At 37.8% G+C, this 72,089-nt stretch overlaps 2 protein-coding genes across 2 annotated transcripts in view; one reads left to right on the top strand and one right to left on the bottom strand.

The window, feature by feature from the left end:
- Positions 1–18,960: 18,960 nt before the first annotated feature.
- Positions 18,961–57,365, bottom strand: CUNH14orf39 (chromosome unknown C14orf39 homolog). The gene is made up of 18 exons (XM_023759907.1): positions 57,197–57,365; positions 56,368–56,424; positions 56,213–56,269; positions 54,875–55,001; positions 48,893–48,982; positions 45,206–45,393; positions 45,073–45,115; positions 43,009–43,129; positions 41,809–41,888; positions 39,202–39,335; positions 38,412–38,488; positions 33,121–33,206; positions 32,972–33,030; positions 29,962–30,023; positions 28,215–28,390; positions 25,478–25,622; positions 21,056–21,113; positions 18,961–19,157 (listed from the first exon to the last, which is right to left on the bottom strand). The coding sequence occupies exons 2-18, from the start codon at positions 56,414–56,416 to the stop codon at positions 18,961–18,963; spliced, it is 1,749 nt and encodes a 582-aa protein (XP_023615675.1). The 5' UTR covers positions 56,417–56,424; positions 57,197–57,365.
- A 14,012-nt stretch (positions 57,366–71,377) lies between these two features.
- Positions 71,378–72,089, top strand: part of SIX6 (SIX homeobox 6) — a 1,944-nt gene continuing 1,232 nt past the window's right edge. Inside the window, exon 1 of the mRNA XM_006096043.3 lies at positions 71,378–72,025. Coding sequence (XP_006096105.1) covers positions 71,454–72,025 — 572 coding nt within the window. The 5' untranslated portion in view covers positions 71,378–71,453. The remainder of the gene's footprint in view (positions 72,026–72,089) is intronic.

Below are 72,089 nucleotides of genomic sequence, written 5' to 3'. Positions count from 1 at the left end.
TACCAAGGACTACCTTGCTCTGCCCTGAAAACTAAAGTATTATTTTTCACCTTCAATCATTCAATAAAACCAACCATCCTCGTTCCCCATCAGAGCTTCCAGCAAAATCTCATCTTGTCATCTAATTTAAGTGGTAACTTATAATGGGGAACTTGCATTTCCTTATTACTTGGGGGCTTTCCTCAGGAAAAGGAAATAAATATCACCTGTTAATGTCACTGCAAACCTAATCATCCCTAAGATCTATCAATATTTCCTCACCCCCTTCAAGAAAAGTCCTTAGCCCAGCACACAAGGGTACGCATGACCTGGTCCTGGAATTCCTCTAGACCTCCCGCCACATGGAACTCATCTCAGTCACTCAAAGCTCTTTCTCTTAGTTAAAATCTTTATACAGTGTTTTCTCTGCCAAGAACTTGGAGAATCTCTAACCACACATCCTTAAGGAATTAGCTCTGGTGTCATCTCCCCCCAAAATTCTTATGTGTGGACAACCACTCTCCCTACATTTTGGGCCCTATATCATTCTAGTTGTTCTCTTATGACCCTGTGCCAAACTCAATCCCAACACCCTTCACACAATGCTTTAATTGTATGATACTCCTCGGTTCCTCTTGAGGGCTAGGACTCTTTTTAAAAAAAATCTCTGAAACCACAGCCTTGGCAACAGTGCCTGGCACAGGTAGGTGCCTTGTAAATATTTATTGAATCATACTCTTCCAGTAACAGTATCTTGTTAATGTGTGGGAAATCACTTATCTATAATAATAAAAGGTTAATATTCTAATTAGTCCAAACATCTTCCGGACATCATTCCGGATGTCCTTGCTGAGGAAGCTGGGGCCGGAGGGAAGCCAGCCTGGGTCCTGGGTGCCTATCGGTTGCTGGAGGAGGGAAGCCGGGGTGCCAGAGGGAAGCTGGTGCCAGCAGCCGGGGGAAGGAAGGCCTACTCTTGCACGAATTTTCATGCATCGGGCCTCTAGTTTTTTATAAAATCCTTGAAACATAGAAACCTAGACACGTATATTAATGTTTGCTAATCTATCTAAAAATAATTTCAGTACCATTTCCAAAGTAATAATCTGATTTTAAAACAATTGTGACTCTGCTGCTTCAGTCTTTACGAAGATCCCACTGTAACCTTTTTATAGGAGATCAAATGAAGGCCAAACACAGGCCACCTTAATAGTGTCCTCTAGGTTAAGATGAGCTATTCTGCCAACTCCTTGTCTCTGCCCCTTCCTCCAAGGCAGGTTAAAGTTTCAATGGGTGTTTCTACCTGCATATTTGCAATGGTGGCTGTGTTTTGACCAGCCACTTATGGTCTCTTCACAGAGGGTACAATCAAGAAATCAAAATTCTCTAGTTGTTGTGCAGATGAATAAGCATGCCCCGCCTGTATGCCTTCAGCAAAGCAAGCGTTTGTGACAGCAACTCTGAATAGAAGTTTTCCTGTTTACCTTCTTACCACTTGTTTAAGTTCTAAGGAGAGAGACCTGGCCATTTCGTTATAGAATGGGTGTTTTCAATGCAAAGGGGAAAAAAAAATCACAGTTTTGAGTTTTTACAATGTTTGCCCCTTTTCCCAGCGGGGATGTGTTTTGAGTGCCCGGAGACAAAAAGTGTGGCCTCAACAAGCAGAATTTTAAAAAGAACATCATTTTCATTATGTAGTCAATCTCAATTACAAGCAAATGTTTTCTCTGTGGAGGCTCTTCTCCTTTCAGGGCATTATGTGAGCCTCCTTTGTGGACTGAGAGAAAGGATCAGTGGTCAATAGGGAGCAGAGTGCTGTACACAGTGGATTTTTGTAGCCCTCAGTCTCCTACATAATGCGTTTTGTCAGGAGAACAGCCTGCCATCCTGAGCAGATTTGCTGAATTAGAGAGCACAGCGGGGATAGGAAACTTGTTGCTAGGTGACTGACCGCTCCTGCTTGGCGGGTCTGGGCCGAAGGTGACTCTCTGCTTTTCTTCCACTACTTAATCTTGCCTTTTAATCTGCATCTATAATTAACTCTGTTAATGCCACACATCCATTTGTTTCTTTTTTTACTGCACTTCAGGCAACCAATTTATCATTATTTAGTCTTTACACGCAAACAACAAACTCTTTTTTTCTCCATTAGCGTCCTCTGAGGTGAAACATTCTACAGTGCAAAGAAAGATGTAGACTCCGTAGATACTGCTGTGACTGACTCCTCACTTCCTCTGCGGATTTTCGGAGATACCTTTTGCTAATCTGAATGGAAAATATATCCGTGAGGAAGCACTCCTGTTTTCCATGATCTCTACAGCTTGATGGTGCCTAATTAATGGAAATGTTCTTGGTGACTTTAAATTCTTCTCAGTGGCAACACATCTCAACAGTTAAAAATTGCTTTCTTTCTCAAAGGTTTACATCATTGTTTCACCTGAAACAAATGTGTGGCCCCCAACGTCTTTGCAGGACATTTTCTCTGTGGTCAGTGTCAGCCACAGAGGCTGGACTTGGAGGCAAGACCAAGGGATGCAAAGAAGTAGAGACTTGGCAGAATCAGTTCTGGTGAGGGGGTGGTAACACCCAGTGTCGGCTGCTGAGGTAGATTCTAGCAGCAGCATCCAGGATGGAGCTTTGCTGATAGCGGTTCAAGTGTGATGTCGTACCCAGAGGGAAAACTAAGGTGGCTTTAAGGAACCAGATCTGTGGCACGAGTTTCAATACCGTTTCTGTGCGGATGGCCCCATGCCTGGCTCTCTGACCTTCCTGGACATTCTGTGAGCTACGATACATTCTAAGAATCCTTAATGATACAACAGGGTTCTTAGTGTAGAAGAGCCTTGACTTGCACTTCTACCCATACAGGTAGCCTGGTGTGGTAATGAAAAGATCTGACCTGAGACAGACTGACTGCGGGGTTCAAATGCCAGGTCTACCCTTTACCTGTTGTGTGGTCTGAGGTAACCTCTCTGATGCTTTGGATTCCTCATCTCTAAAATAGTGTTAATAGTACCTTCTGATTAGAGTTATTTTAGAATTTAATAAGTCAACCTAATGTAAAGCAATTAATGCTTATTACCTATTATTAATCCTATATAATAAAAGCCTAATATGCCAAGTGTCCAGTCATCCGTTCAACCAATCAAAGCATAATATGCTAATGATATGCTAAGGCTGCTCAACCGCTCACTATGATGTGCACTGACCACCAGGGGGCAGATGCTCTGACCGGTAGGTTAGCTTGCTGCTGGGGTCGGGCTAATTGGGACTGAGCGAGAAGGGCCAGACATGCCCTGGAGCCATCCTGCGGTCCCTCACCAGCTGGCCAACCTCCTGCATCCCTCCCCAGCCCTGATCGTGCATGGGTGGGGTCCCTTGGCCTGGCCTGCACTCTCTTGCAATCCGAGACCCCTCAGGGGATGTCAGAGAGCTGGTTTCGGCCCAATCCCACAGGCCAGACTGAGGGACCCCACTGGTACATGAATTCATGCACTGGGCCTCTAGTATACTGATAATATGAGGAAACAATTATCTGACTAATTTTTCCATGTCTTCCTAAGACAAAACTGCATGGCCAAAGTGAATAAAAAGTTAGGATATGGAGATTAAATGATACCTTTTACTTAGAGCAGGGGTAGGGGACGTCCGACCTGTGGACTGTATAAGGCCCATGAAATCATTTGGTCTGGCCCTGCCAAGGCATTAGGGGTGAGTTAATTAAATGTGTGACCAACTATAGCAGAGTAATTTTTAAGTTGATAATTTTGTATGGCCTGCGAATGATGTTATAAATATCCAAATGGCCCTTGGCAGAAAAAAAGAGTTTAAAGTTTAGAGTTTTTACAGCAGTTTAATTGTATGGCCTCATTAATCCTCATACTCCTCCTAGTTTCATAAATTCTCAATCTATGTACAGAGACAGGTTACCATACCAAAGATAGCTTAAATGCACACTTTCCTTAAGAACGTATATTTTGTGTGTACTATAAGTTTATACACTATGGTTCAGATTTTTAAAAATTGCTCAATCTGACCCATCTAAATTAAGGAAAGGAAGTTATGCAGGCTTTTATGCCAGCCATATTTGGGGAGCATTAGGCTGTAATTAGACTAACTGGAGCTAGTTGGAGGTTGTGATGGCTCTACTTCCATGGTGCATAAAAGCATCTTGTGCACAGAGAATTAGGAAGCCAGAATAGGACCATTAGGATGTCACTTACTACATTTTCATTTTATCAATTTGTACTCCTTAATGTGATGGCCTGGTTTGCATCCTTTATGCAGGTGTTAATACTTTGCCTTTGACTTTCTTTAACACGTGTCTATGCAAGATGGCTGCCTGCAGGTCTGTGCAGGGGTAATAATAGAGATGAGACACTGTTGGGGAAAGTGGGCCCAGGCCAGCACTCCTTATTACCACCAAACACAATGGGGCGGGTAGGAAACTTTTATTTCTAATAGTCTGAGAGTAAGCAAAACCCCAGTCTCTTATGAGCACCAGATTTTACACAATACATTGAACTTGATTTTATGTCAGCATATTGCTTCCTTATCTTTCCTATTGACATCAATGATAAATTAATGTACAATAATATTTTGAAGTGGCTGGCTCATGTGAGCACTCATATGTAGTCCCACTAGCTTAAAAGTCTTTATAAATAATTCCATTTTATAAATGATAAAATGTAAGCCCAGCTGTTGACTTAGCTGCTCAAATAGATTCAGCGAGTCTGTAGCAGGAATGCAATAAAGCTCCATGTTGCCTCTCTGATAGTTCTTGCTGATTCAAGTACGGTAGAAGTAGAACAATAGGTTGTTTCTCTTCTTGTTTTTCACAAAGGCTGATTATTTTTTAAAAATATATATTTTATTGATTTTTTTTACAGAGAGGAAGGGAGAGGGATAGAGAGTTAGAAACATCGATCAGCTGGAAAGGCTGATTATTTTATTTAACTTATTTTTTTACAGAGCGTGGAAAGGAGGGGGAGAGAGAGAGACATGGATGTGAGAGAGACACATCAATTGGTTGCCTCTTGTTCGTGCCCTGACCAGGGCTGGGCATCGAGCCTGCAACCAAAGTATGTGCCCTTGACCAGAATTGAATTCAGGATTCCTCAGTCTGCAGGCCAACGCTCTATTTACGGAGCCAAACCAGCTAGGGAAGTGATCATTTTAATTGAACTTATAGAGTTATTTTACATTTTGAAACTTTTATAAGATTTTCCCTCCAAAACCAAATAAAACTTTTTAAAAAACTATAATTGATTTGTGAGGCTCCGTAGCATGTTCCTTTGTTTTCCAGAGAAAGCATCCTGAGGCTGAAGCTCCTTTAGGGCAGGGATCACGTCTCTGGGCTCTCCACTATATCCCAAGAATTTAGCACAGTGCTTGGTACACTGTGGGTGTTCGATCATATCTGTTGAACAATAAGTTGGCAAGTAAATGAATAAATTAATATACTTAAAAGAAGCTGGTGTCTATCATTATTTTTCTAGAATTCATTCCTTTCCAGTAGTATTCTTGAAGTGATTAAAATTTAACTCTTTAAAATGAATTTATCCCTGCCCCGTGTTTCCTAGTGGTTAGAGCATCAGCCCATACACCAAAGGGTTGCAGGTGCAATTCCAGGTCAAGGGCATGTACCTGGGTTGCAGGGTTGCAGGTTCGATCCCAGCCTGGTCGGGGGCATGTGGGAGGCAACCAATGTGCCTCTCTCACATCGATGTTTCCTTCTCTCTCCCTCCCTCCCCCATTCTTTCCACTCTCTCTAAAAATCAATGGAAAACTATCCTCAGGTGAAGATTAACAAAAGAAAAGAGGATTTAAAAGGTTACTCAACATTTTACTTTTAAGTTTCTCATTTTTATTCCTTTTCTCCTCCTTTTAATAAATCCTCAGTTTTTCAGTGGACTGTAGAGATTTGATTGGTCAATGGTTTAACATCATGGAATAAAGTGAGTTCAGCCTATCAGTTTAATTTCTCTATATCCTTAATAGGATGGAACAAAATTAAAAAGGTAATTTTAGAGCCTTTCTATCCTTTGGAGAAGTAACTAAAATTTTGAAATGTTTAAAATAAAAAAGATTAGTCTTACTTTCTAATATTTAGGTGGTTGTGACAATTAAAAAATGGATAAAATGCTCACATTTTAAAGTTAAACTTGAAAGTATGGAAATTATATATATTTTTCTTTTCAGCCTACTGATTTTTTAAAAAATGTAACAAATAGTTATATTAATGTACCAGGAGTCATCCTACTAATATAATTAGAGAAAATTATAATCAAATAAAGTTCATTAATAAACTTTGATATTTGTTGGATGATTATTTTTTATTTTGCATCAGAGTCTGTTTTTCAGTTAGTGGTAAAAATACACCTTTTAGTTAATAAGTTCTGCTAATTGGTATAAGTATGCATAATGAAAGCTATGCTCTAATAGGATTATGTTAATACTAGAGGCTCGGTGCATGAAAATTCATGCACTGGAGGGGGTCCCTCAGCCTGGCCTGCCCCTTCTCACCGTTCAGGAGCCCTCAGGGGCAGGAGGCCACCTGGCGATCAGGGGAAGGTGATGCCCCATCACACCTCTGCTGCTGCCACTGCCAGCAGTGCAATCCTCGGCCGGCCCTGGTTACCTGAGCCTCAGGTGGCCCTCCGAGGCTGGGGGGCTGAGGGGGGGGGGTCTCCGGAGGCAGGCACGCATAGGCTTGCCATGTGTCTGCCACCCTGGCGGGGCTGAGAGGACTGGGCACCACCATCTTGTGGCTGTGGGCTTCACCATCATTGAGGGCTGGGCAATTAGCATATTCCCTCTTTATTAGATAGAATTCCCTTTGCATCTGTAAAAAACCTACCACCACTAATTATTAATCATTTTTATGCAATAATCTTTTGCAATTTTTTCAGAAATTTATGGATATTTTGTTTGGATGAAGTCTTCTATTTTGCTCTTTTCCCCATATTTTTTGTTTTGTTTTTTTACATTCAGTATGATTACATGTCTAATAGGTAATGATTCTATAGTTACAAAAACTGCAACAACAGGGAGAATGTTTAATAATGGTTTTCATTTTAAAAAGAAATATATCTTGAGAAACCAAGATGGTGGCATAGGTAAACACCTGAAATTGCTGCCTCACACAACCACTTCAAAACTACAACTAAAAGACAAAACAGACATCATCCAGGACCACAGGAAGGGTGGCTGAGTGGAAATTCTACAACTAGAAGGAAAGAGAAAAGCACACTGAGACTCAGAGAAGGTGCGGAAGTAAAGTGCAGAGGTATGGAGGCGCGTGAGGAAAGGGCTGGCAACGGAGGACACGGTTGTCTTTTTCAATAGGGAGGGAGTATCAAGCTCCTGAGGGCTCTGAACTGCAGTTCAGCGAGTCCCTGGGGATCCAGACTCATACAGGGAGAAACTGGACTGTCTGGCATCGGGCGGAACTCGAGGGCGGCTTTCTCTCAGAGGTGCTTGCAGTGATTACCGTGGGACATTGAGACCCGGGGGCCTCTTAGGGTAGGACTGAGGAGCAGCCATAGCTGTTTGCTATGCCCTGTTGATTCCCTGAGACCCTGCCCCACCCAAGCTGTGAGCAGAGGCTTTTGCATATGAATGGGCTGGCCCTTTGAGATCTAAAATTACCTAACAAACTGCAGCTGGGTCAGAGAGACCCAGAACATCCAAAAGAAGGCCCAAGGCCCCACAGCAGCTTGCATTACTTCACAGCTGGGCCTCATCTGGGCACCTCCAAAGCCCAAACAAGGAAGAGGAATCTGCAGATCTCTCCATAGCTCCTGCTGAGTAGCCTCAGGTAGAGGCTAAATTAGCACCTCCTTAGAGATCCAAGAGCCAGTGTACCCAGTGGTCAGATTGGGACCATCCAGATTACAACTCCTCAGAACCATAAGGGACACACTCAGGGGGCAGACTCAGTGAGCACCAAAGCCCCACTGAAGCAAGTCTTGCCCCAGAAGGGTGTCTCCAGCACAGAAGTTCTCCCACTGTAGACACAGCTGATTCTCACAGACAATTGGCCTGGAGATCAATTCCTCCCAGTGATACCAACAACAATCAAGGCTTAACTACAACAAGATTGTGCACACAGCCCACAAAGGGGTGTACCAAGAGTGTCCACCTCAGGTAATTGGGGAGGCTGAGCCACTGGGCCCTATAGGACACCTAGCACAGAAAGCCACTCTATCAACACAGGGAAGCAGCCAAAATGCAGAGACAAAGAAACAGATCACAAATGACAGAAATGGAGGAAAGCAAACTACTGGATATAGAGTTCAGAACCACACTTATAAGGTTTTTCAAGAATTTTCTAGAAACCGCCGATAAATTTAGTGAGACCCTCGAGGATATGAAAAAGGACCAACTAGAAATTAAGCATACACTGACTGAAATAAAGAATAATATACAGAGATCCAACAGCAGACAAGAGGATCCCAAGAATCAAGTCAAAGATTTGAAATACGAAGAAGCAAAAAACACCCAACCAGAAAAGCAAAAAGAAAAAAGAATCCAAAAATATCAAGATAGTGTAAGGAGCCTCTGGGACAGCTTCAAGCATACCAACATCCGAATTATGGGGGTGCCAGAAGAAGAGAGAGAGCAAGATATTGAAAACCTATTTGAAGAAATAATGACAGAAAACTTCCCCTACATGGTGAAAGAAATAGACTTCCAAGTCCAGGAAGCGCAGAGAACCCCAAACAAAAGGAATCCAAAGAGGACCACACCAAGACACATCATAATTAAAATGCCAAGAGCAAAAGACAAAGAGAGAATCTTAAAAGCAGCAAGAGAAAAAAAGTCAGTTACCTACAAGGGAATACCCATATGACTGTCAGCTGATTTCTCAACAGAAACTATGCAGGCCAGAAGGGAGTGGCAAGAAATATTCAAAATGATAACTACTAGCAAGAACCTACAACCAAGATTACTTTACCCAGCAAAGCTATCATTCAGAATTGAAGGTCAGATAAAGAGCTTCACAGATAAGAAAAAGCTAAAGGAGTTCATCACCACCAAACCAGTATTATATGAAATGCTGAAAGGTATCCCTTAAGAAGAGGAAGAAGAAGAAAAAGGTAAAGATACAAATTATGAACAACAAATACACATCTATCAACAAGTGAATCTAAAAATCAAGTGAATAGATAATATGATGAACAGAATAAACTGGTGAATATAATAGAATCAGGGGCATAGAAAGGGAGTGGACTGACTATTCTCAGGGGGTTAAAGGGGTGTGGGGGGTGCGGGAAGAGACTGGACAAAAATCGTACACCTATGGATGAGGACAGTGGGGGTGGGGGGTAAGGACAGAGGGTGGGGTGGGAACCAGGTGGAGGGGAGTTATGGGGGGAAAAAGAGGAACAACTGTAATAATGTGAACAACAAAGATTTATTTAAAAAAATAAAAAATAAAAAGAAATATATCTTATAATTTGATTCATCTAATTTTATAGTACTATCAACTTCGGTCACTAGGATCTTGTAAGCAAAATCAATGTAATTCTAAAAGTACTTGGAGCTTATGCTTATCACTTAGCAAATTGGATTAAGCAAGTGGTAGGCCAATTCAAAAGAGTATCTGCAGCAGTAAGGGACCTCACTCAGCTTCATCATAAGGAGAATGATATGCCTAAGTATACATAATGCTGGCATCTAATCAAATCAAGAGTTTCACTGCCCTTGCTAAATATGTCTCTTTTGAAAAGTTATTTTTAAAAGATATAATTCTGCTTGTTTTCCTTGTGTTTATGTAATGCTATTTTATAGCTAAGAGACTTTACTAATGTTTCAAAAATTACTTCTCTTAGAAAACCTTGCATGTTGACCATTAGATTCAAACAAATAAATTAATCCTTTTAATTTTATTTTTTGTTCTTTCCTCAAAGTGCTGTGATATTTTCAACAAAGTGTAGTGATAATGAGACGTCTACTTTGATGCAAAACAGATTGTGGTCCTGTGTACGCTATGTACAACTCATTCATTCTTCCCCTCCCTTCCTCCCTCCCTCACAAATCTTAATGAGAATCTACTATATGCCAGACATATTAAATGCTGATATCTGAGCATCTTTAAAAAATAAATTTATTGTTTTCATAACATTTCTTCTAAAACATTAATAAAGCTTAAGTGATCATTCCATTGTTAACATAATATATTAATGAAATTCCTTTGAAAAGTTTCAATTTTTTAACTTTTTTAAAGTAAAAAATGAATATTTATTTAGAATGAGAAAGTAAATAATAAAGTACAGACATAGACTACAAACATCACAAAATCTAGAAAATATAATCTTTTAATTAATTGTCTGAAATGCCTCTGTAATATATTTCCTCAATATTTTCATAGGAAAATTATTGCATATTCCCATCAAGTTTCTTTCTAATCCTATATAATAAAAGCCTAATATGCTAAGTGTCCGGTTGGCTGGTCATCTGTTCAACCAATCAAAGCATAATATGCTAATGATATGCTGAGGCCGCTCAACCGCTCGCTATGATGTGCACTGACCACCAGGGGGCAGACACTCCAACTGGTAGGTTAGCTTGCTGCTGGGGTCTGGCTGATCGGGACTGAGCGAGATGGGCCAGACATACCCTGGAGCCCTCCTGCAGTCCCTCCCCAGCCAGCCAACGTCCCATGTCCCTCCCCAGCCTAGATTGTGCACCAGTGGGGTCCCTTGGCCTGGCCTGCACCCTCTCGCAGTCTGGGACCCCTCAGAGGATGTTGGAGAGCTGGTTTCAGCCCGATCCCGTAGGCCAGGCCAAGGGACCCCACTGGTGCACGAATTTGTGTATCTGGCCTCTAGTCTTCATATAATGCTATGGACTCTGGCTGAGGTGGCACAGTGGGCCATGGAAATATGTTGAAAGCTATTCCAACACCACTTTTTAAAAAAATATGTTTTTATTGATTTCAGAGAGAAGGGAGAAGGAGGGAGAGATAGAAACATCAATGATGAGAGAGAATCATCGATTGGCTGTCTCCTGCACGCCCGCTACTGGGGACTGAGCATGAAACCCGGGTATGTGCCCTGAGTGGGAATTGAACCATGACCTCCTGGTTCATGGATCAACACTCAACCACTGAGCCACCCTGGCCGGACTCCATCACCATTCTGACATGTAATAATAGTAACACTATAGTAATGTCAATCTTCCTAATCTTAGGCAGTCTAATGGGTATGAAATAATATCTCCTTGTGGTTTTGTTTTCATCCTCCTAACAACCAATGAAGTTGAGCATCTTTAGGTGTATTGGTCATCTACATATCTTCTTTTGAGAAAGTTTTGTTCATATCTTTTGCCCATGTTTTACTGAATTGTCTTTTTTGTTATTGATTTGTAGGAATTCTTTATATATTCTGGATACCAGTCATTTGTCAGATATATGTCAGATATAATTATTTTTTCTTGTTTGTATCCATCAGGATAGAGAAGCCATATAGTAATTTGAACAGGAAAAGTTTAAAATAGTTAAGAATACTTACATATACCAGGGGATTGAAGTAACCAAAGATTGGTTAGTAAGAAATAAAGAGAGCTCTAAAAATAAATATAGTAGATAGAATGAGTAGCTACTATCCCTAGGACTTGGATGCACAATACCCAAGGATTGAGCCTACAACCTGGGCATGTGCCCTGACCAAAAACTGAACCCATGACCTTCTGGTTCATAAGTCGATGCTCAACCACTGAGCCACTCTGGCAGTGTTTTTATTTTTATTTTTTTATTTTTTTTAATTTTTTTTTATTTTTTATAAATTTATTTATTGATTTCAGAGAGAAAGGGGGGAGAGAGAGGGAGAGATAGAAACATCCATGATGAGAGAGAACCATGGATCGGCCGCCTCCTGCACGCCCCCTACTGGGGATGGAGCCAGCAACCCGGGCATGTGCCCTTGACCGGGAATCGAACCCGGGACCCTTCAGTCCGCAGGCCGACGCTCTATCCACTGAGCCACACCAGCCAGGGCTGTTTTTATTTTCTTAACTGTGTCTTTTGCTGAGCAGTTTTAAATTTTGATCAAGTTCAACTTATCAAAAATTTTTTCTTTTAAAATTAATGATTTTTGTGTCCTCTAATAAATCTTTATCTATCTTAAGTTGTCAGAGCTATTCTCTTATGTTTCTTCTAGAAGTTATAGCTTTAGATTTTATATTTAGGTCAATGATACATCTCTAATTTTTGCGAAGTGTAGCAGATAGGATTTGAAGTTCATTTTTCCACATATTTATTCCCTTGTCATAGTACCATCTGTTGAAAAGACTTTCTTTTCCCTGTTAGATGGCTTTGGCATCTTTGGGGAAAAAAGCAAGTGACTACATATGAGAGGGTCTATTTTTGGACTTTCTGTTCTGGTCCACTGATCTGTTTATCTGTCTTTATGACATGACCACATTGTTTCGATTATTGTAATTTTGTAGTAAATTCTGAAATCAGATACTGTAAATCCATACTGAGCCACCCTGGCCAGACTCCATCACCATTCTGACATGTAATAATAGTAACACTATAGTAATGTCAATCTTCCTATGTTTTATATTTTTCCAAGATTGGGTTTTGTTTTTCCATATAAATTTTAGAATCAACTTGTGAACTTTAAAAGAAAAATCCTGTTAGGATTTTGTTTGGGATTGAATTGAATCTAAACATAAACTTTGAAAGAATTCAGTTTTTAAATCTTTAAACATGTTACCTCTCTAATTATTTTGGTCAAAAATTTCCTGTGAAATGTTTCTTGGTTTTCTGTATGAATAAATTCAGGTTCTTACAGAGATGCTACTATTGCTGTAAAGGATTAATACACTGTATTTTCCTTCTTATTCACTATGCTCCAGCCTGGTGAATGAGAAGGAAAATATAGTGTATTAATCCTTTACTTCTTAAAGAAGCCAAGTTCCTGCCTCAAAATCTATGCCAATTTTATGTTCATTTTAAATATTTATGCAATTTTTGTGCACTGCTTATCATTCCCATTTAGATCTTACCAAATATTTCTTGAATTATTAGATTTGCCACATTTTCCCTTTTGAGGCCCTTTAATTTTCAACACATCAAGTACAGAAAGTAAGAAAAAGACATACTAATCAAATATATGTAGAATATTAATTTAAAACCTTAACACACAATTCAAATATTTTTATAGTACCAGAAGGTATCAATTGGTAAAATAATAAAAATAAAATTAGGACCTGGGCCGGGGAGGATCCTGCAACCCGGGTACATGCCCTTGACGGGAATCAAACCGAGGACCATTTGATCCACAGTTTGACGCTCTATCCACTGAGCCAAACCAGCTAGGATGGGAGTAAATAATTTAATGTTACTGTTTTATGATATGTAAAGAAATCCTTTCTTTGGAAGAAAGAATTATTTCCTTGCCTGGAACAAAACACACGTAACTTTTGCAAGCAGTTATTTTTCAGACCCATTCGGACTATAGAATAACTGAATATAAAATACCTTCCTATTGAATACCTGCTTTGCCATTGGACAGGTTCTAAAAGTTACTTTAAAATATCTTGTGTCTCTATCATTTGATGTGCTTCGTATTTCTTAATGTTTTAAAAATTTGAACATCAAATTATCTTGTTTTGCATGAAAATCTCTATCTGTAAAACAAATTAGACCACAATTCATCAAGCACTTACCATGAGCTAAGCACCAAGTCAAACACTATCATATTCCTAACAACCCTATTTGATAGGTAGGATCATCAACCCCATTTTGAAAATGAAGAAACTGAAGCAAAGAGGATAAGCAGTTGGCACACAGTCAGACCTGAGCAAGAATCTCTCCGTGTTTAAACCCAGACAGTACTCCAGGGCCCACACTATGGAATATTCTTCCTATCATTCCTCTGCTGTACTTAACACTTCATCAGTCTGGAGCTACAAATACTTCATTAAAATACACTTCCTAAAACACATCAAAAATAAAATAAAAATAAAAATGTGAGCTGATTCTTTAGAAAAACTACCTTCAAAAAAATAAGTTAACTTAAGTTCTAAAAAGTATCATATTCATATCAAAACAAAAAAGGTACACTATTAAAGAAATGGTGTTTTAAGAGACAAATTCTCAGCTAGATGTTAACATCAGAATACAAAGTAATATATTTAGAAGAACTGCTGAGCTGCAAATAACCTGGGTGTGAGTCAGAAAATATTAGGACAGGCCTATCCACCAGGGATATAGATTTGATTACATGTGACTTGTGTCAACTTTAGAGAAATCAAGAGCAAAATATAAAAGCAAAGCAATGGGAATGCTTCTAAATGAGCCATTCAGCCTCCAAGGCAAGTTACATGGCAGCAATTGAAATTCAAAGGGAAAGCATCAACATGCCAGCCAGGTTTATATATTGCTTGCTCATTCATTCTTTCAAAAGATCAGAAAAACTTTGCTTTTTAAATTAAAAGTGGTAATAATACCACTTCAAAATTACTAACACTCTCTGGTCAGCTGTCTGTTTAGGCCCCTGAAATTCTAATACCTACTCAGTCACAATAAATAAAAATTAATATTTATATTTTCTATTACCCAAAAAGGATTTACAACCCTGCAATCAACAAGATAATAAAAAGCTTAAGTAAGGTTGTGTGTGTGCGTGTGCATGTGCGTGTGTGTGTGTGCGTGTGCATGTGTGTGTGTGAGAAGGGGGTGGTGGTGTCCAAATTGCCTTTCATTTGTTTTTTAAAATAGATTTTATTTTTTTATTTTTTATTTTTTTGTTTCTTAATTTTGTTTTATTGCTTAAAATATTACAAAGATTGGTACATATGTCTCTCTCTTTTGATTTTATTTTTTAGAGAGGTTTTAGATTCACAGCAAAACTGAACAGATGGTTCAGAGATTTCCCATATACTCTCTACCTACTTCCACACATGCATAGTCCTCCCCATTAACATTCACCACCACAGTGGTACATTTGTTATAATCAATGAAGCTACATCAGCACATTATCACCCAAGGTCCATAGCTTACATTAGGGTTCACTCTTTGTGTTGTACATACTATGGGCTTGCACTAATTAATAATTACATGTATCCATCATTGTATTATCACAGAGTATTTTCACTACCTAAAAATCCTCTTATAACAACTTATCTTTTTTCTGTCTCAATAGTTTTTGCCTTTTCTGGAATGTTGTATAGTTGGAATCATACAGTATGTATGCTTTTCAGACGGGCTTCTTCCACTTACTAATATGCACTTAAGTTTTCTATCTTTTCATAGCTTGAAGTTCATTTCTTTTTAACATGGAATAATATTCCATTATCTTGTTATACCACAGTTTGTTTATCCATTCATCTACTAAAAAACATCTTAGTTGCTTCCAAGTTTTGGCAATTATGAGTAAAGATGCTTTAAACATCCATGTTCAGGTTTTTGTGTAGACATTAAGTTTTTGCCTTTGTTAGGTATACACCAGGAAGCGCTATTGCTGGGTTATATACTAGTAGTAAGAGTATGCTTAGCTTTGTAAAAAACTGCCAAGCTGTCTTTCAAATTAGCAATACCATTTTGCATTCCCACAGCAATGAATGGAAATTCCTGTTGCTCCATTCCTTGTCAGCATTTGGTATTGTCAACATGCTGGATTTTGACCATTCTGATAGGAGTGAAGTAGCATCTCAGTGTTATTTTAACTTGCATTTCTCTGATGACATGTTGTAGAACATCATTTCACATGCTCATTTGCATACCTAGACCATTGCAATTACCTCCTAATTTAATTTTTCCTCTGACTATTGTCAGTTTAATCTTTCTTAGCCAAACTTTTTCTCTTGCAACTGTGGCATTTAGGATATAAGTTCCTTATTTGCCTCAGAAATCAAATCAAAACACTTGAAGATCCTCTATAAATCAGTCCTATCATATGTAATAGACTCATTTCCCTACTCTCTACTCCAATTAGGCCTATTCTAAATTTCCTCCACACATACTATATTTGTGATTGTATATTTCTTTTGTTCATATTGTTCCCCTTACCTCGAAAGTCCTCCCTGCTTCCTTTACCAATACAGTCAATTCTATTAATTCAATAAGCATTTAATGAAATCCTACTAAACACTTTCCCATAGAGTTAGGCAGAAAAAATGCAAAGCTAAAAAAAGGCATCAACCTTACACTGAATAATTTTACAATCTACGTGCCTTTAAAGTCCTAATTTAAATGCTATCTCCTCAATGAATCCTCCCAGGCTTTCCATTCCATGATGGCCTTTTTTCCTGACTCTTAAAATACTCAGTCTCTTCTCTACCACAGACCAAGTTATAAACTATCAAATTTTATTATAAACTACTTTATTGTAACATTTTTGTTGTTTAATAAGTTTTTGTCCTTTCAACTAAAATGTAAGTTCCTTCAGTATAAGACTGTCTTTTACAGAAAGAGACTTTGCTTGGGGCAGTGAGTGCATTTGCAGCATGCAGGTGAAGTTTTATTGAGTTGTAGACTTGAAACCTGTATGGCTTTGTGAACCAATGTCACCACAATAAATTCAATTTAAAAAACAACACTATTTCTTTTAGCTCTTCTATATGCCCTCAAAATATCATGCACACTTTAGATATTTTTTAAATACGTATTTTACTTTACCTCATTTATTAATACATGATAAATCTAACTATACTGGTGTGGTAGGCATTTATTTAAAGTAAAAATAAACCATAGAATCACTGGGTCTCTCAAGGCTAAAACCCATGTTGAACCTCTTAAAAAATGACAGGTCAATAACATTTTTCTTCTTTTTCAAATATAGTCAATGTTTTTACCAAAACTATCATTTAATTCAATTGTAGAGTCAATAAAATACTTGATATAAAAAGTAAAACTCCAGCCCTGGCCCATGTGGCTCAGTTGGTTGGAGCATTGTTCCGTACCAAAAGGTTGCAGGTTTGATTCTCGGTCATGGTACATACCCAGGTTCCATGTTCGATCCCTGGTCAGGTGCATATGGTAGGCAACAGATCGATGTCTCTCTCTCTCTCTCTCTCTCTCTCTCTCTCTCTCTCTCTCCTAAAATCAATAAAAACCTACCCTCCAGCGAGGTTTTTAAAAAAACCCTCCAGCCCAGCCGGTGTGGTTCAGTGGTTGATTGTTGACCTATAAATCAGGAGATCACAGTTCTATCCCTGGTCAGGTCACATGCTCGGGTTTTGGGGCTCAGTCCCCAGTAGGGAGTGAGCAGAAGGCAGCTAGTCAATGATTCTCTCTCATCATTGATGTTTCTATGTCTCTCTCTCCATTCCTTTATGAGGAAACAAACTCCACAAAAAACAACCCCCTCCAGCTTCACTGAAATGTTCATCTTTCAACCGTTGTTGAAAGTTTTGTGTTTTGTTTTGTTTTTAAAAACACAGTCCAAAGTTCTCTTAAATTTGTTCTATCATTAGTTATATGTCATCCTTATACTTCTAAAAATACACTTTGAGAAGTCTTAATTTAATACAATTGTGATATGTTGTGAACATCCTAAAGAAGCAAGATAGACTCTCACTCCAAATTTGTTTAGGATATTGAGATATAACACCAAACACACTCCAATAGGATATGAGAAGTCTTGTTATTTGCATAACATTTTTCTGAGGAGAGAAGGCCAGACATTCTAAGCTGGTATGAAAATGGCTTAAGAGAGCAGGGGAAGAAAACTGGCTTTGGGTTTTTATATCAGTAGGGGTGGAGCTGGAGCAAGAGTTTCTATAGATTGTTTTAATGTGGTGCCAAAGGAGGGAACATCTGGGCTTTCTTATCAGCTTGACCAAATATAGGGCAAAAGGGGAAGAAAACAGGGTGAGGCTTAAAATCCAAAATATGGAGTCAAATTCTTTATTACTTAATAACTTGATACAACTAATTAAAAAAACACAAAATACAATGATATTGAGCAATGTGTTTATATAATTTCATAAAAATTTTAAATATCTTCACTTAAGCTACAGAACTGATTAACAAGCAAATGCTGTTCATAAAATATATTTTTGTTGAAGACAGGAAACAAAATTTTAAATGTTCTTTAAAGATATTTAAGCAAAAAAAATACATTAACAGTGTCACCATTAAGACAACAATCCGATTTTCAGAAAATTATGTTTCACATTTCCTTTTCTTCCACTAAAGAAACTGAAAAAAACCTGATAAAATTATAATTTTATCCTTTGTTGTATTATAAGAAAACACATATTATTAAGGTATTACTCTTTATATTGCGAGAGTAAAGCGTAAGTGAAACACAGTAATTTTAAAAGCACTTTTTAGTAGCTAAAAACTAAGGACATCTCAACATTAATTCTGCATAGTTACTGCTAAAAGGTCTTCTGATGGCATGAAGGAGTTCTTGTTCTTATCAAAGCACCTAAAATACTACCAAAATGAAACTTAGATTCTGTGGAGAAGCAGGCTTAATATTTATAATAAAGATTAAAGGAAAAAAATATCAAATTCTATTAAGATTAGTAAAAGTTCTGCCTGAATATGGCTTGCAAAATCAAAACCAAAATAATGATAGTGATAGCTAATACCACAATAAAAACAAAATTAAATGACATGGGCTTAATTTCCTTCAATATTTAAATAATATAATAAAATAATATAATTATGATAACCCATTATTGCTTTAATCAACAAAAAAGTCTTCATATTTTAATAATGTAAATTTATACCCTAGAGCAGTGATGACGAACCTTTTGAGCTCGGCGTATCAGCATTTTGAAAAACCCTAACTTAACTCTGGTGCCGTGTCACATATAGAAATTTTTTGATATTTGCAACCATAGTAAAACAAAGACTTATATTTTTGATATTTATTTTATATATTTAAATGCCATTTAACAAAAATCAACCAAAAAAATGAGTTCGCGTGTCACCTCTGACACGCATGTCATAGGTTCGCCATCACTGCCCTAGAGGTTTACAGAGCAGTAAAATAATTCCAGAACTTAGTAATTAGTTCAAAAAAAAGTAAACTGAGTTGTATTTTGTGAGGAAGATGAAAAACCTTTTACAGAAGAAGGGGGTGTTGAGTTTTGATCCTGTTCAAATGAAAATGGAAAACTAAAATCATCTTTTCCAGCTCCAAATGTATGAGTTGAAGAGTCTGATGGAAAAGAAAATGTAAAGGCATCTTCTGGTTTCCCAAATAAGTTTCCTGAAGAAAATATATACATAATATCATGCTATTCATGTTATGTAATTTGCATAACCTACTAAATTACAGTATACAGCATACAATAGGATAACATTGAATCATTTATCTATCTTGCAGATATTTAACTGTATTTCTTTTATGTGCAAAGTACTATCCTTTGTAGTATGGAAGGTTATAGAGATTCAAACTTAAATTCTACTTTAAAGTAATTTGTACTCAAGTACATAAAGAAGTAGTATATAAGGTGGAAGGAAGGGTAAAGAACTCAAATGGAGAATATAGCACAGAAACAGGTATGCATAGAAAATATACAGGTGACAGAAAGCAATTCAGCTTTCAGGAGCACTGAGAAATAATAAATAGTTATTAAAAGGGAATTAATGAAGATAAGCTTGGAAAAACTGCTGTATGTCCAGCTACAGAACTGGGCTTCATTTGGTAAGTAAATGAAAGCCACTAAACATCTTCAAGAAGAGATATGACAGGACTTGTACTTCTTTATATAAGAGTTATTCAGGAGAGGATATGTAGAAAGGCTGGGAGAGTGTCTAGAAGTGGAAATAACAGAAAAGAGATGATAAAAGCTTGGCCTTACCTAAAATCACAGCAAAAAGAATGGAGAAAGAAATATTGGATCTAAGAGACATCGCATAAGTCAAACGTATTCAAATATTATTTATGAGTAACTACAATTACTGCTAATGACATTGGCCTAGGACAGTGATGGCGAACCTATGACACGCGTGTCAGAGGTGACATGCGAACTCATTTTTTTGGTTGATTTTTGTTAAATGGCATTTAAATATATAAAATAAATATCAAAAATATAAGTCTTTGTTTTACTATGGTTGCAAATATCAAAAAATTTCTATATATGACACAGCACCAGAGTTAAGTTAGGGTTTTTCAAAATGCTGACATGCCGAGCTCAAAAGGTTCACCATCACTGGTCTAGGAAATGACAGAACAATGAAAAGGGCTCTATAGTTTTAAAATAAAATTTTAAAAATCAACTTTACATAAAAAATAACAATTCCCAGAATTGTTATTAAGGAAAAATATTCTTTTTCATTCATTTTATTATTTAATACTATAGATATATTTTCAACTTCTTAATTATAATTGTTGTTAAGTAATTTAAAATGTACAGTAATCCAAAGACTTACCTGAAACAAGTCTTTTAAAGCACCTATATTTTTTCATAGAGAACCAATTCAATGAGTACATTAAGCAAAACAATTTAGTTTGTGCCACTTAGAAATTTCATATATTTTTAAACATCTCAGTTATTTCACCCTAAATAAATCTGAACCAGCCAGCAGTAGGGTGAGTGGGTGGGTAGGTGGATGGATGGGTTGATTACAGATACCTGAGTACTTCCTCTCTGCCTTTTTCACTTTATTGTTCCACTGACATTCAGTAGACTTAAAGGAAGATTGATAAAATATAGCTACAGGTCCAGAAAGAACTAAAATATTGAATCAAGAGAGAGAGAGAGAGAGAGAGAGAGAGAGAGAGAGAGAGAGAGAGAGAGAGAGATATGATCGGTTGCCTCCCACACGCACCCTGACTAGGCATGCCAGGACAATGTTCGACCACACCAGCCCGGCTATAATGTCAACAGGTATTTTAGATATGAAGAGATATCAATAATACTGTCAGTATAAGGTCAGATGGTTTCACTGGTGAATTTTACCAAACATTTAGAGATGTATTAACACCAACCCTTCTCAAACTCTTCCCAAAAAAATCAAAGAGGAGGGAACACTCCCAAACTCATTGTATAAAGCTAGCATTAACTTGATACCAAAACCAGAAAAGGACACTACCAGAAAAGTAAAGTACAGACTAGTATCCCTCATGAATATACCAGTAGATGCAAACTACATATCACTTACCAACTTCTTGTTGTGATGAGAGAGGATTTAAATTTCCTGCAGAATAGTGTTCATTAAACTGAAAAATAATTTCCATTAAGTATTATTCATAAAATCAGTAAAACAGTATACATAGCATTTATATTTGAATCTAAAGCCTGGTTCTTCTAGTAAGCATAATCAGAGTAGAAAAAATAGCAACATTCTATATAGTACACTATTGTACTTAAAAAGAGATTTATCTTCATAACCTATCATTCGATTATATTAAAATAAGTCTTACTGATTTGATTCTGGACACTGATAAAATATTAGTAGGCAACATATATTTTACTAAGGAAGTTCCTACTTTGGAATATTAAAAAAACCTAAAATTCTAATTAACTTTTGCTTTATTCTGAAGCCTTTTTTACAAATCAGGTTCTTGGTATTGTTTTTTGTTTTTAAATATATTTTATTGATTTTCTACAGAGAGGAAGGGAGAGGAATAGAGAGTTAGAAACATCGATGAGTGAGAAACATCGATCAGCTGCCTCCTGCACACCCCCTACTGGGGATGTGCCCGCAACCAAGGTACATGCCCTTGACCGGAATCGAACCTGGGACCCTTGTCTGCAGGCCGATGCTCTATCCACTGAGCCAAACCGGTTAGGGCTCTTGGTATTGTTTTCCTGCCTATATGTTAAGTGAAATAAGCCAGTCACACGATCTCTCTTATGTGGAATATAATGAACAAAATAAACTGAGGAACAAAATATTTCCAGAGACATGGAATCATGGAACAGACTGACCAATCTGAGAGAAGTGGGGCAGGGATGAGGGCAGGAAGAGATTAACCAAAGAATTTATATGCATTATGCACTACTGAACACAGACAATAGTGCAGTAGGCCTGGGAAGGAGGTCCAAAGGAGATGGAGGGGTTCAAAGAGAGAAAAAAAAGGGGACATCTCTAATACTTTCAATAATAAAGATATATATTTTTAAAGTAATAGGAAGTATGATAGCTTCACGTCACTTCAGCTCAAGTTTTGCTGCCAAAGCCTGTTTTCTCTGTAAAACAAGCTTTTAAAAAGTGGAATCATGGCCTTGGCCGGCTCAGTGGTTAGAGTGTCAGCCAGTGCACCAAAGGGTCTAGGGTTCGATTCCAGTCAAGGGCATGGACCTGGGTTGCAGGTTCCATCCCTGGCCCCAGCTGGAGCATATGCGGGAGGCAATCAATGTGTCTCACGTCGATGTTTCTCTCTCTCTCTCCCTCCACTCCCCCTCCTTTCCACTCTCTCTGAAAATCAATGGAAAAAATACCCTCAGTGAGGATTTAAAAGAAAAAAAAGGAATCCTTACAACAGGTTTCTGTTCTTTTAAAACTTAATATTGCATTATGAGCATTTTTTATGTTATTATTCTTCCAAAACCTGATTTTTAATGGCATTTTAATATTTCTCCATAGTGACATACAATGCAGTTTCTTTCTTCTTTTTTAAATATATATTTTATTAATTTCAGAGAGGAAGGGAGAGGGAGAGAGAGATAGAAACATCGATGAGAGAGAATCATTGACAGGCTGCCTCCTGCACAACCCACACCGGGGATGGAGCCCACAAACTTGTCACATGCCCTGACCAGGAATTGAGCTGTGTCCTCCTGGTTCATAGGCTGATGCTCAACCACTGGGCAAGAGTTTATAAATTTTGTTAATATTCTTCAAAGGCCCAACTTGGCTTTGTTAATTTTCTCTGCTTGTTTTCTATTTCATTGATTTATCTTTCTTATTTTTACTTTGTTCTTTTTTCTAGCTTTTCAAGATGGAACCTTAGGTCACTAATTTTAGACCTCTCTTCTTTTCTATTAATTTAATTATCTAAATTATCAATTACTTAAAGTGATCATTTTGCTCTGGTTTTGGCAGCATTCCACAGTTTTTGATATGCTAAATGTTTACAATCATTCACTTCAAAATTTTTCTTTTTTTTTTTTCATGATTTCTTCTTTGACCCATAACCTACATATTTAGGATTTTCCCAATACCTTGCTATTGATTTCTAATTTAATTCCATTGTGGTCTGAGAAATTTATTAAGACATTTTATGGCCCAGATTATGATCTGTCTTGGTGAATGCACCATCAGTTGCTGGGTGTGGTGTTCTATAAATGTAAGTTAGGTCAAGGGGATCAATAGTGTTGTTCAGATTTTATAACATACATTTATTGACTGTTGTCTAATTATATAAATTGCTGACAAATTTTAATTGTTTAAAAATCTCCAACTTAGTTTGTGTTTTTGCCTATTTCTCCCTTAATTCTGTCAATTTTTGTTTTGTATTTTGATGCTGTTAGTAGGCATGTACACATTTGTCATTGTTACATCTTCCTTAATAATTGACCCTCTTATCCTTACGAAATGTTCCTTTTTATCTCTGTCAATATTCTTTGCCTTGAAGATTACCTAAAATGATATTAGTATAGCCATTGTGACCTTACGCTTACAGTTTTCATGATATACCTTTTCCATCCATTTACTTTCAATCTGTCTTTGTCTTTATATTTAAAGTGTTATCTTATAGATAACTTATAGTTGGGTCATGCTTTTTATCCATTCTTACAATCTCTCCCTTTTAATGGAGTGTTTAGTCCATTTATGGTGAATGGAATTATTTTAAAATTTCATATTTTCATCAAACATTTTACTATTTTTTTTCACTTTGTTCCTATGTATCTTGTTATGCTGTTCCTTCTCTGCCTTCCTTTGGGTTAAATGTCATCTTAGAATTCCATTTCAGTTTATTACAAATCTTATTTATTAACATTTTTATTACTCTTAGTCAGAAAACTTAGTAATTATTATGCCAATCTCATTCCTCAACCCTACTACTACAAAATCAAAAGATTAAAGGTAAATCAGCTTGACGGGACTCCAATTAGAATTGGATATTTATAAATTATTTGGGGAAGAAATATATACTTACAATATTTTCTTCCTATACAGGTATGTCATATATCTTTTGAGATATTCAATTATATTTTTTCTTTATCCAAATGGACATATTTCCTGCTAAAGTTACATACATGTGTTTTGCATTTATGTTACTATTGTAAATGAGAATTAACTAACTATAGTCTATTTTTTAATTCCTCTAGGGATTACTGTTTTTGAAATAATCATTTAGATAAATTGAGATCAAAAGTGAAGACATAAAATACTACAAATTTTACACTAATACTATATCATCCATCAATAAATTTATAATATCAACATTTTAATATTATGTATTAGATGTAGGAATAAAATATTCTAATCCACATAAAATTGGCTAACTGTGACTAAATTAGATGAGCAATAACAATATAATATTTATATTGTATTACACTGCTACTTATGGCATTAAATGGTTTGAACTTTTCTAAGTGTTTTATATACATAAATCCACTTAACAGTAAAAAAAACCCTATGGTAAAAGTTATTATTTTCATTTTACAGATGAAAAATAGAGTCTTACATATTCAAAATCCTACATCCAGTATACACCCAAGTGGTCTGGTGTCAGAGTCTAGTGTTAATCACTATGCTATACTATCTCTACTAATCAAATAAAGTACATAGTCTTAATTTTCAGTTTCAATTGCTAAATACAGAAGTAAGTACTTTATCATGATTTCTATCACTTAACAGGAGAAATCACTATTAGATGGAAATTCTTTAGGCCTTCTAAAATTATCCTATCTAATAAAAGGGTAATATGCAAATTAACCATCACTCCATCACAAAGATGGTGGTGCCCATAGTCACAAGATGGAGGTGCCCAGTCCTTTCAGCCCGCTGGAGTCCCCCAGTCCCAGGGGTGGGGGCGGCCGCTGAGAGCAGGCAGCGTGAGAGGCCTAGCAGAATGTTTGCTTCATCACCGTGGCGACAAGGCAAGCGTTCTGCACCCAGCCGCGGATGGGCCTCTGGCCAGGCCGGGGCACAGATGGGCCTCTGGGCCACGGAGAGCCTCTGGGCAGTGGGCATGGAGCGGCCAGGCCCTGCAGAGAGCTACTGGCGCACGGATTCGTGCACAGGGCTACTAGTTTGATTATAATGTTGTTATATACACTCATGTAGATAGAAAGACCAACTAATAACCTGGAGTTTTTACACTGAGAATATAGGAAATTTGTTTAGAAGTTAAACACATAAATTATAAAACCAAATTAATTTTTAAACTGCCTTTAACTGCAATTCAAAGCATTCCTGCCCTGAGATTCTTTTTTTATAAATATGTGTCAATTTGGGGCACCTGAAGTTGAAAAGAAAAAATAATGGTTGAACTTTGCTATTTATCAATATTCAGAATCTTTTCAAAAATTGCCTTTGTCCCAAGATAGTTTGGTACTAAAGAAATAAAATTCCTTGAGGTTCTAGTGTACATTTTTTTTTTAGAAATGAAACTTTAGCTTCTCATATTACCTTATCTGATGAGATTTCTGAATCAAATATAGAAGAATCAAATAAATTCAATCCAGGTGATCTAGAAGTATAACTCATAAGAAAAGAAAACCCAGGGGATTCCTTTTGTGTTTGATCTTCAGGCATTGTATTTCTGTTTCTGTTATAGAGAAATAAGAAATCACCAAAATGTTAAAAACATATTATTTAATATTGCAGAGTGGTAAGTACCATAACAAATGTCATAGAGCAGTGATTTTCAACCTTTTTCATCTCATGGCACATATAAACTAATTACTAAAATTCTGCGGCACATCAAAAAATATATTTTTTGCTGATATTACAAATAAAAGTAGGTATAATTTTGATTCATTCACATCTGACAGCTATTGTGTTGTCATTTTTTTTATTTGACCATCTAAGGCAGAGGTTCTCAACCTGTGGGTCGCAACCCCTTTGGGCAACTTTGGGTTGCCTAAGACCATCGGAAAACACATATATAATTTCATATTGTTTTTGTGATTAATCACTATGCTTTAATTATGTTCAATTTGTAACAATGAAATTTGGGGTCACCACAACATGAGGAACTGTATTAAAGGGTTGCGGCATTAGGAAGGTTGAGAACCACTGATCTAAGGGAAAAGAGGTCAGTGCCCAACTAAACAGTCAGGTATTGCATGTTTTAAAAATTATGGCCACATATCAGTTGAAAAATCACTAGCATAGAGGTAAGAATTGACACAGTAGGGAAAGGGAGGAAGTAGCTACTGAAGTGACAACCTAAGGAGAAAAAGATGGTTTAAGGTGAAAAATGTTAAATAGAGTAAAACAATCAATTATGGAATGATAATAATTCCCACTGAGAATATACTGTCAGGCTCTATTCTAGGTATTTCCAACACCACTAAAGTGCTTTATTCCCCCAAATAACCCTATGAAATAGGTACTATTATTATCACTTCCATTTTATAGAACAGGATTTTGATGCATAGAAAGGTTAAATAATTTGCTCCAAATAATGTAGTGCCAGAGTTGGGATTTGATGCAGCAATCCAGATTCAAAGTCGAGACTCTTAACCTTGATTCTGTAGGTCCCGAAAGCCAGTCACAAAATTAAAATCTTTATGAGAAGTCAGATTGTTGCATAAGGGATTTGGAGACAATAATTAGACAAGACAGCATATAAAACAGTTTTTATATACAAAAAGATTTGTATATAAATACAAAAAGATTTGGAGAAAATAATTAGATAAGGCAGTATATAAAACAGTGGTTAAAAGCAGGGATTCTGGAAGCAAATCTGCCTGGGTTTGAATCTCAACTCTAACACTAATGAGTTGTACCACTTGTAATTCTGTTTCCTCATCAATAAAATAAGGATAATAATGTACTTACATTTCATAAAGTTGTTGTGAATCTTAAATGAGTAATATTTATAAATTCTTAGACATTGCTATTAAGTGTTTGTTAAATACATAGAAATCTGAAGATAACTTCTATAACTACCTCTATGACTATTAATGAATCACTTAACTTTATAGATCGGTTTACTCATCCATAAAAAAAAGGTTTTAGCATATGATTGCCACATCCTTTTACAGTTTTGGATTTGATGATGAGTCTGCTTTGAACACGCTGTGTTTGAGTCAACAGTATTACATTAATATATATAATACTCTTACTAGCAATTTAAAATATAGCTGTAGAACCCTGGCCAGTGTTGCTCAGTTGGTTGGAGCATCGTTCCATAGACTGAAAGGTTGTGGGTTTGATTCCTGGGCAGGGCAGGAGGCAGCCGATTGATATTTCTCTTTCACATCTATATTTCTCTTTTCTCTTCTCTCTCTCACTCGCTCCTCTCCTCTCCTCTCCTCTCCTCTCTCTCCTCTCCTCTCCTCTCACCTCCCCCTTCCCCTCCCCCCCTCCCCCCTCCCCCTCCCCCTCCTCCCCCTCCCCTTCCCCTCCCCCTCCCCCCTCCTCTCCTCTCCTCTCCCCTCCCCTCCCCTCCCCTCTCCTCTCCTCTCCCCCTTCCCCTCTTTCTAAAAAAAAAAAAATCAGTAAACATATCCTCAGGTGAGAATTAACAAAAAATTTAAAGACAGCAGTAGAACACAGGTGAGAGATTCCTGATGGAGTGAAATCTGTTTGACATAGGGTTTAGAGGAATCTCAGGGATCAGCATTAAGGAAGGGAGTGAACTATAAAAGGTCAAAATGCAGCACTATTTTCTTAGCTGCAAATTAAAAATCTATGGTTTTCAAAGTTAAATGATCATTTTAGAGATATTTATGCCTATTGATGTTAGTTACAGAAAAGCAATTCTTGCTTTAGACATTGCAACATAAGGAAAAATGACTGCTGTAACATTATTCAATGATGTCTACAATCTACCACATGAGGTAATAGCATTTTAAACTTTCCATAGGTTTTTTTTTATCCTTTGGAAAATGTTAAATATATAGACTATTGCACTAGGTAAGTACTCAGGATCTATGCCATCTTCAGCTAAATGTTGCAGGAAAAATGGGGTAGAAGATATATGAAATAAGAATGGCAGGATGTTAATAACTGAATAATTGTTTAAACAGGGTTATAGGTACATAGGGTCATTATATTAGTGTGTATCTCCTTTGTATAGATGACATATTCCATAATAAAAACTTATTAAAGGTACAGGCATTTTACTATTCCTATCAATTATTTATGTAACTCAAAACATAAGTTCTTTAATTATAATTATTAATTAAAATCTTACATTTCAAGTGGGGGGGTTTTAGAGAACAGTAATTTCTCCAAAGATTCAGGTGTTTTCACAGCTTCAGGGGTTCTTAAAAATAAAGGAATTTCAGAAGTCTGTGCAAAATTCTCAGCCCTTTCTTCTACTTCATTATTATTATCTATTGGCTTCCCCAAATGTTCTTCATGTATAACCTGCAAATTTAAAGTAACAGAAAACTATAAAAATGAATGTTATTGCATTAATAAACTCACATATATAAAAATGTGTGAAGTGGAAAATACCATATTAACGTATGGTATTATCATTACACTAGAGGCCCGGTACACTAAATTCGTGCACTTGCGGGGAGGTGGTGGGAGTCCCTCAGCCCGGCCTGAACCCTCTCACAGTCTGGGAGCCCTGAGGGAATGTCCGACTGATGTCTTAGGCCTGCTCCCCGCAGAGAGTGGGCCTAAGCTAACAGCCGGACATCCTTAGCGCTGCTGCGGAGGCGGGAGAGGCTCCCACCACTGCTGCTACGCTCACCAGTCATGAGCCCGGCTCAGGGCTTCTGGCTGAGTGGCGCTTCCCCTGTGGGAGTGTACTGACCACCAGGGGACAACTCCTGTGTTGAGCACCTGCTCCCTGGTGGTCAGTGTGTGTCATAGCAACTGGTCTTTCTGCCATTCAGTTGATTTGCATATTAGCCTTTTATTATATAGGATAGGCAAAATAAGTAAAATAAGAATAGTTAATGAAAGTAATTGTCCAAACACACAAAATATATCTGTCCAAAAATGGGGGGGGGGGATGATGAGCAATTTTTCTTTTAAAATTTCCACATCATGCTCTGGGTTGAGTTGAATATGGTATCTCCTTGAAAGGGAGAAGTAATTTACTTCTAAGCAATCTTGCTCTCATTGCATATGTTCTTTGCATTTTTTTTTGCTTTTATAAATTCATTATACTATTTTCTCAGCAAAAATTGAGAACTTGAATAACTAATTTTCCTTTACATTATTTTATATGCTAGCAATGTGGTTTCTAAAATATGTTTGTTATACCTAATTCCATTACAGAAACAGTTTGGGTCACTCCACAAAAAACTCTAAATGTGCTTTTTACCTGTATTTCTTTACAGCAAAAATCTATGTTGCTTCTCTTGTTTTTCTTGAGTTCTTTATTTTATTTTTAAATTATGCATTGGTTAGGGTGTACAGCTTATGGTTAGAAAATAATATACTTTACATAGCGTTCTCCACAATATTTTCAGTACCCCAACTGTCACCATACATAATTACTATAATACTATTGACTATATTTCCTATACTTTTCTTACTTCCCCCTGAATATTTTATAATTACCAATTTGTTTCTCTAGTATGTCTACATATATCATCATTAACGATTTCTATTATTAAAAAATATTCTGAATATATTTTTATGGTAACCACTGGTCTTAAATTGCTTTGGTAAATTACTCCATCTTACCAAACAAAATTGTTTTCTTCCGTTATAATTTAGTTGTGGTGTCAATATATATAGTCAATTATTAATGACAACTCTTTTTGTGTATTTTCATATAAACTTTTTGTAGCTTCCTTTTTTAATCTAAAACTCTAAGGAATAGATTCTATAACATCATAGCCACTTGATTACTAAGCTAATAACATCTATACTTCACATAAATAATCTTTACTATAATAAATATGAAATAAAAATATGAACTAATATTTAAATTGGAATGTTTTGCTGAGAAATTAGAAACCAAACATTTGACTTACTTGTGAAGTACATTTTGATTCTTTCAATTGTCTTACTGTCCCTGTATCTCCACACTCAGCATCTGTTATATGAGAATAAACTATTTTTTCTTTTTGCAATGTAATTATAAATAAAACATGTAACACCATATGAAATTGCCAATATTTAACTGTTTTTGACCTACAAAACTACAACTTCATATAATTCAAAACAATACATAGACAGTAGAATAAAAACTATATGATCCCAGTCAGCATGGCTCAGTGGTTGAGCGTCGACCTATGAACCAGGAGGTCACGGTTCAATTACTGGTCAGGGCACATACCCAGGTAGTGGGCTCGATCCCCAGTGGGGATGGTGCAGGAGGCAGCCAATCAATGATTCTCTTTCATCATTGATGTTTCTATCTCTATTTCCCCCTCTCCCTTCCTCTCTGAAATAAAAAATAAATATTTTTTAAAAACTATATGAACAGTTTAATGAACAAAATTACAAAGAGAACACCTATATAACCACCACCCATGTAAGAAACAGAAAATTATGAGTACTCTAAAAGGTCTTATATTCCTCATATCCTCCTCCTCAGATGTAAGCACTATTCTGACTTCTGTAATAATCATTTCCTTGATTTGCTTTATATATCACCTAAGCAATATAGTTTACTTTTCCTGTTTTCAAATGATAACATGATGAAATAATAATATACATGCTCTTTGTCTTGCTTTTTTTTGTTTAGCATATGCTTGTGAGATTCATCTGTATTGTTATACATAGACAAAGGTGCTTATTTTAATGACATAAAGTATCCCATTGTCCAAACACACACAATATATCTATCTATTCTACCAAAAATGGGCATTTGAAGTGTTTCTGCTTTGAGGCTATTACAAACAATAATATCACATTCTTTTACATATATACTTGCATTTACACGCTTGTATTTCTCTAGGTATAGAGTGGAATTACAAGGTATAGAGTATGTGTATCTTCCATTTTACAAGATGTTAAACTATTTTCAAAGTTTAGCTTCCAAACTATTTATCCATTTTTGTTGTGGCAACTGACCATCCTGAGCTACTCTAGGAAATCATTCAATTTCACCAGACAAAATTATTAGCTCCAATTATAACTTAGGTGTGGTTTCAATACATGGTCATTTATAAATGGCAGTTCCTACAATAATTATGAGAGTTCCTATTGCCCTATATTCTCATCAATACTTACCTAGTATTGTCAGACTCCTTAATTTTACTAGTCTGGTGGATGTATAGTAGTATCTCATTGTGTTTTTATTAAGTTTCCTGATTTGCTGAGCAACTTTTCAGATGGTTAGCTGCCACAAAAGTTTCGCTATTTGAAGTACCTATTTGTGTACTTTGCACATATTTCCAATAGGATTGCCTTTTTCTTCTTGATTTGTAGAAGTTCTTTGCACATATTTGGAAACTAGTCTTCTGACAGTTCTAAATCATCTTGCCTTCCATTCTTTTTATAGTGTCTTTTGATGACCTAGTGACCTAGCTTCTATTTTTTAAGTGTCTTTTGATGAACAGAAATTCTGAATCTTAATATAGCCAAATTTATCAATCTTTCTTTTATGATTGGGCTTTTTAATTCTTATTTAATAGAACTTTCTTACCTTGAATAAATATTTTTCTACTTTATCATCTGAAAGCTTTTTATTTTGCCTCTTGCATTTAAGCCACAAATATTATTTTTACCATATATTAACTTCTTCAAAAATACACTTGGAAATTATTGAACAGAGTCTTTTTTCTTCTAAGATAACTATACGCTTTCTTGAGAATGAAACCTCGCCATATCTGCTCATTGCAACTAGAACTACACCACATATATGCATTTCCCCACATAAGTATACTAGTGATGTGTTGTTTCTAGAGATTAGCCATTCTTTCCTTGTCTAACACTCAGTCAGCTTGGCATGTATAGAGGATTATAAACAGGTGGAACAGATCACTGTGCAGATAAGATATATTTTTTTTCCAGAAGAAAGCAGGAAGAATATCCATTTACATGGGTATTTAAATAAGCATATTGTATTGGTTGAATCCTATACTGTGTGAGAAATAGTATATTACATGACCTTTTTGAATATGCATATATTTACAGAATTTTTATGCTACCAGAATGAGCCATTTTTAAAACCTCAAAATAAAAGTCAGCAATCCATATGCTACAGACAAGAAGAGGTGAAGACTTCTATATAGTTTATAAGTAGAATAATTATTATTCATTACTAGGTTACCACAATATGCATACATGTGAACATGATATATTAAAAATATATCTACATGGATGTATACAGATACAGAGAGAGACAGAGAATGAGTTAGTATTTTTAAGGATGTGTCGAAGTTTCAACAGCTACTTGTTTCTAGGATAATAAATTCATAGATATATATCCTATGACCTTCCTATAATTTTATTCGAAGTTAATAATCCAAGATAGTAAAAGATTTATGTAAAAGAACATAGTAGCATTATTTTAATAGCAAAATAACCGGAAACAAAATATTCAAAGTGAGAGGAGGCTACTAGTAAATAAATTGTAGCAAATCTATACAATCATTACAAATAAATTCAACTGAATGGCACAGAAAAACACCCTCAACAATGGTATACCAAGTGGGAAGAAAAACAATACAAAATTATATACATAGCATGTTTCAAATTTGTGGGGAAAATATCAAAGAACACAACATACATATGCATAGGAAAAAAATCAAGAATATATACCAGTGTGTAAAGAACCTGTTATGTCTGGGTGGTGGTATTTTTGTATCTTTCATGTTTTTCTCTGTTTCCCAAATTTACACCATTTCCCAAATGGTGATGACAATGAAAAGTATTTGTTTTATATTTAGGGGAAAATGTACTTAAAAAACCAGGCATGCATGGTCAATTAACCAGAGATGCAAACAATCTAAATAACTTATTTGAATAGCATAAAAACCTGATATAATTTGTTAGTCCCAATTCTTAGGAAAAATATAAACAGAAAATAAGTACCTGTATCTCCTTTTTCAAACCATTGATTGAAGTTTGACTGTTTCTGTGGGGTTAGCAATCTAAAATATAGTAAATATAGTTTTTATATTATTTCCTAAGTTGATAAATTATTTCAGAAATTAAAGCATTTTCTTAGTTTTAAAAGTTACCTGAACTGCATAAAATTCTGTGAACTTTTAATAGCTGTAACATGTGAACATTTTGAGTGGTTATTCATAGCAGAGTCATTAAATATCTGAAAAAAAGAAATTAAGCATTAGAATTTGATACAAAAAACAATAAAAAATGTTTGGCTTGTCATGGCTGCTCAGAGCTTTCCAAGAACATCATCACCCTGGTCATCACCATTATTATTTACTAGAGGCCAGGTGCACAAAATTCATGCATGGGTAGGATCCCCTAGGCCTGGCCAGAGATCCGGCTGCCGGCTGGGGCCTTCCCCAGCTGCAGGCCAGGACCTTCCTTCTGTGCTGCCCCCTTGTGGTCAGCGCATGTCATAGTGAGCGATCGAACTTCTGGTCTCCGGGTCAAACTCCTGAGGGGACAATTTGCATATTAGGCTTTTATATAGAGGCCTGGTGCATGAATTCGTGCACTGGTGGGGTCCCTCAACCTGGCTGGCGATCAGGGCCGATGGGGGCCATCTCGCCCAGTCCTGATTGAGGCCGGCAGGCCAGACGGAGGGACTGGGGGAGGTTGGCTGGCTGTGGGAGGTTGGCTGTGGGAGTGCAATGACCACCAGGGGGCAGCTCCTGCATTGAGTGTCTTCCCCCTGGTGGTCAGTGCATGTCATAATGACCAGTCGTTCCACTGTTTGGTCAATTTGCATATTAGCCTTTTATTATATAGGATGACAGTTAATATTTCATTTTTAACTTTAGATATTAATATCTAAACCACTGCTTTACTACTGTTTGTATTGTCTGTTTCAAGTCTTTAATTTTTCCTGAGTCACTAATTTTAAACAGTCCCTGATTTTTCTTATTTAACCCAAAATGAAGATATTTTTATTTTAATGGAAAAGTTTATCCCATTTCTTTCTGTTTAACAGCCACTGGTCTTAATTTTATCATCTTGTTGAACTTTTAGATTATAGGAAACCTGGACCTTTAAGGAACACCTGTCTCTTAAAGAACAAGTGTTCTTTCAATGCCTGTTTTAAACAATATACATTTTTGCATATGTCTCCTAGTACAAGTATTTGTACAAGTATTTTAAGTATTTGTTTACAGTAGATGCCAAGAAGTAACACTGCTGAGTATGTGCACTTTTATTTTTAATTAGTTCACTGAACCAGTCCTCCAATGTAGTTGTATCAAATTATATTCCCACTATCATTGACCTCACTAAATGTTAGCAATTGTTTTGATGTTTGAAAACTGATAAGTGAAACCAGGCATCTCATTGGTTTAATTTGCATTTTCCTGTACTTGTGAGGTCAGCATCTTGTTATGTTTAGTGACCTTTGTCTTTCCTTTCCTGTAAACTACCTTATCTTTGACCATTTCTTATTCTTTTTTATTAATTTGTAAGAATTATTATGTATTTATTTGCATATTATACATTCTGGATATCAATCTCCTGCCCATTCCATCACTGTCTTTTTGTTGTTGTTAATCCTCACTTGAGGACATTTTTTCCATTGATTTTTAGAGAGTGGAAGGGATGGGGAGAGACAGAGAGAAACATCGATGTTAGAGAGAGACATTACTCTTACACACGCCCTGACCAAGGTCGGGTATTGAGCCTGCAACCAAGGCATGTGCCCTTGATGGAATCGAACCTGTGACCCTTCAGTCCCAAGGCCAATGCTCTAACCACTGAGAAAAACCGGCTAGGCCCATCACTGTTTTTTATTTTGCTAATATTATTTGTCATACAGAAGTTTATTTTGATGTAGTCCACTAATAAATTTGTCTTTTTTTGTTCCACACTTATAATTACTACATTTTGATAATATTTTAAAGTGTTTTTGGATGTTCTGGAATTAGTAGTGGTGATGGTTACACTACCTGTGAATATACTAAAAACCACTGAATCACACTCTTTAAAATGGCGAGATACGTGAATTATCTCAATACCAAAAGTAAAAAAGAAACATTTTGATATCTGGTAGTATGAGTGTCCCTACATTCTTTTTAAAAAAACCCATTTTAAATATATATGTTTTTGGTTTTTTTACCTCTGTAGTCATTTATTAACCTGTTAATGTAGGGAATCGCATCGATAGGTTTTTCTACATAACATTCCTTGGGAAAGTAAAGATAGCTTCTTTTTAGAATTGGTTTAGATATCCTTTTTGTTGTATTAATTGGTCAATTTTGGTGAATACTGCAAATTAAAATTTAACTGAATTCTATGTATGTTAGAAACAAAGTTTGCTAATTGTGTTATTCAGGTCCTCTATATCCTTATTTTTTATCTTACTTGATTTTTTTCCTGTGGCAAAAACTGTCAGTTTTCTATCCTATTCAAAATCTACTTTCCTTTTGTGTTCTGATTTCAAAAACCAAAACCAAAACAAAACCACATATATTTCTCAACCTTTCCCCAGATAGAGGTAGCCATATGACTAAGTTCTGGCCATTGAAACATTACTATAAGTTGTTTAAAGAGCTTCCAGGAAAGATCTTTAAGAAATGGGGCTGAGCTCTGGCCAGGTAGCTCAGTTGTTTGGAGAATCATCCTGATACTCCAAGGTTGTGGATTCGATCCCTGGTCAGGGTATATACAGGAATCACCAGTGAATGCATAAATAAGTGGAACAACAAATCGATGTTTCTCTTTCTCCTCTCCCCCTTCCTCCTCTCTCTCTCTCTCTCTCTCTCTCTCTCTCTCTCTCTCTCTCTCAAATCACACTCTAAAATCAATTAAACACACACAATTTTTTTTTAATGGGGCTGAATCAGCTAGCCTTGATCTCCTTCTTTCCTGCCTAGAAGGCAGATATAATGGCAAAGTTGCAATGGTTAGCTTCTAATCATGATGTGACCTTGAGGCAAAAGCTTAGCATTTAAGGATAGCAGGAAAAGAAAGCATAGATGTAGCCTGAGAAATAATGAAATTGTGGAGATGGTGCTATTAGCCCTACTAAAGTGAACCTGAGTCACTTTAGAATTTCAAGAGAAAAATATATGTTTATCTTCTTTAACGTTATTATTTCATGGTTTGGTTTTATATTGTTTCACATGTAGCCAAATTCAGAGTCAGCACTATTTTTGATAGAGCGATCATGTTTTAACTGTGGATTCAATTGCTTCCTTGAAATTCTATCGATTTTTCCTTTATATGTTTTGAAACTATCATTTTGTGCATCATGGTTATGACTTCTTGGTGAATTATTCTTTTTAAAAACATGAAATATATTTATCCTTACTAATGTTTTTAAATCTTGAACTCTATTTTATATAGCATTGTTACATTTGGTTTGGCTTTGTTTGCATTTGCCTGATGTATATTTTTCATCCTTTTATTTTCAGCCTTTATTTGTCAAGTTGTTTCAGCTGTTCTGTTTTAGTAGTATTTAGTTGTATTTTGTTTATATATTCCTTAGAAGCACCAATGTCAGATTTTTATTATTACTGATTTGTTCAAAACTATTTTTGGCACCTTGTTTTCTATTTAAAATGCTTTCTAGTGCCTGCCTGGCGTAGCTCAGTGGTTGAGCTTCGACCCATAAACCAGGAGGTCATGGTTCGAATCCCAGTCAGGGCATATGTGGAGGTTGCAGGCTCGATCCCCAGTGTGGGGCATGCAGGAAGCAGCCAATCAATGATTCTCTCTCATCATTGATGTTTCTCTCTCTCTCTCCCTCTCCCTTCCTCTCTGAAATCAGTTTTAAAAATATGTTTTAAAAATAAAATGCTTTCTAGCTGTTTTATCCCCCCACCCATTTCCTGACTTCTGTTGGACTAATTTTCTTCATTTCATCTTTTTTCCTACTGTTTTAAAACTTACACATTCCATTTATCTACTGTTGGCTAACCTTAAGTGTTAACATATGCATAAATTTATATTTTTCCAGCAAACATAGAATTAATCAGTATTTATATATTCTCCTTACCTCCATCCCTGAATAAAAAAAGAACTTGAGTAAACTCGTTTCCCTCGTTTATTTTTCACCTTCATCCCATATTGGATATAATCTAGAATTTTAGTACCATATTTTTAAATTTTTAAAATTAATACATATTTAGAATTAATGTTTCACTAATTACTTTGGTCACCACTATCCTTATATCTGTGTTATTAATTATGAGTTAATGGAAAGCAATTATATTTTTCATTGAGAATTTCATTCTGGACTATTTTCAGGAAGAATGAAGGAAAAGAGATGTACCACACCAGAAGCTAGCTTTCTGGGTGGTGTGCTCCTTGTTCTTCATGCAAATCAAGAATCACTCAGAGTACCACCTCTCTCTAACCCAAGCTCCTATATTCACTGCTTCTACCTGGAGACAGTAAACCCATTGCTGACACCTGGCCAAAGGCAGAAGGATTATGAGATGAACAGATGTTAATGAAACTAACACCTACTGAAGTAACCCAATCAATTGCCCTATTCATTGCTCTCAGCTCTATAACTTCGATAAGCGTATTCTATGCAAATCCTGGGCTACAAGTTCCCTCTTCAATCCAATCCTGTTTTCATCCTTCAGAAATATCTCAGTTTTTGGTCTACTGGGTAAAGGGCTTGGTATTTTTAAATATTTTTTCTATTTTTAGGAGTACATGAGAAGGCTACAGTATATGCTCAGGCTGCCTTGTTGAAACTCCTTTTTTTTAGACCCTGAGGTTGTACTAATGGCTGATATAATCCTATATAATAAAAGCCTAATATGCTAAGTGTCCAGTCATCCGGTCAACCAATCAAAGCGTAATATGCTAATGATATGCTAAGGCCGCTCAACTGCTCGCTATGATGTGCACTGACCACCAGGGGGCAGACAGTTGACTGGTTGACCAGTCGCTATGACATGCACCGACCACCAGGGGACAGACGCTCTGATCGGTAGGTTAGCTTGCTGCTGGGGTCTGGCCGATTGGGACTGAGCGAGACGGGCCAGACATGCCCTGGAACGTTCCCGTGGTCCCTCCCCAGCTGTCCAATCTCCCCCCGTCCTTCCCCGGCCCCGATCGTGCACTGGTGGGGTCCCTCAGCCTGGCCTGTACCACTTTGATTTTTTCTGAGAGCAAACAAGACATGCCTTTTGTACTTAGCTTTTTTCTCTTTGAAAGAGAAATCATTCATACTACATTCATACTACATCACAATCCAGGCTGAGGGACGCACCTCCCCCTCCCCCCCGAAGTGCACAAATTTCATGCCCCAGGCCTCTAGTATATTTATAACACACACACACACACACACACACACACAGAATGTCCTAAATAATGCAAGCAAGTATTTAATTTATACTATTAAAAAAGAAATACCTACCTGCATATTGTTTTCTTTTTGTTTGGAGTCAACACTGCCAAGCTTTGACTGCTTCGTAGAACTGTCTTCTTTTTTATCTAGGTTATTAAATTGAATAACTTCAAATAATTTCCAGAGATTAGACTCAAATATCATACCCAATATTTAACCTAACCTTGTAATTTAAAAAAAGTCACATGAATACTTAAATTAAAATATAGAATTATGAAATTATTATACAAATCTTAATTCCTCACTATATAATAGCTATTACAATAACTATGACTGTAAAATGAAATCCAGCTGGCAAAACTACATCTTTATAATGGGGAACCAAAGACAGAGTGGTAATATTAATGACCAGGGGACAAAAATAGCCAATATACTTATCTAACACAATTGTAGTTAATCTAATATACAGATCTATTGAATGAATCAAGATTCAAATATCTCAGTGACTAAGTCAAAAATATCATTAACACAAGTCAGCTACCCACTCATTAATAAGACTTCTCAAATAAAGAATATATAATTATCCATCCTCCTCTGATAGCTGTGCAACCAGATCAGAACACTTTTTTTAAAAAAATGTAGTATGAATGATTTCTCTTTCCAAGAGAAAAAAGCTAAGTACAAAAGGCATGTCTTGTTTGCTCTCAGAAAAAATCAAAGTGGTACTTTCCTGAGTTGATAGGTTTCTAGCAGTTTGTTTTTGGTTATATCAAATGATAACTAAAATTGCTTCTTCCTATTTCTTCTTCTAGGTGTTTGCAAAGAAAACTAAGTTTTTGGAAATAAACAGATACTGTACCTATAACTCTTGGTTCTGAAGATAGAATATTTATTGGTCTGACTAATTTCTGAGATTCATTTGGAAGAAATAATTGACTTTTCTGAGAGGTTTTATTCAATATAAGTACATGTTGTTCATCTTTTTCAAAAATTCTAAAGAGAAGAGTAAATCACATTAAATATTAGTGAAGTAAAAAATTAACATATATTGACAGAAGAAAACTTGACTTTGGGTGGTAAACACATAATATACAGATGATGTATTATAGAATTATATACCTGAAACCTATATAATTTATTAACCAATGTCACCCCAATAAATTCAATAAAAATTAGCATATATTAAAGCCAGAAGAAATATTTAGATATGAGATAGTTAAAACTCCTTATTTCACAAGTAAAACTGAGTTCCAGAGAATTTAACAGATCTACCCAATATTATTAAGTTACTTACTAGTGTCACAGCTAAAAGACACCTTTCCTGATTAAGTCCAGTGCTCTTCTCAGTATACCACATTCTCATTTTTAAAACAGTAATTTTATGACTCTAAACATGTCAAAAATATTTTAAACTAAAATATCCTATATAATAAAAGCTTAATATGCTAAGTGTCCAGTTGTCCGTTCAACCAATCAAAGCATAATATGCTAATGATGTGCTAAGGCCACTCAACTGCTCGCTATGACGTGCACTGACCACCAGGGGCAAACAGTCAACCAGTTGACCAGTCGCTATGACGTGCACTGACCACCAGGGGGCAGACACTCCGACCGGTAGGTTAGCTTGCTGTTGGGGTCTGGCTAATCGGGACTGAGCGAGATGGGCTGGACACACCCTGAGCCCTCCTGCAGTTCCTCCCAGCTGGCCAACCTCCGGCATCCCTTCTCGGCCTGATCATGCACTGGTCGGGTCCCTCCGCCTGGCCTGTGCCCTCTCCCAATACAGGACCCCTCAGGGGATGTCGGAGAGCTGGTTTTGGCCCAATCCCTCAGGCTAGGCCGAGAGACCCCACTGGTGCATGAAGTCATGCACCAGGCCTCTAGTAATATTTATAAGTAGTATGCTTTAGATTTTGAAATACTTCAAACTTTAAAAATATTTATTTAGAAATAATCAACTAGCATGAATATAGAAACCATTAAAGCAACATTATGATCATAAGTCTTTTAAGTTTTTTACTGGAAGAGCAATTTCACTGAATTTTTTTTAAGTCAAAAAAATTTTTTTTAAATATTGATGATTAAATAATTTAAATAATTATGTTACTTGATAATAACTATCAAAATCTATATTAAATAAAAGGACTAATTACATAAGTTCCTTTCAATATAAAGAATTTTCATATTAAAAATTGTCAATAGCCTGGCCGATGTGAGTGTCAACCTATGAACTAGGAGGTCACGGTTCGATTCCTGGTCAGGGCACATGCCTGAGTTTCAGGCTTGATCCCCAGTGTGGGGCATGCAGGAGGCAGCTGATCAATGATGTTTCTCATCATTGATGTTTCTATCTCTCTCTCCCTCTCCCTTCTTCTATGAAATCAATAAAAATATATTTTTAAAAAATTTGTCAATAAAGTGAGATTCTGTACATTTACTATTTTTTTCTAACCAATTTGATTTACAAAATTAAAGACACATTACTGTGAATGTGAGACATGGGAGAGGGGGAATCAAGAAAATAACAGACCCAAGAAAGTGGAATCAGGAAAATTAATTTGGGAGAGGAATGTATTGAAAAATCAGGATAAAAGCAATGGAGCCATAGGAGAGAAACTTAAGAAGAATAAAAAAGGGTATAGGCAGATAAGAAAAACAGAAAGTTTATCAGACATAACAATAGTAATACATCTGTTTTTTCATCACACAATAACAGACAAAGTCAATCTTTTTTTACATGCCTCCAGCACTGATGTCTATTTTATCACCATTAGGATGAATGACAAGGAAACACATGATGCCACAATTCAGTAGCATTTTGGCTCATCTTCACTCTCTCTGGCAAAGGAAGAACTGGTCAAGCTGGTGACAGGATGATAAAAAGGTAAGTATGACCCTAACCGGTTTGGCTCAGTGGATAGAGCCTCGGCCTGCGGACTCAAGGGTCCCAGGTTCGATTCTGGTCAAGGGCATATACCTTGGTTGCGGGCACATCCCCAGTAAGGGGTGTGCAGGAGGCAGCTGATGGATGTTTCTCTCTCATCGATGTTTCTAGCTCTCTATCCCTCTCCCTTCCTCTCTGTAAAAAATCAATAAAATATATTTTTTTTAAAAAAAGGTAAGTATGTTGCTGCTCTTACTATTTTCCCATTGCTGACTCATCATGGAAAACTGGATGAAATATACAACTGACAGGTTATAAAACAGTGAATATGCTGCTGCTATCCCATTTCTCTTTACAAATTATCCTTGGCTGTACTAAATAACAAGCAAATTTGAAAATCAGCCCATAATATTTAAAAGTATAAATTAATATTTTTCATAAGAAATTAATAGAAAATAGCACGCACAAAATATGAATATAGATTCTGTATAAATATCAGTGGCTTGGGATAAAATATAGAATAAAATTGTTAGATGCAGAATATTTGTTCACATAAAATCCCATTTTAAAGTTTACCTATACCTTTCTTTCAATTCCTTTCTTTTTTCTATATTTTTAGTATTCTCTTCCAGATTCTTAGTTTCATAAAATCTTGTAATCTGCTAAAAATAAAAATGATAAAGCAAAATAAAATAATTACCTGAAAAGTATTAAGGAACATGCTTTACCTTAACTAATAAATATGATTTTTCTATATTACCACAAGATTTATATTGTAGCAAGTATAAGCTATTGTTTAGTGAAAGTTGCTAAATTAACAATAAATCCTACTTCTTTAATTTTTCCTTACATCTCCATTAGCAAACCTAGATTTCAATGAACTTCCACCTTTTAAATTTTTTTATTTTTTATTTTACTTATTTATTGACATTTACACTTTTTTAAAAAGGACAGTTAGAAGCAACGTAGACAGATTCCCTACTTAAGATACATAATTTCCACAAACTTTAAAGGAAGTCAAATGATATTACTTATCTTGAACCTCATACCTATGAATGATCAATATACCATATAACACAATTTTCAGAAAATTTAGAAAATTAGCTATTAAATTTTTCTCAAAATTTTGAAAAATTTAGACTTTGATTTGTTCACATACCTGTCAATGAAAGCCACATTTCAATAGATGGCACTAAAAATATATTCAAAAGCCTGGCTGGTGTGGCTCAGTTGGTAGGAGCGTTGTCCCATGCATTGAAAGGTGGCAGGTTTGATTCCCATCAGGGCCCATACCCAGGTTTCGAGTTAGGTCCCCCAGTCAGGGTGTGAACATGAGGCAACCAATCAACGTTTCTCTCTTTCTCCCTTCCTATTTCTAAAATCAATTTTAAAAATGTACTCAAGAAAATATCATGTACCATCAATCTTAAAGGCTAAACCTAGTTCTAGCCTAGCTCTATAAAGATTATAGTCATACATTTTCAAAATTAAGTCCTTTAAACCATTTACTGTCTTGTTCTCTTTTAATGCCTTTAAATTTTTGTTATTAAGCTAGATGATATTTTTTCATCATTTTCTTCCTCAGCCCCCAAAGAAAGTTAAACTAGTCCCCAAAATCCAGAGTTGGATATACTCAATACCTACATTTTGGCTCCAAAGGCAATCTGAGGCAAACAAATTATCATATGCCCTTGTCCATACGGAGGCTCTTTAAAAATAACTCTTCTAAGACCTTAAAGTAATATACCATTACACTTATACATTTATACACATAACATATACCTGGTTTAAATATTTAATTTCTATTTCCACTTCATCTACTTCTTTCTTCAATTCACATGAAATTTTGGAAAAATTGTTGGCATGTCTAAGAATATCTTGTGTTTTACATCTCAAATTAACACTTATATGTTAAGGAACTATGTTATGCAAACAGATTTTACATTTATAATACATATATTATATCAGAAATAATATCATGTAACATTTATATATACTTATGTTCCACATAAACAATAATTAATATTACTAACAGTATATGAAAACAGAATATAAACATCTGTCAAACTGACAAAGAAAATTTATTGTTTATCTATGTTATATATTGAGCTTACAGTAAAAATAACATTTCAGCCCTAACCGGTTTGGCTCAGTGGATAGAGCATTGGCCTGCAGACTGCAGGGTCCAGGTTCAATTCCAGTCAAGGGCACCTAACTTGATTGCAGGCTTGATCCTCAGCCCTGGTCCAGGTACACGTGGGAGGCAACCAAATCGATGTGTCTCTCTCTGTGTCTCCCCCCACTCCCTTCCACTCTCTCTCAAAATTATCCTCTGGTGAGGATTAACAAAAACAAAACACATTTCATCCAAAATACTTAAGATTTTTTTCTTTCAGTTAAGTATTTTTACAGTGTGGTTTTTTGCTTTTGTTTTTTTTACCCAAATTCATCATGTCATTTGACATGACTAATAATAAACAACCAATTCAGGTTCAAATCTAATTTCCCGTGTTTCCACATTATTTCTTTTTTCCAAAGTCAACATTAAAAATCCACCCTTTTCCTGCTCTGTAAGGTTCATCAGTGTACCCTGCAGAACTCAGAAGAGAGCTAGAACTTCTATCTGGACTTTCTGCTTGAATTGAATTTATACCCAATTTCAAGTAGAGAATTTTTCAGCTGTTAATAGATATTCTGCATGGTTATTAGCTACTACAATTCCCTAAGTTACTCTAAAATTCATTTAAGAGAATTTAAAAATAAATACTAATAGGACAGTAAACAAAAAACTCCATAGAAAATCTGCCAGGCCTTTTCTATTCTGCCTTAAAATATGACTTGTATGAACATAAAATTTCAGATGAACATTATTTATAATGCTATGCCATTATCAAAAGTATCAATTTAAATTTTAAGGTATAGACATTTAAATCATCTCCCTACCTGTAATACCTCTTCTTGTTTGCCATGCATTCACACATCTCATCCCTCCTACATCCAACTCCCTACTGCTGTACCTTCTGCATCTACTAACCTCTGCCCTTTCCTATTGAGAAGTTAAAACATAAATGGGCAGCAGATGAACAACCAAGAACAGAAAAAGCTAAAACCCAAACACGGAGAGAGCAAGCAGCAAAGGAATAAAAGGGTAATTGAGGATGAAGCAGAATGAAGAAAGATAGAGTACAGGGATAAAGAAGACTTAGTATAACAGTGGAGTTATAATCTGATAGGAAAGCATATGAAGGATTGTGGAGGTTGGAAGAGGATTAAAGTTCCAAGTTCATCACCAGGCAAGATCTTGACAAACAAATAAGACTTAGACCAATTAAGAATTACTTAAGACTCTAAGACAATGCCACTGTATCAAAATATTTGCCTATTCATCTCTCTCCCTACTAAAAGCTCCTTGCAAGAAAGCTCTGTATCTTCTTGAGCACTGTCTGGCACAAGGCAGATACCTAATGAATTCCTATAGGTGAATGAATGATTGTGACTCCACCTCCTTACCGCTTTCCATCCTAACAAGTTAGAATCAACTACTTAATTGGAATTCTTTCTTTGGTAAGACAGAGCAAGATGACTTTTTCATTGGTTTGGTTGCTAAGACATACCACTTAAAGCCAGATACATATAGCACTTCATTCTCATTAAAATTGCCTCTTCTAATCACATGCACATATATGAAAATTAATCCCAGATGAACTTTAAAGTAAACTCTAAATTTTTTGAATTAAACCAAAAACAAACCCATGTGATTCTCACCAAAGAAACACAGTAACAATTAAAATGCAGAAATAATACTTATCTAATAAAAATTCTAAGTAGAAATACTATTGTGGATACATATGTAATGTCCATTTAGTAAGTGATGGAAAGGGAGCAGGCACTGAAAAACAAAGTTGTATTTTAGATTGAGTTATTATTTTCATTATAAAGATGTCACTATTAAAACAATATACAATAAAAATGTTAATACCTAGAAATTCCATAAAAATAGTTTCATTCATTTTTAGTTGTTCAGTACATGCCAACACTCTGTTTTGAATTTCTTCATGTTCTCTTTTCTTCTCATAATATTCACGTGAAAGGGGTGCTTCTGAGTATTTTAGTTGGTATTGCTTCAAAACATCTTTATACTGACATATATAACCATGGTACATTTTTCTGTTAAAATTTTTAAAAATTATGTCATCATCAGAGTATATTTTAAAACTATCACTTGTTAAAGTCTACTAAATTAAGCATAAAAGGCAAGTCTAATACCTACTTATCCCTGCTTCCCTAAATACCATTTGTCCTTCAGATTTTCCTTAACTCCATCACACTTTCCAACTCTTATACTTTTTCTTCACTACCTGAGTTATTCACTCCTTAATCCACTTCTACTTCCATTCTCGCCATTCTGATGAAACTACCCTTCCCAAGGTCACCGATGAGCTAATTTGTCGAACTCAGTGATCTCTTTTTATCTCTCTTTCCAACTGACATTACAGAACCTGGCTCTTTTTAAAAATATATTTTTATTAACTTTTTTAGAGAGAGGAAAAGAGAGGGGGAGAGAGAGAAATGATGTGAGAGCGAAACATCGATGGGCTGCTTCCTGCATCCTCCCCCACCAGGGATTGAGCCTGAAACCAGGCATGTGCCCTGACTGGGAATCGAACTGGCAACCTTTTGGTACATGGGATGACACCCAGCTAACTGAGCTACACTGGCCAGGGTACAACCTGGTTCTTTTGATCACTTCTTGAATTTCTATTCTCCCTAAGTTCTGAGTCTCTATTCTCCCCAATTCAGCTACTTCTATAACTACGGCTTTTAAATCTTCTTCAATTATCTAAGCCAAAATGATTACAAAAAGTCATGTTCTATGTGTTAGAATTCTGGTTTCACAACCATTCTGGTATACTTCAAAACTATTTTAGAAAGAAAATTTCAGCACTGTTTGGAACTCCATTAAGGTTATGTGAAATTCAAACTGTAATGTCCATCAACCAAGTTTTATTGGAATAGTCATTCATTTCTATATTGTCTAAAGTTGCTCTTGCACCACAACAGCCGAGTTCAGTAGTTACAACAGAGACTGTGTAGCCCACAAAGCCTAAAATATTCATTATCCTCTTTTTACCCAAATTCTTATAAAATACTTAGCTTCAAGAATTAATACTCATAGAAAATATTCTAAAAATATATAATCTTCATGTTCCTCAAAATTTTGTAAATTTTATAAATTAAGCCATACTATATGGGGAAATTATTTTAAAATACAATAATGGTTATCTCACTTCAGCACAGGAGTAAAAAAGAACAAGTATTCATAAACTGCTTGTATAGTGAGAAGAAATGTAGGGCTAACAGCCTTGTACTAGCAGGTCTGAATCTTGAGAACGTTTTAATATCCCTTTTAACCAGATAAAGCAGTTGAGCCCAAACAAGCTCCTATTCCTCTAAATGCATATTTGCTAATTAGGTGCTAATTTAGGGAAAATGCCTGTAAGAAAACTGAGTCTGAGACACCAGTTTCTGATGAGATTAGCATACCACATCTATCCTGTTCCTATTACATATTCCTGCCCACTCTTCTAACATACTCTGTATAGGAACTCTGAGAGAGCCCAGCATAGCCAAGTCATAATTCAAGAAGAGTCATTACTATCTTATCTGTTGCCAACTATACTAGTTTTTGTGACTGCCTGGGACAGGGATGGGAGATTAGGAAAAACAAGGAGCTGGTGCCTTTACTTCTTTCATTACCCATGATACCAACAAATAGACTCTTTTCTTTTTATAGATGCCTGGTATTGACTCATCAACTCAATCAACCCATGTGGCTGGTTTAAGAAAGAAAAATATAGCTTTAACAAATAGCTATGGCGAGCTAAGAGAAGTAATCCACAACAAACAAGATCAAAAAAGTCCATGTTTGTACTGGTTTTCGTTAGTCCCTCATAGAATCATTTTAATTACTTTTATAACCAAGGCTTGCATTGAGAGATGTTATCAGAAGCAATAATATATATTTTATTTTGGGGAGAACATTGAAGATACTGATTATCACATTGCATAATTTCCCCTTTATGAGAACCAAGAGGAGAAATTTCTCTCAATTCTTATTACCAGGAAAAACCTCTACTTATCCTAAGCAATTGAACTGTTTTTTGTTTTTAAAATGATTACTCTGAATTCCAAACAGATCACATTTCCATAATGTCTTGGCTACTACTAGGAATTTCAAAGCCTAATTTATGCCTATATCTAACAAATATGCAAAACCATGTAGTATGAATTTCTATCCTGATCAAAGGCTTCATTTTTCTATATTATCCTTACTTCTCTGTAGCCTTGACTTTTATATTTAGTTTTCTTTTAACACTGTGGTACTATTTATACAAAGTATCTCAAATGCTTTTTGGATGGAAGCATGGTCTATAAATGACAAAGTAACAGTCTGCTTTACTAATTCCACCCTCTGCCTTTTCCTTGAATGATCATGTATTCTACCTTTCTCTTATTTTTGCTCTATACATTTTTCTGGGCTATCTCATCTATTTTCATGATTTCAAAAGCCAATGAAGATCAAATCTATACCTTCAGTCTCTACCTTCTTTTAATATGAAGGATATTGCAATATCAGCAGTGAGACTGGCACTACCAAGTTCCTTCCCTGGGAACTACACTCAGCATCTCATTATCAAGCCACCATAACCTTGAACTGTGCCTGTGAACAGCTGTGCTTTATCTCAATTTACTTTGTGCATTCCTGCTTTTACTATAATGTTAATGTTATTTGGTATGATTTAATAGATTATTTTTAGGTCCAGAAATGCTCAAAAATGTTTCCATATAAATTGATGGTAACTGCTTCTTCACTTGACGCCATTTCAGCTTATGAAGGATTTCATAAGAATGCTCTATTTTGGGGTTGCGGGTAAAACCTGTATTCCAAATTTTTCATAAGCTAAATCTACAGCTAACTAGTCTCCCAGATGCTTGCTTATAACAATTTAGTCATAACTGAAGCACTATTAATTGAAGCACTCTGCTACAGCAATTGCTATTGATAGTTTCTATTTAAGGACATATGTAAACAAATCCAGGGTTTGATAGAGCTATATAACAAATAGGTAGGCCTTTAATGGTACCCCAAGAGTCCAAAACATGGCTTTACTTGACCAGAGGGAAGGAGGAGTGAGGACTAGGTGAAGGTGGGCAAAGTGGGAAAAATGGAGACATCTATAATAGTATAAACAATGAAAATAAAGTTAAATAAAAACAAAGCAAAAAACTACCCCCCCCCACTGTACAAAATTTCTGCATTCTTACAAAGCATATCCTATTAATACTTACAGGATTGATAAGCTTAAATATAGGTACTCGTTCTGGCTGGTGTAGGTCAGTGGTTAGAGCATCAGCCTGCTTACCAAAGGACCCAGTTTCTACTCCCAGTCATGGGCACATACTTGGGTTGCAGTTTTGATCCCCGCCCCAGTCAGGGCATGTGTGGGAGGCTACCATGCAATGTGTCTCTCTCACATCGATGTTTTTCTCCCCCCCCCTCTTTCTCTCTCCCCCTTGCCCCCCTCCCTCCCTTTCACTCTAAAAATCAATGGAAAAAATACCCTCGGATGAGGTTTAACAAAATAAAAGCATTTATATACTGTACTTGTCTTTTTCAATTGTTTCCTGATAAATAGTAAATTGGTCCTTCATATAGTCTTCATATTTATGAAAAACATCACATGTTGGCTTCCAACTATGGAAAAAAATATGATAATTAGCATCTCAGAATGATAAATGAATTGTTAGAGATCATGAAAATGAATGCAACCATTTAAAAATAAACAAATTTTTCCCTTCCTGGAGAAAACAAGCTTACATCAAGAAAAATAGTCCCATCTCCCATCATCACTACCATCCTTCATGCAATCATACATATGCTCAAATATCATTATCTGTTAAGCTATAATAATAAAAGCATAATATGCAAATTGACTGAATGACCAAACAGCAGAACAACCGTCTGGATGACCTTCCAGACGACCATGCTATGACATGCACTGGCGCCAGGCCAGCCAAGGCAGGTGCAATGCGATTAGTGGGGCGAGGGGGGGGGACTGCCATCGCCCCACGATCGTCCCACAGAGGGTGGGCGGGGTGGGCAGGGCCTCCCTCTGCAGGGCCATTGATCATGGGGCTCCCAGAATGCAAGAAGGCGCAGGCCAGGCTGAGGGACCCTCCCCACCCTCGAGTTCACAAATTTCATGCACAGGGCCTCTAGTTTTTACATAAAACCCATTTTGGAATCGTAACTAGGGAAGCAGCAATTGTAACATGACTGGACTGTGTACGTATTGCTATGGCATTTCTAGAATATCCTCTGCAACACTGCAATATCCGGCTTTCTTTCTCATCATACTTCTAAGGTCTTGGCTAAGAAATTCTTTTGGAGTAAGCATTCAAAGAGCTAGGATAAGGCCTAAAGAGAGGTTTTTTCTCCTTTGAAACTTAAAAAGCCGGGTTGTTACACCCTCCTGAACTAAAATAGAAACTAGGCCAAAATGAATTATAAATGAATTATAAAATCAGATGGTAATAGTAAAATAAATAATCATCTTATACATTTTTATTACATGACTCAAAAAGTGTTACCAATGTGAAAAATCTAAAATTAGCATATATCATGGCAGCCTCCATTCTAAGTATTGTTCAAATATTTTCTCTAGCTCTTCTTTCTAATCTTTTTTATTTTTTCAGATTCAAAAAGTATAAATGCCCACTTTGGAAGCACAAAATATCATCCATATAGTTTCAACACTGAAAAATAACTAATATTATTGTTTTAATAAATTGTTTCCTTTTGGCTTTTGTATCAATTTAGGGTGTCTTTCTTTTTAATCTGCATGTAGTCATATTTATCCATTTCCTATGTGATTTCTACTTTTGGTGACATATTTGGAAAAGTTTTTTTCTCTCAAAGATTATGATGTCATCCATATTTTTTTCTAGCACTATTATGAATTCATCTTTAACATTTAAATTTCTAAACCAGCATGCTGACATCATAAACTAGAGGTGGTCACGGCATTAAACTCAACAGATCCTACTAACGGTCCTCAGAACCCAGCAGAGATGAAATTGTATAAAGTACAATACATCTTGAATACAGCAGGTTCTCTGGCAAAACTATCAGTTCTTTCCCAGTACCCACTGCAGGTAGTTGATGGAAACCCACTGGTAAAACCCATTACAATAAAACCTAAATCAAAAAAAATTTTTAAAGTTCAACAAGATATAGTTTTTATAGATCAGATAGCCAAAAAATTTAAACATTACTAATTCCTGTTCTGGCAAGGTTTTGAGGAAATAGAAACTCTCATACCTTGTTGGTGGGAGTATAAAATTAGTATAATCTTTTTGAAGAGCAGTTTGACATTATCAAATGTTTAAATGTGCATGCATACTCTTTGATTTAACAATTTCACTTCTAGAAGTTTATCCTATAGCATTAGGTCTATAAATGCGAAAGGATACCTGGACATGTTGCTTATAATACAAAAAAACTGATAACAACCTAAATGTCTATTAATAGAAGAATGGTTAAATAACTTAGGATACATCAATACTAAAAAATACTATGGAGCTGATAAAAAAAGAAGCCTATACATAATCATTACATATGTAATATCATTTACATTACATATTGTTAAAATTAAAAAAACAAGTTGAAGAATAAATACGGTATACTCCCATCTTTGTAAAAAAAAAAAGATATGTAGATAGATGTGCATGCAGTATCCTATATAATAAAAGGCTAATATGCAAATAGACCGAACAGCGGAATGACCAGTCACTATGACACGCACTGATCACCAGTGGGCAGATGCTCAACACAGGAGCTGACCCCTGGTGGTCAGTGTGCTCCCACAGGGAGAGTACCGCTCAGCCAGAAGCCTGGCTCACCTCTGCGGCAGCACTAAGGATGAGCGGGGAGCGAGCCTAAGCTGTCAGTCAGACATCCCCCGAGGGCTCCCTGACTGCAAGAGGGCACAGGCCGGGCTGAGGGGACAACCCCCCAAGTGCATGAATTTCATGCACCAGGCTTCTAGTATGTAATAATATTGAAAATTTATTAAAAAGGTCTGTTACGGCCCAGCCAGTGTGGCTCAGTAGTTTGATCATTGACCCATGAACCAAGAGATCACTGTTCATTTACCAGTCAGGGCCATGACCGGGTTTCAGGCTCAATGTCAAGAATAACTATGAATTTTTTTTTAAAGTAATGAGGTAAAAACCAAAAAGGCTTATTAAAATTTTGAATAACAAAATATTTTAAAACAAATATGAATCTAAGATATAGTACTTAATACAGACAATGATCCACATAAAATTAAATACAAAAACTTAACACATTTTATTTTTTTCATATATATATTTTTTAAATCTTTATTGTTGAGAGTATTACAGATGTCCCCTACATTTCCCCCCTCCACCCAGTTCCCACCCTGCCCCAGGCCTTCACCACCCTATTGCCTGTATCCATAGGCAATATATCTATAATAATGAAAGCGTAATATGTTAATTAGACCAGACAGCCGAACAACCTTCCAGATGAAGCTGGGGCTGCGAGGGCCAAGGCAAGCTGCAGTGGCTGCAAGGGCCGAACTCCTTGCATGAATTTCATGCATCAGGCCTCTAGTATGCATATAAGATCTTTGGTTAATCTCTTCCCATCCCCCAATCATCCTTCCCTCTGAGTTTCGTCAATCTGATCCATGTTTCCATGCCTCTGATTCTATTTTGTTCATCAGTTTATTCTGTTCATTAGATTTCTTGTTCATTTAATTTTTAGATTCAGTTGTTGATAGATATGTATTTATTGCCATTTTATTGTTCACATTTTCTTCTCTTTCTTTCTCTTAAATACCCTTCAACATTTCATGTAATACTGGTTTGGTGATGAACTCCTTTAGCTTTTTCTTGTCTGTGAAACTCTTTATCTGATCCTCAATTTTAAATGAGAGCTTTGCTGGGTAGAGTAATCTTGGTTGTAGATTCTTGCTATTCATCACTTTGAATATTTCTTGCCACTCCCTTCTGGCCTGCAAAGTTTCTGTTGAGAAATCAGCTCATAGTCATATGGGTGCTCCTTGGTAAGTAACTACTTCTCTTTTGCTGCTTTTAAGATTGTCTTTAACCCTTGGCATTTTAATTCTGATGTGGCTTGGTGTGGGTCTCTTTGGGTTCCTCATGTTTGGGACTCTCTATGCTTCCTAGACTTGTAAGTCTATTTCTTTCCACTGGGTAGGGGAAGTTTTCTGTCATTAATTCTTCAAATATGTTTTCAATATCTTGCTCCCTCTCTTCTCCTCTGGCACCCCCATCATGTGAATGTTGGTACTCTTGAAGTTGTCCCAGAGGCTCCTTATACTATCTTCATATTTTTGGTTTCTTTTTTTTTTTGCTCTTCTGATTGGGTTTTTTTTTGCTTCCTCATATTCCAAATCATTGAGTTGATTCTTGAAATCCTCTACTCTCCTGTTGAATCCCTGTAAATTATTCCTTATTCAGTAAGTGTATGCTTAATTTCTGACTGGTCCTTTTTCATATCTTTGAAATTCTCACTACAATCCTTGAAGTCTCACCAAGTCCTTGAAAATCTCATTAAGGCCCCTGAGTAACCAGATAACCATTATTTTGAACTCTGTATCATTATTTTGAACTCTGTATCCAGCAGTCTCTGCATTTTGGCTGCTTCCCTGTGTTTGTTTCTATGTGCTTGGTAGAGCTGTTACATCTCCTGGAATTGGCAGAGTGACTTTGTGTATTAGGTGTCCTATGGGGCCCAGTGGCTAAGCCTCCCCAGTCACCTGAGCTGAGCACTCTAGGTGTGCCTCTGTGTGGGCTGTATGCAGTCTTGTTGTAGTTGAGCTTTGATTGCTGTTGGCATCCCTGGGAGGAATTGACCTCTAGGCCAATTGGCTATGAGGACCAGCAGCATCTACAATGGAAGAGCTTCTGTGCAAGAGATACCCCTATGGAGAAGGATTTGTTTCTGTGGAGCTTTGGTGCTCACTGAGTCTGTCCCTTGAATGTATCACTTGTGAATGTGTAGAGTGGTAATCAGGTATGGTCTGAAGCTGTCCACCAGTGCACTGGCTCTGGAGTCTCCCAGGAGGTGCAAAGTCAGCCACTGCCTGGGGCCATCCAGCAGGAGCTACCATCACCTGCAAATGGCTCTACTTGTGTTGGGCAAGAGCCTAGGTGACGCCCAGCGTTGAAGCAAAGCAGGCTGGTGCTAGTGCCGGCTCTTGGGCCTTTTATTGATAGGTTTGGAGCATGCTGATGCCAGCTGCTGCTTGTTTAAGAGATTTTAACAAAGTCTGAACACTGACCCAGGACAGGCCATTCATATGGAAAAACAGCTGCAAACAGCTTGGATGGGGCTGCAAATTGGATGGGGTGGGGTCTCAGGGAATCACCAGAGCAGAGTGAACAGTGTGAGCCACACTCATGGAAACTCAGTTATGGCTGCCAGTTAGCTCTGCAACAGGGGAGAGCCCAGCACAGTAACAATGACCCCTGTGAGCACCCCTGTCTGAGAGAAAGCAGCCCCCTAGTTCCTGCCCCAATGCCAGACAGTCCAGTTCTTCCCCATATGTCCCAGCTTCCCCCAAAGCTTCCACCTGGTGCTGAAGCTCAGAGGAAGCGGGATCATGTAAGTTTGTGCACAGGCCCTTTAAGAGAACACCCGGGACTCCAACAGCTTCTGTGTCACTCAGCCACATCCCCACTGGTTTTTACAGCCCAAGTTACAGGGACTTCTCTACCCAACTCTGGAACCCTGGGCTAGGGGTCTGGTGTGGGTCTGAGCCCCCCTTCTTCTCACGAGAAGCCTTGGAGATAACCCTCCCAATTAAAAAAATGCCACACCTAGGCGTTGGACCAGCATGTTCCATGCCTCCATCCTTCCCACTGGTCTTAATGTGCTTTTTGCTTTTTTGCTCTAGTTGTAGGACTTCCATTCAGCCAGCCTTCAGATGGTTCTGAATGACTGTTGTTCTGTATTTTAGTTGTAATTTATATGTGGCTGTGGGAGGCGATGAGTACTAGTGTTTACCCTTGCCATGTTGGTTCTCCTCTCCTCTAACATTTTATTTTTAAGTATTTGTATATACAATAAAGTCCCATTGACAATTCTTTATTTCAAAATGGTTATATCTTACAATGGATTTAAGTACTAGAACCTAAAGCCTGATGCCATATTGAAATAATTCTTAACATATTGAATACTTTTATTTTGGAAAGCTACTAATTTTAGACTAGATTCTACTAGACAAAAATACAATCTTGAAAATTCAAAGATGTAAATTATTTCAAATTTATTTATGTAATAGTAATTTTATATATGAATCTAGATTATTCAAAATTCAGTATTTAGACTAGTTGGATTTGAATTAGAGAGATCTTATAGCACTTTTTTTCTTTTGAACTTCCTGTGATCCCTTCTTACAAGGCAATTTAAGACTTAATTCATTATTGTGCTAATATAAAATACTATTATAAAACAGCAGATTCTAAACTCAGAAACCTTGAATAAAAGAATCTAGTGACAATTACTCAAAGTTCTTTTCTTTCAAATACTCACTTACTACAGTTGTCTTTGATTTCCTTACTATGTTTACAGTAATAACCAATTTCCTCATCTGTTGTATTTATAGTTTCCTGTATCTTACAAATTATTGCTTTATTTTGTTTAATATCTTCAAAGCTTTCTGAAAAAAAAAAAGAAAATATTTATTTTCTTAAGGTAAAAAGCATAAAATTAAAGTAAACAAATACAATAGAAAAAAAGAGTTTGGCAATTTACCTAAAAGGAAGATAGCCAGAGAGTGGAGCGAAAATGAGATGGGAAGGGCCCTATACTGAAAAGCACAGAACCAAAGCCAGGCTTGCTCCTAGACCAGTGATGGTGAACCTTTTGAGCTCGGCATGTCAGCATTTTGAAAAACCCTAACTTAACTCTGGTGCCGTGTCACATATATAAATTTTTTGATATTTGCAACCATAGTAAAACAAAGACTTATATTTTTGATATTTATTTTATATATTTAAATGCCATTTAACAAAGAAAAATCAACCAAAAAAATGAGTTCCCGTGTCACCTCTGATACGCGTGTGTGTCATAGGTTCGCCATCACTGTCCTAGACCCATAAGCTAAGGATTTGTGTTTAAGATTGAAGAGAAAGATAAGCATCCTTTTTTATTGTAAGAAGGTTAGAGTGATATCTAAGGTCAATGACATCTAATGAAGCCATGAGTTCATGTAAATGTTTACTCATATATGATACTAACATAAGAGTTTTGTTTTTGACAAATGTGAAATTTCGATTCAATTCCATGTCAATTAATTACTAAATGCACCCTCAACTCATTTCTTTTTAGTAGTGACTAAAACAGATAAAAGTAAAATATAGTTTCTTAAAAAGATTAAAATAAAATTTTAATAGCCTGTATTCTTTTCTGTTGCAGAAAAGACAACTAAATTCTACCTTTTCAGAACTATTAAGAAATTAATGGTTCTATTTTCTTTTCATAGTTTTTCTGTAGAATCTTAAAATACTGTATTTATGTAATTTGCTTTGCCATCTCACTCTTAATATTATTTTCAGTATTATCATCCCTGAAAAATATGGCATCCATCAATCCTGGCCCCTGACTCACTCAAATGTTTGAAATAACCTGTGTTATTTGAGAAAAATATTATTTTCAATTGCACTTAAAGGGTCATTTCAGCTTAAAGCAAAATTCTTCTACACAAATTAAATACTGAATACAGAATAGGACATTATTAGGCACTCAACAGAACTGGCACAAAAGTTATAATGCCAACTATAAGTTACCCTAAGCAAGGCAACCGCATATTACCTTGCATGCCATAAGAAATTAAAAACTAAGACATTTTTATCATGCAAAACTACTTACTATTAATTCGTCGAATCATATCTTCTTTAGTACTTATATCTTGCTCATACTGAAAAACTAAAATAAATAATTCTTTTGTGACTTCACTTCATTGTTAAAATAGCAAGTGATCATACAAATAACTACATAATTCTTTATTTTTATTTCATACCTACCAAATTCTAGCAAAAGTCTGTCCAAACTGACAAATAGGCTGTCATTCATCTTGGATACTGTGTTTAAGAAAAAAAAAATTATCAGGAAGGATTTTCTGAAGTCGTATGCAAAACAGCACATATTCAGTAAGACATTTGTTAACATAGCATTATTACAGGAAAATGTGGATGGAGCAAGAACTGGGGAGGGCAGAGACCTAGTGGGCACCTCACTCAGTACTTGCTGACCGCTGTTGCATGGCAGACTTCCGGGGGAGCCCTCACACTTGTTTATAGGTGCTTGTCTGAATGCTCTGGAGTCCACAGACACCCACAACTCTCAAAAGAACATGCCCTACGAAATAAATATCTCTGAATATGTCCTTTCCGAATGTGTCCTTCTAGGAGTAGCAAGACGGCGAAGGAAAGCCCCTGACCAACCTACAGCCACTGTGCGCTTACGAATCGACCACCAAGAACGCAGAAGGCGGGGTCTCCCGGGACCGCCACGTCGGCTTACGAAACACGCCCGAGGCGCGCTTCGCCCCCCTCCTAACCCACCCGGGTTCCGGAGCCTCCTAACCCGGTTCTGGAGCGGCCCTTCCGTGCTCTGCGCGCGCTCTGTGGCAGGAACAGCGTCTGCTTCCCTTCACCTGAGTCTGCCCCACCCTCCGCACACGCGGCGGCCGCCCTGTGGCGGAGGCAGGCCACGCGCCTGGAAGTTTCTAGAAGCCCCTAGAACGCGCCCTCCCGCTGTTTTCTGGAGACAGGGCCCGCCAGCTTCCCCACCTCACAGCCACCGGCGGGGGGAATAACTGCCACACACAGCTCCCTTCCCCATCCACCTCACCGGCCCCTCGGGACCGAACGTCCACTCCCTTCCTTTCCCGGGTCCCAGAATCCACTCAGAATCGAACGCCCGGCACGCGAAGGCAGACGCCAACCCGGAACTGCCCGCTGGGCCCCGGCCGAGGAGCTGAAGAGCCAGATCCAAGTCCCGCGAGACTACGCCAGTCACAGCTTCCTCCGGGCCAAGCGGGAGCCAAGCACTTTACCACCCGGAAGCGGGTGCTTTGGGAGCCGGGGAGGATCCCTACGTGGAGGGCTGGGGAACCTCTCAGAGACGCTCCCGGTTTCTTTAAGAAAGTGTTGTTTGAAGACTACTCATGCTTTTTGAGAATAACAATGATATTAACTTTAACAGTAAAAACACTGGCACCCGTCATACAAATTCAATTTGCAATCAGCATTTTTCGAAAGTTCTTGAAAAGCAAGCATAAGATTTCAAACACGTTCTCCCTCAGCAAACATTTTGGGAGTGAGTCATTTGTTTCTAATAAAATGCACATTAACATTTTCTGTATGAAATGCTGTCTTTATTTATTCTTAAATATATTTTTATTGATTTCAGAGAGGAAGAGAGAGGGAGAGAGATAGAAACATCAGTGATGAGAGTGAATCATTGATTGGCTGCCTCCTGCATGCCCCCCACTGGCGATAACCTGGGCGTAGGCCCTTGATCAGAATTGCCAGTGCTCTACCCACTGAGCCAAACTGGCTAGGGCCAAAATGCTGTCATTAGATAATTCATGCTCTTAGATTTGCATCTCCAAAGTGAAAAAGGGGTGGAGAAAAAATAATTTCAACAAACCAGTCCCCAAATTGCCTTAATTATTGGTATATTTCTGGTCAAAATGTTTTTTAACAGTAAATGATCTAAATAATTGCCTCAATTCAGCACAACCTAAGTTATTTCAGATTATTAAAATGAAAAGAGAAACTTTTCTTGCTTAAGTTCCTTAGATCATATATGCATAACCAACTTTATTGTAATGTGATATGTTAATCATTAGCATTAATAACAGTGAGCCATCAAAGCAAATATAAGTTTGATGATGTAATAAACTTACCAGCTTTATTTGTATACTAGTTTATAATATCTTTATTAACTACTCCTTTTAAGAAAACCTGAGAGAAAACATAAAGGCTAAATTTATAATTTAATTTTACTGCCATTACACTGCTTTGATTGTCAAAAAAAATTTGATGGGTCAAAAGAGTTGATCCATTTCAGCATACCAGTAGGTTTTCTTATGAAAATTGTGGAAACCTAGAAATGCCAGTTTACAAAGACCTGAAAATCAATTTATTTGTATTTAAATTCACACCTATTTATATCTTAATTACTCTCACAAAAATACACCTGCATTCTACCAACACCACTACCACCTATCCCATCCAAAATCCCTTCTGGAAAAGCAATAAAGATGATGTTCCATGTACTGGAGTTTTAAACAATAAATTGTATTCATCTCTCTAGATTCCCCCAATAAAATATAGTGATTCATTTGAAATATTATAGAACATCAACTCAGGTAAACATTTATCCTAGCAAATCATTTTCTGGGAAAGTACTCCCATAAAAATATCTTCCTACCTATTATTAGCACCTTCCTCTTTTGCTCCATACATGCAAATCAGAATCTGAAGAAATCCTTTATTTAAACCTCTTGCCCATTTTAATTACACTATTTTCCTTTTCTTTTACTGCTAAATTTATCCAACAGAAAGCATGTCTCCTCCCTACAATTCCTTTTCACTCCTTTACTCATTGACTTTTTCAACTCAACTGCTATCACCATTATATTTAACCACTTTCTCAGGTAATCAATAAAATATTTTTGCTCCAAATCTAATGGCCTTTTCTCAGTCTTATCCCCCCCTCGTCCCCCCCACCCAACTCTCTTCTATATTCGGTTTTATTAAAATTCCCTGCAACCTGCCCAGCCAGCGTGGCTCAGTGGTTAAGTGTTGACCTATGAACCAGGAGGTCCTGGTTTGATTCCTGGTCTGCGTACATGCCTGGTTTGCTGGCTTGATTCCCAGTGTAAGTTGTGCAGGAGGCTGCCAATCAATGAGTCTCTCTCATCATTGTTGCTTCTATCTCTCTCCCTTTTCCTTCCTCTCTGAAATCAATATAAAAATATATATTTAAAAAATTCTCTGCAACCCTGACTTCCAAGATACTACTTTCTTCTAGTTCTCCCATCTCTTCTACATGCCCCTCTGATTTTGGCTTCTTACTTCTTACCCTCTCACTGTCACTACCCAAATATGGACTCTTATCAAAGTTTTTTCTTTAACTCTACCCTTCATCCTCTTTTCTTTGGATTATTCATCCATAACAACTTCAGTTCTCACTTCTGTGCTTAAAACTCTCAAATCTATACTTCCAGTTCTCTCCTATTATCTGAAAATTATCCAAATATTTACATTTATGTACTTTGCCATCAATCTGCATCTAATGCTCTATCCTTCATTTATTAACCTCCTACTCATTCTTTAACTCTCACAGTTTATGTACTTATCCTTTATAGCCTTTAACATGGTTATAATTCTACATTATTTGTATAATTATTACAGAAATATCTATCTCATCCACTACATTCCATGAGAACAGGCCCAACCTCCTCTGTTCCTCCTCCCCACAACACTCACAAACACCTTGGCAGCCACAATGAATAGGTTACATCAGTAGTTTGTCAAAATGGCTATAATCCCAAATCAATTCACAAACAATTCCAAGGTAATAAATGCCACTTCATTCTATCTAAGGACTGCCTCTATAGGAGAAACAGTCATAGAAGAAGGAAAGCAATGTGAATCTGCTAATACAAATTTATTTACATCAATGGCAATTATGTCAGTGGGGAAAACAACAGGCTTAAAGTGTGCCAGGATTTTCAAATATGCATGATTAAATCTACATTTCAATATTTAAAAAAAAAAAACTACCTTCTTTGTTTCCTCATTTGATCCCCTGTGTTGGGATTAGTGCTGCTGACTTTCCTGGCCAAATTGGATTTATACCTTCATTACCTCTGAATGACCAAGGCTGTAAAATATGGGCAGTTGTTGATAACTCTGTTATCCTTTCTTGACAATAATCCTAATGCTGGTAGGTTTCCCTCTAAGTGTGTGCAAGCCATAGTAGGCAAATGCAAAATACCCAGCTGTTTTTGTGTGTTTTGTTTTTGTCTTGTAGACACCATTTAATGTCAATCTGATCCATCCATTGTCTTACTGTTCATATATCTTTGATTCTGTTTTTGGTGCAAACCTGCTTCCCTCAAATATGTCTACTACTATAAAATCCTATTAAGTGGGATTTTAAATTTTAATTTACTCCACATTTTTCTATCCTTTATGTCACATAATTCTTTTTTTTTTTCGCCTTTTTTGCTTATCTATATTCCCAGCATCTAGCACAGTGCCTGACACTGATAGAAACTAAATAAATAAGTTAATGAATAACTAAATGAATGAGAAGTGTTCAAAAAATGGTTACATCATTTCACATCTAAATTATTGTAACAGAGTGGGAACAACCCCTCCCCTTTAACCAATCTTATATTCTTTCTATTCCATTCTATAGCGATACTGATTTTTCTTACATCTGTTTCATCATAGTACTCACCTAATTCCATATAAATTAATGATTATATTTTCATCTGCTTTAAATTAAAATACCTCTGTTCTATTTAAGACCTCCTATAATTTGACCTTAACTTTATTTCCCAACAAAATCTCTCATTTTAAGCAGGCCAGTTCCCTCACTGATCCATGAAAACACTATGCATGTTTAAGCCTTAATGTCTTAGTGTTCAATGTTCCTCTGAACTGGAACGTTTCTTCTTCTTGACCCAATCAAGATCGATCCATTCTTCAGAGTTCAAGTCCCAACTTCCCCAAACAGTCTAGCCTGACTATTTATAGATATCCCTTTTCTCTGAGATCTGTGGCACTTTCTCTGGAGTCTATGGCACTTATGTAGTATTTAAGTATATAAACACTAGGGTCATAAAGATTAAGAAATTCCTTGCTCTCAAAAACTTCTGCATTTGACTGTTGACACAGATATTGATGATTATGAATACTATAATAAAGATATACATATGTGATTGGGATGATAGTTTGGGGATATTAAATCAATGACCTCAATGACCTTTAGGTCTAAGTCAGTCAGCAACTCTGTATTAGTCAGGGTCCCATAGGGCAGGAAACAAAATCAGATGATTCAAGTGATAAAACCTTAGTGAAGAGACTACTTACAGAGGTATGGGCAGAGGACAAAGTGTATAGTGTTTCACTCCAGAAGTAAATGTCTAGAAACCTAGATTCTAGTAATGAGTTTCTGTACAACACTCCACAAGGCCTCGTGGGGGCCAATCCATACTATAAAACCATTCATTCCACAGCAGAGACCAGAAAGGATCCAAAGGACACCAAATGTATCCAAAACCCCATCTACCTCAAGAAGTCACATTTGCCTCATCTCCATAAAAAAAAAAAAAAAGACAGTTTAGAGAGGCAGAGGGAAGCAGATTTAGCATTTATCTGAGAAAGACTAAATTATCTAAAAGAAACTTTCAAGCTGACAGTTACTAAGATATCTCTCAGAAGCTTAAAGTTGTCCCCCTCATACTCCACTGCTTCCGGTATCCAGCAAGGTAGAAACTCACAAGAAAAAAGTTAGAGAGAAATAAAGGCTCAGGATGTTCAAGAGTTCCCCCTCAGACAATAGAATTTCTCTTTCTTAACAAGAACCAATAATACTATGCATTTAGCTACCACAGGACTCTGATCTCAGGATGGACTTTGCCACCTACCAATGGCCTGGCCAATCAAAGCACTCCATCTCTGGAACCAGTCTTTTCTTTTTTTTTTTTTTTTAATATATTTTATTGATTTTTTACAGAGAGGAAGGGAGAGAGATGGAGAGTTAGAAACATCGAAGAACCAATAATACTATGCATTTAGCTACCACAGGACTCTGATCTCAGGATGGACTTTGCCATCAATCTGCATCTAATGCTCTATCCTTCATTTAATAACCTCCTACCATTGACCAATGGCCTGGCCAATCAAAGCACTCCATCTCTGGAACCAGTCTTTTCTTAAACAGTATGTGTTGAATGGAAAAGAAAAAAAAAGAAGAAAAAAAAGTCTCTGTGAACTCCAAAAACTTGTAAAGCTTGAGCAGTTGATAATTATCTTTCTCACCATATGGAAAAACTAGCCTTACAATGAAGGCAACACAAATAAAAGCAGAAGCAAGATATAGAGGAGTCAACTATCTATGTACTTTCAGTTCTTTAAGCCAATATATTCCATTGTTGTTCAAGATAGGGTAAGTTGGGTTTATGTCACCTGCACTTATAAAGTTTTTTTAAATGCACAAAAGTAGAGATGATGAAATTTTGTGTCATTATATATGCTATTTGAAAATTTATTTGTATCAAATTTCCAAGCATCAAAGTCAACTAAATTTTATCAATTGATCATAATCATGCCATGCTTTAGTTTGTTTCATATTTGGCCATGATTTCTTGCACACATTTTGTTCTTCCTAGAGTTTCTAATTACACTTTTTCTCCCTATATACAGAAAAAAATCATATGTATTCTTCACCACATCATTAAATCCCTCAGGCTCATTACTAATTGTTGAATGCCCTAGCATAACTTCTAAGCCCAGAGTAAGCACAAACACTCCACTTTAAGTGACCTTTACCTTCCCAGGCTAATCACTCAATTTCATTAAAGATTATTTCTTAGGCTGCAGTCTGGGTGCATTCATGGGAGTGGGGGCGGGGGGCGGGTAGAAGAGCCAATTATCATGCCCTACTTTACACAGTTCTTCAAGCTCTCACCTCATTTTCTGCTCCTCTTCCCCTTCCAATTATCCATATCTACCAACTCAGGGGGAGTAAATGGAAAAACTTCCGCATTCGTTTTAAATTATAATAAATGTTAACTATTGTGCCACACTGTAATACAATGATGCCTTCAAAATCTATGGAATTGTATAGCACTTAAGACCTTTACAATAAACCGTAATGCTTTTTCAGTTATCCTATCTGCTTTTCCAACATGAGGAAACCAGGAAATTTTATTGAAAGACACAAAAGTACATTTGAATACATGAGAACCATCCCATGTACCTGAATGAGAACATTCAAGATGTAATTTATCCCAAATTAACTATTTATGTAATACAAGTTGTTGGAGGAGGTCGTCAAAAGGACATGACCTCCAGTTGACCTACAAGCTAGACCCTGGCAACCAGAGGCTCCTCAGCCCCTCCGCTATCCTTAGAATGTGTGCTCTGCCTGTCATTCCCACAGTAGGAGCCATTTTCAAGGACATAGCCTTGAAAGAGTAAGTTGTGAGGCCATCTGACTAGATACTAGACTGAATCCAGTTAAGGCCTTTATATGCATAACTTTTAAGATGGGACAGGCAGTTGTGAAGACCTACTCACTTTACAGCTCCCCAAGACAAGCCTTGTAATTATGTTCCCTCAGCTTATTAAACCAACTGCCTATCAACCTGGAGTCATCTGCCCCTTTCTTAGGTCTCTCCTTGCCTTCTGGGCACAGGGGCCAGTTTGCAAACTGACAATGGGTGCGCCAGCCAGGAGACTGAAGAAATGGGCCTTGGAAAAGAGGCATCAGTGGGAAAATCCCTAGTTGGCCATGAATCTCGTTTTTTGTTTTTTTCAAATTAATCCTCACCTGAGGATATTCTTTCCATTGCTCTTCAGAGAAAATGGAAGGGAGGGAGGAGGAGGAGAGAGAGCGAGAAACACCGATATGAGAGAGACACCTTGACTAGTTGCCTCCCACACGTGCCCTGACTGGGGGTGGGGAGTGAACCCACAACCCAGGCATGTGCCCCTGACTGGGAATCAAATCCACGACCCTAGTGCTGATGCTCTAACCACCGAACACACCGGCCAGGGTGGCCATCGAATCTCTTTGTGGGAAGGGGTGGCCGGTATGTCAGATGTTTTTGGACCACCACGTGAATCTGACGAAAAACTAGAATCAATTTAAATAAACATCAATAGGGACTTGCTAAATAAGTTATGGTATGTACACTATGGAACACGATGCAGCCATTCAAAATAATGTGTACTTATTAGCAGGAAAATGTTCACAAAATGTTATCACAATAAAAGGTTATAAAACAGTATGAATAATACGACAGTATTTCTGTCAAAAGGGAAAAAAATATGTACCTGTGTGTGTAGAAAAAATGGTCTATAACGACATGCACCAAGCAATAGTGATTATCTTGGTCTTGTGGCCTCCAAAACTGTCAGAGAACTGTAGTTTTAAAACACCCAGTGTGTGATCATTTGTTACAGCAGCTACAGGAAACTAATACAGTGAACATTTGGGGAATTTCAAGTAAACTATCCTTGCTGTTTTTACTATTTTATCTGCTTCCATGAAGTTCAGTTTGAGAAGCATCACTGCCCTAAAACATCATTGTAGAGACACTATACCCTTCTTCTTTGATAAACACTCCCATCCCCCATCGGCTTTCAGGAGTAAGCATTCACTTTGTCTTTGTCTACCTCTGGTTCATCCCAGAGGGCATTTTAACAAGGCTTAGTTTAGTGAGGAGATATTTGGCAATAGAGAGTGGGAAGCAGAAGGAAAGAGTCATGGAATTAGAGCAAACAGAAAAGGAAAGGGAAAAAATAAATACAAATTATTATAATACAGAGAACTACCAATCTTTGGGAAATATGAACTTTCAGAGCCCATGAAAAGGACTGGTAAAGAATAAAAAGGTAGACAAGGAGAAAGGAGATGAGAAAGGTAGAAAGAAAATTTAACTAAATGAAGGGTAAAAAAAAAAATCAGTTCAGCCCAAATTTTAGTAGCTATAATGACAAATTCTCTTATATTAGTTTCACCAATATCTAGAAATAGTAGAGAAAGTAATTAACAGTTAAAATACAAAACAGAATGCCATAGTTTGAAGAAGCTGAGAAAAAATCTGCTGTTAAAGGAAACATGCACATATTTCTCTGTCCCTTATTTATTTCTAAATCTACTCCCACTGTCTGTCTACATAATTCCCTGCCAGAGCTTTGCAGCTGGTCCCCACTGGGGCTTAAGCAGACTCCTCTCTGTGTTTCCATTTAAAAATCTTTATTTCAATAGGTGGGCCTAGAGCATCTGCACTTCCAAAATTACCACACAACTGATCCAAAATGATTGAAACAAAATTGGTTTCAAAAATTGCCCTTAAGCTGAAAAGAAGATGAAGGCTAACATTTCAGACCTAAAGAAACATTTATCACAATTCTGCGGTCTGTAATAGACTTCTGTAGTTGTAATAGAAATGTTGACAGCTTGTTAATTATAGAAATGCTAGTGAGCATCACTGTTATTCTTTTGAAAGACCTGACAAAAGAGTTTGGAGGTGGGTGGGTTTTTTGGGGGGTGGGGGGTGAGGGTGTTTTCTTAAACCAAGCCTTACAGCACCTCAAGTCCAATCTCTCCTCCTTAAGAGGCTGGATTCAGTTCCCTTTTCCTGTGACGACTCAGAAAAAGGTCTTCAGCAAACCTAGATGTCAACATTTCTAACCCCCCACCCCCAAAGAAGACAACTGAAGTCTCTGAGCCACATTTGAGATTCAAGGATTTTTTAGGGCTTGCAAGGGTACACTACTTGGCAAGACTCAGAATAGTTTAAATCTCTCTGAGATCTGTGAACTAGAGTGCTCCAAACTCAAGTCACAAGAACAGGAAACAGCATCGGACCTTACACACATTTATATGTGATTCAAATCCTCTGCCCTCAAACTCAGCTGGAATTATACAATCTTCCTTGGGTAGGAAAAGCAAGGTATATAATGGACAGAGGTTTGAAACTGTGTTTTAAAACTCTCTACCACTAACTAGTTATATAATATGAGTAATCACTTAACCTCTTTGGTCTTCATATTTTATTCATTTGTAAAATGAAGAGGGCCTGACCAATAGTCTTCAACCATTGTTGTCTGTCTCAGCAAATACTCAAAAATCATAGATTGTAACATGATAGAAACACTTTCTCCAGAGATATTTTTAAATTTTAAGTATTCAGTCATTGTAAGTATTTACAGCAAATTTTAAGAAACAAAATTATAGTAAGTTCTTAGGAACAAATTTTATTGTGGTGAGATTCGCTGCTTTGAAAAGTAAGATGCCATGTAAATTTATTTTTTTGTAATGCAATTTTTAAAGTAGTTTATGCTAACCATATGGATCAACTCAGAGAACGGAGGGTATTTATTGGAGGCTAATGCCTCTATTTGATTTTACAGTACTTGGAAGGGAATTATTACTTACTACACATATAACACATAATTAATACTTATATATGATATGCATACAACTTAATGTGATAATGTTTGGCTCATCCAGAGGACATAAATAAACTTATATTTTTCACTTCATTGAAGTTTAAAGTTTCTATGTGTATTTTAGAAAGATACTTTGATCTTGGATTTGAAAATGGTCAAAAATAACCTGCTGGTGGAAACAATAAAGTTCAAGCAGAAAACTATGAATTAATCATTCTTTCAGTCATCCAACTAATGTTTCATTACTAATAATAAAGTGCTTATAAGTGACACACTGGTTACATTTTTAAATATTAATCCCTCACACAAGAACCCACTGATTGATATATATCCCTAAACAAGCTCTGTGAAAATTTAGGCTTACCCCACAGAAGCGGGGGAGAGAAAAGTGAATTCAAAACTATAGTTTAAACAAGGAGTATGACTTGCAATACACTCTTTGGCTTAAATACAAGTTCTCATCAAATGTCTAGGAACAAGAGGTCAAAACAGAGCTGCAAAGTCAGCCTAACATTTTAAAAAACACATTAGTGCTAATTAATTGTTACTTTCAAATGGTACATTTTCCCACATTTAAACTTATGAAAATTTCCCTCGGCTTAACATAAGCAATTTTGCATCATTTTAAAAATAGCTGGTGAATGGTTTTGCAAATAACAACAAAAATATCCTAATCTTTTAAAATTAGATCAATATTTTAATTTTAATACCTTTTTGTCAGTTAATTTTACAGTGCCAATTACAAAACATTTCCCAGTGGTGTTTGTTCTCAGAAGTACACAATAAAGAGGCATCTCTCTTCTTCATGACAAGGTGCATACTGGCAGGGGACGAATGCATGAAACAGAGCAGTCTACCTTGGGAGCTTATTAGGCTAGTTAGTACTTTAAAACTAGGATATTGGATTAATTCCATAATCTGAAGCTCGAGACCATCAAATACATACACAAATATACCTATATTTATGCATATGATATCTTCTGAAATCAGAATCCTAAATTCATTAGTAAATACTTGAGAGTGTGAAATTTTAATACTATAATTCTAAAGACTAATTTTCTAGACTTTTTATTTACATTATTCTCACCCACTGGCAACATATGGCTTTGAAGGGGGGGGGGGACTCAAGATTTCTCCCCCCAAAATAAAAATGGACATACACAAAAGGCTGGGCTCTCACTGTCCTTCCAGTCTGACTCGCACATACAGCACAGATAGATGTACTTCATCGAGGAATTCAGATATCTTCAATGGCTACATTCTAAAAATCCCTGACTACAAAATTGTGTAGGAAATAAAACAAAGACATCATTTATATCACAGGCGTTTGATTTAGGAAGAGTCCAATAAAAGATAAGACAAGAAACAAGAGCAAACAAGACAAGAGATTGGAGAGAGTGTATTGACCTCTAAGCAGTGCTCTCCCTTGGCGAATTGTTCGGCAGAGTATAACCAGGACTGCACGGGTCCCTCTGCTCCTGAGGGGAAAATCAGAAGGGGCAAAATGAGGTGTGCGAGGAGTCAGTCCCAGGCTGAACTCTGAAGATCGCTAGTAGGAACCTGGAGGCCTTTGGCCCTGCTGCCTCCATACTTAACAGTTAGACAGACATAGAATCTGCCCCGGGGGCAATGCCTTCTACAGGGTTGTTTTTTGTGTGTTTTTTTTCTCTCTCCATATTTTCCCCATAAAGTAAAACTGAATCTGCAGAAAGCAGAATAGACGTCTATGGGTTCCCAGTGAGAATCGAATATTCGACCAAGACTCCCAAACCAAGGAGCTGCAAACAACAGCAGAAAGTTGCAGAGCTGCACAAACAGGCCCGAGCCCAGGGGCTGCCGCTGCGCTTTCTAGATTTCCTGGTCAATCGCAAAAGAAAACTGGAGTAGGGGCGGGGGTGGCGAGTCGGGCGCAAAGTTCCAAAATTGGTAGAAATCTAGCCTGCTGTGAAACTAACAGAAGCCAACCCGAAGGTCCAGCTTTTGCCTGGAAACCCGAGAGAAGTGCATTTTAGAGGTGGGTGCTGGTCACTGCCTTCTCCACAGTAAGATTATTTCTAAGGAACCCACCGGAGCTTTGTCTCATTTCCGGGGATGGGGAGCCCAACATATTTCTTCTGTTTGTCCTTTTCCCCCTAATGTGCGCGGGGGGGGGGGGTGTGCAGTTTATTTCCTTTGAGTTAACAAAATTAAACCAAGTCCCCCCGCGATGGTGAAGGTAGAATTTCCTGAAGCCTCCAGACACTTCTCAGACCCCATCCGCCCCGCGCCCAGACACCGCGTCCGGTGGGACGTGCTGGGACGCGGACTCTGCCGCCCGCGGAAGCCTGCGCCCTTCTCCGGTGGCTCCAGCGCAGCCGGTCCTCGCTTTGGCTCCCAGTCGTCCGAGAGCCCCGGACACGCAGAAGCCAAAGCGTCCTCTAATTGACTATTTGCATAACTATTGACCGAGAGGTGGGATACGTGTTCCCATTTCCTGGTTATGGCACCTGGACTGGAACGTTAACACGACTTGCTCACAAAGACTGGGGGTCGGAAGCAATTCGCCGCTTTCAAACTGCGCAGAAAAGGGGTCCAGGAGGCTCGCTCCCCCGGGGCACCGCAACGCATCACCTCTGGGCTCTGGGCTCTGGGCCTGTAAGGTCCCGAGACCCCCCGGCGGCTTCTGCGCACGGGTGGGAAGCGATTCTGCTGGGAACGTGGGCAGGGGAGACACCCCGAGGAGGGAACAGAGAAACTTATGTAAACAGGAGCAGGGAATGCTTTCCATCCTTGGCCACAAGTGCCACGCACGCAGCCCTCCCGTGGTCTCCCTTCGCCCTAAGGCCCGCTTGGTGTTCTGCACTGCGTGTTGTGGGCCCTTGTGTGTGATGTTTCTCACTAAAGTTGTCCTTCCTGCGGATTTGGAAGTCACCCTAAGCTAGAGAAGGTCTGTGCTTTGCCATTACCCTCATCTCTCTCTTTATGTTGCCCCTGCCCTGTCGCATTTCAAGAAAATGAGCTCTTTAGAAAAAGAAAGCCTCTCTGTTGAGGCGGCGGGCAATCTCACGGAAATGATGTAAATGGTTGCAGGGCCTTTTTCTTCCCCTCTGCTATTTTTTGCGAGTGAACTGTGAAGATCTGTGAAAATAATATCAGGGTTTCCCGTCAGAACGAGCTTTGCCCTGCACTCAGGCGTAGCATGATCTGACCCGACACCTCCAACCATCTGTGCTATCTATCTGCCTTCTGAGTGACCGGAGCTGTACCAGCCGCGTACAGATTGTGCTTGATCCTAAAGAAAAGGCAGCCCGGGCCCAGTCCAGTTCCAGTTCCAGGAGAACCTCCCTCGTGGATTCCTTTCTTGAGATGGGCCTTCCAAAGGTGGTTTTCCTTGGACGCCCCCTCCCAATCATTTTCTTCAAACTCAACAACCCCCGTGAAAGGCCCAGGTGAGACTGGGGTTGCTTTTTACCTAGGCCTCAGAACACGGTGTGATGCAAACGTCAGTTGGAAATCAATAAAAGTTACAAATTCCACCCGCGGGCCTGAAGGCAGAGCGTCCAAGAAGGCCTTCTCTGTGGGGGGGGCGGAGTCAGTGCTCAAAGCTCAGTAGGCGCTTTCCGTCCTCCCCCCTCCCCCCCCACCCCTGCAAACCATTGTTGTGCCACTCCCCGCCCCCCTATTTTACTTCTACTGAGTTACTTTTTGCACTAAAAAGGCCAAGGTTAGAGTTTCTATCCCCAGCTTAAGAGTTAAATGTTGCAACACAGACTAGGGGAAAAACTAGCCTTCAAGAAAAAGCAAATCAATATTTTAAAGAACATCTTTGAAATAAGCTTTTAAGTTGCTGTCCTGACCTTCCAATGACTTCTCACTCTAGATGCGGCTATGCCTCACATTTATTCAAGTTCATTAAACTGGGGAGGGGAGAAGGCTGAAAAGTATAAACTTTTGGAGGGTGCGATGCCCCTTTTCTTCCGAGTGTTTGACTTCATGGTCAGCACCTGGCTCTGAATGATTCCAGGAGGCTTTTGAAGGTGGTGGTGGGGTATGGAGTCCACACTGACCTCCTACAGATCCCCGGTCCGTTCCTTCTGCTTCAGAGTGGCTCCCCACTGGGCTGCTTTGGCAGATAGAAAAGGAGGAAAGGCCTGCGGGGATGGGTGCTGGGAAGAAACGAGGTGATCCACTCTCCCTCCCTGCCTGTTCCTGCGCTCCCCGCACTGTTTGCTGTGTGGTTACAGCTAAATGACGGGTCCTTGGAGGATTTCAATTTGGCCAGTCCGCTTTGTCCTCTGGAGACCTCTTGACCCAGGCAAAGCATCGCCCCAAAGTGGATTCCTGTAGCTTCGCTGCCTCTTGGGGGAGGAGGAGGGTAGAGGTGGGGGGGATGGAAGGCGGGGGACAGAAGAACAAGGCTAGGGAGACGGGGGTTGAAACGCTGCTGCTCTCGACTCTTTTTCCGCCCAGCTACTCGCAAGTCTTTTCCTCCTCGGGGTTCTGCAAAATACTGCGGGGAAGTCCACGGGCGGGCAGTGGACGCTGTCGAGAGCGGGGAGGTGCTGAAATGGCCTGGACGCCCGGGTTGCGGTCTTGATTGGCAGAGCCGGCTAGTGACTGACAGGGGGTCTCCATGGCGCCCGCGCTGCCAATCCGCCCACCCCAGTAGAGAAGCCCGCCCGCCCGCCCGCCGGCCCTAACGGAGCGAAGCTGGACCTGAGCCGCGGAGCCCGCGCCTCCTCGCATCCCTCCCGCTCGCTGGCTCCCCGCAGCTGCGCCGCCGCCACCGCCGCCCCAGCGGTCAGTCCGGCTGCCCCGAGCGGGTTCACCGAGAAGAGCCTGGCGCACCCGGTGGGCCAGTGGGCATCTGCCGCGCGTCCCGCTCCCGGCTCGGCGCTCCCGCTGCCGCCGGCGCCGCCTCGATGTTCCAGCTGCCCATCCTGAATTTCAGCCCCCAGCAAGTGGCGGGGGTATGCGAGACGCTGGAGGAGAGCGGCGACGTCGAGCGCCTGGGTCGCTTCCTCTGGTCGCTGCCCGTGGCCCCGGCGGCCTGCGAGGCCCTCAACAAGAATGAATCGGTGCTGCGAGCGCGAGCCATCGTGGCTTTTCACGGCGGCAACTACCGCGAGCTCTACCACATCCTGGAAAACCACAAGTTCACCAAGGAGTCGCACGCCAAGCTGCAGGCGCTGTGGCTCGAAGCGCATTACCAGGAGGCCGAGAAGCTGCGTGGACGGCCCCTGGGGCCGGTGGACAAGTACCGCGTGCGCAAGAAGTTCCCCCTGCCGCGCACCATCTGGGACGGCGAGCAGAAAACGCACTGCTTCAAGGAGCGCACGCGGCACCTGCTGCGGGAATGGTACCTGCAGGACCCGTACCCCAACCCCAGCAAAAAGCGTGAGCTCGCCCAGGCCACCGGACTGACCCCCACGCAGGTGGGCAACTGGTTCAAAAACCGCCGACAAAGGGACCGGGCGGCGGCTGCAAAGAACAGGTCAGTCCCCGGAGCCTCCCCGCCTTGCACTCACCGGGAAGGGGGCGGGCGACGGCACCCTGGG

Source organism: Myotis lucifugus, unplaced genomic scaffold (genome assembly GCF_000147115.1).
Source record: "Myotis lucifugus unplaced genomic scaffold, Myoluc2.0 scaffold_166, whole genome shotgun sequence".
NCBI lineage: Eukaryota > Metazoa > Chordata > Mammalia > Chiroptera > Vespertilionidae > Myotis > Myotis lucifugus.
Note: the sequence above shows the minus strand (reverse complement) of the source record. Positions and strands in the feature narration are given on the sequence as shown.

Excerpts from the sequence above, each read along its gene's own strand:
- CUNH14orf39 (XM_023759907.1), bottom strand. The coding sequence starts at position 56,416 with ATGAATGACAGCCTATTTGTCAGTTTGGACAGACTTTTGCTAGAATTT. Across the intron at positions 45,116-45,205 it reads TATTTTTATGGAATTTCTAG|TGCCTGCTCCCTTTCCATCA; the intron begins GTATTAACATTT and ends TTTGTTTTTCAG. Across the intron at positions 41,889-43,008 it reads AAATTAAATATTTAAACCAG|CAGATTACAAGATTTTATGA; the intron begins GTATATGTTATG and ends TTTTATTTTTAG.